Source organism: Berghia stephanieae, chromosome 5 (genome assembly GCF_034508935.2).
Source record: "Berghia stephanieae isolate SIO BIC M18660-M18661 chromosome 5, UCSD_Bste_1.3, whole genome shotgun sequence".
In the NCBI taxonomy this organism is placed as follows: Eukaryota; Metazoa; Mollusca; class Gastropoda; order Nudibranchia; family Aeolidiidae; genus Berghia; species Berghia stephanieae.
Genome location: NC_088364.1, coordinates 57750545 through 57822633, shown reverse-complemented (window position 1 = coordinate 57822633; position 72089 = coordinate 57750545). Strand labels below are relative to the sequence as shown.

At 35.4% G+C, this 72089-nt stretch overlaps 4 protein-coding genes and 1 long non-coding RNA gene across 8 annotated transcripts in view; 2 read left to right on the top strand and 3 right to left on the bottom strand.

The window, feature by feature from the left end:
* Positions 1–8533, top strand: part of LOC144973302 (40-kDa huntingtin-associated protein-like) — a 34714-nt gene extending 26181 nt beyond the window's left edge. The window contains exon 12 of one of the 2 annotated variants that reach the window (XM_078915575.1): positions 8435–8533. In XM_078915575.1, the coding sequence (XP_078771701.1) occupies positions 8435–8443 (9 nt within the window). In that variant the 3' untranslated portion in view covers positions 8444–8533. Of the gene's footprint in view, positions 1184–8434 lie in introns of those variants that run through there. The other variant, XM_078915573.1, reaches the window with a different exon arrangement.
* Positions 8534–11355: 2822 nt separating this feature from the next.
* LOC144973301 (uncharacterized) lies at positions 11356–17244 on the bottom strand. Its single transcript, XM_078915572.1, has 3 exons — positions 17080–17244; positions 15888–16033; positions 11356–15163 (listed from the first exon to the last, which is right to left on the bottom strand). Exons 1-3 carry the CDS (start codon positions 17126–17128, stop codon positions 15041–15043), a joined length of 318 nt encoding a protein of 105 aa, XP_078771698.1. The 5' UTR covers positions 17129–17244; the 3' UTR covers positions 11356–15040.
* A 4594-nt stretch (positions 17245–21838) lies between these two features.
* LOC144973300 (membrane-bound acylglycerophosphatidylinositol O-acyltransferase mboat7-like) lies at positions 21839–34069 on the bottom strand. The gene is made up of 7 exons (XM_078915571.1): positions 33758–34069; positions 31183–31306; positions 30726–30903; positions 30181–30332; positions 27889–28097; positions 27008–27196; positions 21839–24085 (listed from the first exon to the last, which is right to left on the bottom strand). The coding sequence occupies exons 1-7, from the start codon at positions 33985–33987 to the stop codon at positions 23734–23736; spliced, it is 1434 nt and encodes a 477-aa protein (XP_078771697.1). The 5' UTR covers positions 33988–34069; the 3' UTR covers positions 21839–23733.
* Positions 34070–34123: 54 nt separating this feature from the next.
* LOC144973298 (exocyst complex component 7-like) lies at positions 34124–59135 on the top strand. 2 transcript variants are annotated; one of them, XM_078915569.1, is made up of 21 exons: positions 34124–34356; positions 37727–37892; positions 39615–39699; positions 40444–40552; positions 41101–41218; positions 46097–46268; positions 47327–47417; positions 47937–47995; positions 49937–50087; positions 50814–50918; positions 51882–52001; positions 52452–52511; positions 52780–52818; positions 53679–53741; positions 54798–54864; positions 55614–55682; positions 56493–56613; positions 56986–57081; positions 57458–57539; positions 58418–58459; positions 58787–59135. In XM_078915569.1, the coding sequence occupies exons 1-21, from the start codon at positions 34291–34293 to the stop codon at positions 59021–59023; spliced, it is 2118 nt and encodes a 705-aa protein (XP_078771695.1). In that variant the 5' UTR covers positions 34124–34290; the 3' UTR covers positions 59024–59135. The 2 variants fall into 2 exon arrangements, with proteins under 2 accessions (XP_078771695.1, XP_078771696.1); XM_078915570.1 differs by lacking the exon at positions 58418–58459.
* LOC144973299 (uncharacterized) lies at positions 54455–63868 on the bottom strand. Of its 2 annotated transcripts, none has more exons than XR_013645520.1 (2): positions 62599–62760; positions 54455–54608 (listed from the first exon to the last, which is right to left on the bottom strand). It is a non-coding gene; the product is annotated as an uncharacterized LOC144973299 (long non-coding RNA). The 2 variants fall into 2 exon arrangements; XR_013645519.1 differs by lacking the exon at positions 54455–54608 and adding an exon at positions 63729–63868 and having other exon boundaries at positions 62500–62740.
* Positions 63869–72089: the final 8221 nt, after the last annotated feature.

Sequence of the window (72089 nt, the reverse complement as noted above, 5' to 3'; positions counted from 1 at the left end):
AATGTGTGTATTGCCCTTTCACACATGTGCGAAACAAGTGAGCGTCTCTGGAGTATTCCAAATAATATATCAACGCTCTTAAAGATTTTGTTGAAAACATTGAGGAAAAAACGAATGTTTCATTTGTTAAAAGGTTTAAAAGGCCAGATGCTTTTTGAGTTGTATCTTCTTCCCAATCTTCGTCTAATATTTTCTCAAAAAGGCTGATAAGATCCTCCTTTTGTGCTGCTATACTAGCAATAAGACGGGATTGGAAATTCCAGCGAATCTGTGAAGGCGTGGGTTGAGTGCTTTGGCAAAATTGATGGAAGGCATCGACTCATTTTGAAGAATGAGAGAAAAAAGTGGAAAATGCTATAATGTTTGCAAAGAAAATTTTACAGCATCTAATACGGGAACATGCTTGTTTTAGTACTAAAGTTAACTGGTGTGCGTTACAATGGGTAAAAACAGCGTTTGGAAATGTTTCTTTGAGCTTTGCCTGAACCCCAGAAAGTTGGCCAGACATCACAGCTGCTCCATCATATGTCTGAGCAATTAATTTCTCCTTCACATCTAATTTCTCAAGAGCTTCCTCCAGAGTTGTTGCTAGTTCTTCAGCTGTCCTATCGCTCACTTCAACAAATTCTAATAAACTTCCAACCAGTTTCCTTCCCTTTAAAAATCTTAAAATAATGACGAACTGTGTACGTTTTCTTGCATCCGTAGCCTTGTCTGCTTGAACCGAAACAAACTTTGTATTTGTAATATCACGCTTTAATTCTTCCAAGTAAATATTGTACATACAGTTTAGGAGCTCGTTCTGTTTCTCCTTAGCTGTATAGTGCGGTACAGTTGCTGTCTCCAAATGATTTGCAAACATTGGATCATTTTTAGCATCTCGCGATATGAGATCTAAAAAAACTCCACAATTGTATGATTCAGAGCTTTCATCATAACCTCTGAGGGCAATTTCATGTACACCACAAAAACAAAAGGGCATCAATTATCTACTCACAGACGCAGCATGTCCTGTGTCCAACTGATTTCTCATGTCTACAACATTGAATTGTTTATATTTAACAGTATGTGTGACATGGCTTTTTGACTCAGAATGTTTCTTCAGTGCCTGAGAGATATGTGCAGTATCACTGAATCCTGTTTTCCACTAAGAGCATCATCACCAAAAATCAAACAATAAAAACAATGAAACATTTTACGGCGTTCACTGGCAGTAAGTCATTCAGCAGTTTAAAGTAATCATTATTTTAAATCGGTGCTGTCTGCACAGTGTGTTAGAAACTAAGTTAAAATTCACTGGTTTGTGTGGACCTAAATCTTTGACCACTATTTTCTCTTAAGGGGATAAGTGTATGAATTGATTTTCTATTAAAAAATCTTATGATTCATGATTGGTTACAAATTAGGGAGGTTTCATAAACAATGACAACAGCGATAAGACATTTTCTCTGAATATTAAAGGGTATGACACTCAACTTTACAAGAATTGAATTTAAAAATCCACATAAAATTCCACATGCAAAGCACTTGTTAACTTCACACACAGTACAAGTTGAGTAGGGTTCGTTGAGAGTGTGCAGGGATGAAGGACTCCATTGGGTCAGGGATTTTTATTTATAGTACCATGGGGCTCTTCTCGTTAAATACTTTGTTTACTGTTCTTTTTGATATTTAATATCTATTTAAGCAAAACCAACAATGATAGAATATATATTAATTGCCATTCTCTTCATCCGTATATTTTATTGAAGCAAAGCCTCTTCTTTCAGTGATAAAACTGAAATGGTTTTAATTTATCCCAAGTAGGACCTTAGGGCGTGCATCGCTAGATCGGCGGTCTAGAGCAGTGAAAGACAACAGTTGGTTGGGGGAGATTGGAGAGTGGTAACACTAACTTTCTTCAAGGCACAACAGTTAAGTATAGGGTGAAGACAGGGCGGCCGATCAAAGACTTGCTCATATAAACACCGGTTTGCACTCAACTCTCTTCGAACGACTTCTTTCTTGTCATCCAACTCCCGGAGGGCATAGCATTCTTGGAGCTGTTTTGACTTAGGGATAGCTCCACTATTCACATGTTTGTGGAGAAATGTGCGGAATGCAGGGTGGTCTAGCTTTGAAAGTGGAATATTTGTGGCTGTAAACACTGATACAACTTCTTTGCAAAGTTCATTGCGCCCTGAAAAGAGAAATGTTTTAATGAAAGATGTTAGACTAGCAGTTCACTTAATAACCTGATAATAATAAATCTAGATATAAAATCATAATTGTCGATGAGATAAAATATGGGTCAGGGCTCAGGATTTCGACTTGATAAGGGATTCTACTTTATTTTTATATCAATTAACAAAAAGTGGCACTAGATCCGGAGTCTAGTTCTAGCTCTACTTAGATCAACTGAAGACAACTGGCACTGGATTGCTCACACTATTCTCAGAGACTGAAAAATCCAGTATTGTCTTTACGTGATTTATGTCTAGATCTAGATTATCTAGTCTATATTCATTACAATCTACTATTGTAAACAATAGGCTGTATTTGATTTCTACTTGAGTCAAGAACTACTTCTACTACTAACTACATAATAGATCTACATTATACTATACTATCCTTTTTCGGGTAAAAGGCTTTAGAAGCCTGTAACACCCTCTCGTCATTAGTTTTCATACTATTTAACTTGGCACATGCGTGGGTTGGACAGAATATTGTCTATCTGTCATCTGCATTTTTTGCCAAACTGGGACCTAAAATTTGCCAAAATTTGCCCAAAAAACCCCCAAAATTTGCCAAGAAATTTGCCAAAAAGACCAAAATTTGCCAAAAAATTTGCAGAGGAGAACTAAGCGTTTCAGTAAAAAATTAACACGCGGTACAGAAAAAATATATATAAACACAATTTATTACATTTAAGGAAGCTACATTTATTAATTTACACAATAGCGTTGTTACAAAGATTTTAAAGGATCATTATCCGTAGAGAGTAGCTTCCCTTGTTTTGGGCCCAGGCAAAGCTGCTCAAGTTTCACACTTTTTTCTTCGTTATTTTGTTTTCGCTTCTTTTTTTCCCCAAAATTTGCCACGCGATTTGCCAATTTTCCAAAAACTTGCCACGATTTGTCAATTTTGGGAAATTTGCCAAAATTTGCGGATCGTCCTGATATTTGCGACCGCAAATTGCCATTTGCGGCCGCAAAAAATGCAGATGACAGGTCTATGAAACCAGTGTTTGTCTAACTTTCACAATCAGTAATAAATCGTTGCCTTATCACTGCGGGCTCTCTTTGATCGTCAATTCACCTTTCTCATTGAAGCGGACACTTTTCTAAGTTTCTCTACTCTAGACTCTAGTCTCAAACTCAGGCTCAAAGGACGATACAACAAAATACCAAGCAAAAATTCAAATAATCTTACTTACCATTAGCAGAAATTGTGTCAGGGCCCTGAAAGCTGTCCAGGGTGCGTTGCTTTTGCCTTGTCACAAAATGTGCTCCATGGTATTCTGTACTTCTCGGCGGTCTGTCTTTTAGCTACTTTCAATGAACACTTTGTCTAGTTCAGGGAAGTAAGGACGCATGGACAATAAATCTGTCATCGGACAATCGATTTTTATTCAATATATTTAATTTTCTCCCTTTCTTCTCTGAAGCCCTTTTATGGTTCGAAGTTGAACAGCCATGTTTTCTTGTTGACAGGGTTTAAGGGTCCCGTCTCACACTTATTGTCGTCCACTCTGATGACTGATGACAGGTTTTATAACTAACGATGCCAAGACTTTGACATAGCTGTTACTATCTTACCTTAGTCCATTCAGACCTTAAGTTCTTCGCGACATAAATGACATGGGGGGGGAAGCATTTCACCATTGCCATTAGCACTTGCACATCCATTTACAGTATTGAGTCTCGGCCAGAACCACCAATGACACGAAATAGATGTGAAATATTTTTTTCACAGATAACCCTAAGTCGCTTAGGGTCCAGAGGCATCCCGGTTTCATCAACATTAAATATTCGATGAGGGCTATTCATCAGGTTATTTTCCTCAAGCGTGGATTTAACCAAAACAAACCATTCCTCCACAATGGTTGCATTTGCTGTAGACTTAGCTCGAGCTGTCTTCATTTGCTCCGGCAGTCGAGAGGTGAGGATAGGGTGTCTCTTGAAGAATCCTGAGAGCCAATCCTCAGTTGGCATGCCATTCTTGAATGGATTCTTGGGCTTGGACGCAGTATACTCACTGGACCAAATGCAGAACCTCTTGTTTCGTAAAGCCAAATCCCCATCTCGCCATTATTTTAAGGCACTCAACCAATTCATATTCTTCTTCACTTGTCAAGTAGGTCTTTCGCCCAGGGCCCATTGAAACATATCTGTGGTTAAGGCTTTTTCACTCAATCTTGTGTTTTTTTCTAATAATTGTAAAATCAATTCACCTTTGCTTGTTGCAACCTTTTAATTTTAATACTAAATCACACTAATCACATCTATCTTTTTTTGGAGCTTAAAATGAAATATTGAATTCTTTTTTGAAAATTTCATAATATTTGTATTTCTTTACAGGCTCCATTTCTTTTTCTGTACAGAGATCTTTGTACATTCCATACATTTTACCCAAATTAAGAGACTTATCAAGGTATTTTCTGCACGAATCAGCCCTAGAATAAGGAGAGGGGATATGGGGAAAGGAATTTATATGATTTCTCACCATGTCTAAATACTCATCACTTATTTTGTTTTTCACATTTTCCCCACTCTTTGATGGTTGGTAAAGGAACACCAGTTTCTCATAAAAATATGATTCCGACTCTTAAACCATTTCTTTTTGCAAACTTTTTACATCTTTCTCCAACTGAATGACTTGAATGAATTCCCTGAATCAATGTGGTTAATGATCCACTTCAAGTGTGCTGCTCTGTAGTGACATTTCAGATTGTTGATGATACCCATGTCACAAGGTTGACCCATGGAAGTGGCGTTTGGTGGCAGATAAAGCAGTTCAGTGGCTCTTAGGTTTAGTCCTTTTGGGTGAGCCATACAATTATCCACCACAAGCAGTACTTTCCGTTGTTCCAAAAGCACTTTTCTGTCAAAATTTTGGAGCCATTCTGCAAATATCTGCCCTATCATCCATACTTGGAGTCATAACGAAAGGAAACTAGAAAGGAAGGTAGACCCTTAAAACAACGTGGTGTTTTAAATTTTCCGACGCCTTTTCCGACGACAAAAAGAGGCTGTTTACATATAAGTATATGCATCACTACTACCGTCATGACGGATGTATGGAGTTCAGTACAACTGTTTGAATTTTGTTGAGTTTGTTACATCTTTACAATCGACTTCGCTACAACTACAAGTGGAGTGGACTGTAATGGTTTTGGCTCAGCAGACCAATTCTGAAGCCAGAGACTGCAGTTAAGTCATGTCTGACCATAACTAGACAACTTTTCTAAAACTGTTTTATTTATAACCATTGCCATTCTTTCACTGGGTTGCATTTTATTCTAATAATATTAATATGACATATCTTTTAATAATGATAGTGGTTTGTTTTGCCATTGAATAGCACAATTACAGAACCATGTATTTGGTGTAATTCTGCGACACAAGTCATCCAATGGAGTCAGATTATCCTTTGCAGAAGAGCAATCTCATCAAAGATAAATTTTTGGGGGGTGGCGGAGGGGGTAATAATCTTTTTTTTTTGGTGTGTTCTAAATGCAGCATTGCCAGGGCCATTAAGTTTTCCCAACAGTTCTCCGAGTCCAGAGCCTTACGTCAGATGTCCAATGCAGTCTACAAAACTTATTTTTCAGATTTAGATAACACTTCAGGAGATGGATTTTATTTTAGTTTAGTCAAGCACCATGTTATACATTAGCAGAACAATTTCTCCCCATTGGCGTGTTTTCAGGACACGAGTGTTATGTGTGGTGGTGTGTTGTGACATTGCAAGCAACCATAGTCTTGACAAGTTTATCCATGGTGCTTATTAAATTGAAGACATGCTATTATCAATAATGACAAAAATGAATGAAATGTTATCGAGACTTGTATTTAAGAAAAGGGACAAAGAGAAAGGCAGTTGGAAGTCAATAACTACTTTCAGTCCATCATTAAGTCATTACTAATTTGGCTTGTTTTGAACGCTGAAGGGGTTCAGTACAAAGTCAAAAAACATACTGAAAGCGAGCCTCAAATGTTTCTCCCAAACACCATTTTAAAAAAAAATCATGAAAAGTGTCAATTTATAAACTTTTTGTTTTTGTTGTATAGCCATCATTAAATATCTTATTGTTTGATGTATACAGGGTGATTCGGTAAAATATAAACATCATAAAAGCACATGTCATCATTATGGGGCACTGCCAAACCCAATGTGTTCACATTTTATTGAATCACCCTGTACATGTATACTGTTTTCGTTTTCATGTTCATTGAGTCTTGGTGACAATAAACAATTTCAAAATAAAATAAATATTTGAAATCATTTATTTCTATTTAAATTTGAAATCTAAATCTGTTTAGATATCTTATTTGGCATGTGACCTTACTCTCTGTTGGAAGGTATTCTGACCTCCCTGTTTGGCAGGAGGGTCAATCTTGCTGTATCTCTGGGTTGGGTTCTTGACCTCCCATGGTGGGCAGGAGGTGACTTATTTTGTCTTCCATCCCCCTATAAATTTTCTGAGTCGCTTTCTGCCTTTGTCTTGGAATGGGATTACTTGGTTTTGTTATGGCTCTTACCGGAGTCCTTGGCTGAGAGGAAACAGCACTGTAAATGTATATCGTTTGTTTTGGGAAATTGAATTTTTTTCTCTTGGATATCATCTCTCTGATATGTACTGATAGTTATTTTTTAATTTTCTTTTGAACATATCATGTGAACTTCATTCCCCCATATCTTTTAAACATTTGATTGTGTTCTTAGTGCGATCTTGTGCTAGTGACTGGAAGAGACTGAGATTATCCCAAACTAAATACCTATACTGATAATGTGCTCTTGGAATCTTCATCTGTTCCCCATTTGAATCAATACCCCTTTGTCTTATTTTTTTCTTGCAATAATAGAATACTATCTCATTTTCTTCCTTTTCACTAGCGCTAATATGATATAAATGTTGTCGCAGGCACCATAAAACCTTTAAAAAATAAAAATCTTATTTGGCATGTGACTTTGCTCTCTGTTGCAGGGTCTTCTGACCTTCTATATTGGGCAGGAGGGTCAATCTTGCTGTGTCGTCTACCTCCAAGTTTGCCAATTTTCAGTATACATATTAAAAATACAAAAAACCCCCCAAAAAACCCTTCAGCTTTTATATAGTGCAATATCCACTAAACGTGCTCAAATTGTTTTACTGACTTTAGTATTGTTAAAAACATCAGTAAATGTCCAATCATCTAGTGAACGGGAAGAAGTAAGCATGTAATGTGTTTTCACTGGAGTTCAGTGTTCAGATAGGGGGATTGACAGATGTGTTTGAATAAAGTTCAGTGATTTTTTTTCCTCCTTAATCGTCAACCCTTTATCTTCTATACGTTTTGCTTTCTGCTTTTGTCTTTGAACAAGATTACTTGTTTTTTGTCACATGTATAATATAGTACTACAGTCCAGTCCAGATAATTCGAAATCTGATTAACCGAATTTCTTTTAAATCGAAGAAAATACGATGTAATGAATTATTTTCTTCTTTTTCTAAATAAAATATTCATGGTTAATTCGAATTCGAACAGTCGTTATTCTCTTTATTCGAAGTGCAAGTGCTTGCCCATCACTAAAAAAAAAAACTCTGGAAGGTCATAACGAACTGCCTGTTCTCCGTATCCACCCTCCCACGCGTTTTAATGACTGAGCTGACTAATAATAATAATAACTAGACCCCTGAGGCATGTAATGGCGTGTTGTTCCCTCTATGTCCCACCCGCCCTCTCTCTTCTTTCTCCAAATTGACCAGCTGTCTCGCGTCATCCCTCTCTCATCACTAAGACTAACTTGTGGTCTGCTGGCCGCTGGCTAACAAAGGGGGTTGGTTATAAATAGATCTAACCCTGATACCTGGAGTCAGGTTTAGTTATTTCCCTTGTTTGGAGACGAATCGAATTCTGATAAATAGAAGTCATTTGCTTTTCCCACCCAATTCGAATTATCAGGACTGCACTGTAGTTTTGGGAGATGATATATTTTTCTTGTAAATCATCTCTGTCATGTAGTTATAGTTTTGTGTTTTGAAGATAATATTTTGTAAGCATTTGAGTGCATTCCTCTCAGAGGGCTCTTATGCTTGTATCAGGATATGAGTCGAAATTAGTACAATGATAGATTGCTCTTGATTCTACGTCTTTCCTATTTGAACTAGCACTCATTGTCCTAGTTTTTCTTGGGTGCTTTTAATTGTAATTTAGAACTTTTACTTGCCCATCTGTTTTTTTATCAACAGCGCTTGTAAACTGACCTCACTTTTTGTAGTTCATCAGTGACTTTGCAAGTAGCTTATTGAAAAAGAAAGGAAAAAAAAAATATTAAATTTATTCGTTCCTAAGTGAAGAAGTTTTCTTTGAGGTTTTTTTCCAATGGAAGACTGGAATAACAGGCATCAGCCACTTTGCAGCTACACAAAGTGAACTAGGTTGAGGTGACTTGCTCAAGGTCATACAATGTGGCAGGTGGAATGGAACTTGGTTTGTTATAGGTATGAAGCAAAGATCATACAGCTGTGCTACGCCTTTAAAATTTAAATTGGTGAGTTTGATTTAAATGGCAAGATAGAGTAAACTTGGATCTTTGCCTTTTTTAAAACATTCGCTTACTTAAAACGTATCTGTTTAGATTTTAGTAGATGATATGAGACAGTGCTGATGGTGACAAAAAGTGAAAAGTAGGAAAATGTTGAACTATTGCCTTTAAGCCCCATTTTTACTGCACTAAACTCCACTTTTAGAGCAATTGAGATGATAGACTATCATTGATACTCTAGCTAACTTCTGGAGAGTGGGAAATTGCACCTGTGTGTTCCACCACACATCAACTCTCTCATTGCTAGAACATTGTTTCGAGAAAATGTAATTTTTTAAAAGGAGGAGATTCCTACTCTGGACTCCAAAATCGCGGATCCGAGGAAAACCATCAGCACTGATGAGAATCATGAGAAGCAATATTAGGCATCTAATTTGTGTGGTGTTTGTATGTTTCAGCTAAATTAATTTGTAATTTAAGCGCGTAGAGTGATGTCTCTGAGTCAAAGCGCTATAATAAGTTTTCAGCATTGATATCTATTCCTGTTCTCTATTTAAACCAGTCCTTTTTTCTTACTTTTTATAAAGGCTTGAGTCAGAACAGATAAATCTTCACAACTAAAATCTTTTGACAATTCCATAATCTTCCTTTGTCTAAAACTGAAATGATCTAAAAAGTATCACATGAAATTTTTAAAAAAAAGTCAATAGCACGAAACGACATCCAGATGAACAATCTTGCTGCGAGATAGTGCATTTTTTATATATCTTGTTTGTTTGTACTTTTTCCATATCAACTGATAAGTACCATATCTAACACTTCATAGAAGAAAGGCAATAGCAGAATACTTGAGGGTTGGAGGGCATCAGTTAAGAGTTGTATAAAGTTTGTATAGGAAGGGAGTGATTCTCTACCAAAAAAAAGGGAATAAGATGCGGAGTAAAAAAATTCTAGATTTACAAATAAGACAAAGGGGTTTGGTTCAAATAAGGAACATAAGTAGATTCCAAAAGTTACACAATATATTATATATAACATCAATGTTCTTAGTTTAAGATACCGAAAAGCTCAATCCAGATTCAAGCACATGGTACCATGAAGAGGAATACACTCAAATGTTTACACAACATTAATATCATATTAAAAGCAAAACTATAACAGTAACAGTACCTAATAGAGAGATGATTTACAAGTACAAGGGAAAAAAATATCTCCCAAATTTAATACAAATACCATACATTTGACTGTTTTCCTCTCAGCCAAGGACATTAAAAAAACTTAAGTAATCGCAATCCAAGACAAAGACAGAAAGGAACCTGGTAAAGGAAGTAGGATATAAGAAGATATAAGACCATGGGAGGTCAAAAGATTGTTTTTGTTTTGTTTTTAAGGGTTTTACGGCGCTTGCAACACATTAAGATCATATCAGCGCCAGTAAAAAGGAAGAAAATGGGATAGTAAAAAGTTCTAGAATTACAATAAAGCATCCAAGAAAAGGGAAGACAAAGGGGAATTGGTTCAAATAAGAAACAGGTGTAGATTCCAAAAGCACTCTATCAAAGTACTTAAATTGAGATCACTAAAAGTCTCATCCAGACACAAGCACAGGTCCCCGCTAAGAGGAACACACTCAAATGTTTTATATATAATATAAAGAAAGCATAATACAGTGCATAGCAGAGAGATGATTTACAATGAAAAAAATATCTCCCAAAACTAACTATACATTCGACTGTTTCCCTCTTAGCCAGGACCAGGACAAAACCAAGTAATCTCATTCCAAGACAAAGACAGAAAGCATGTTGGAAAACAGATATTATAAGGGGATAGAAGACACAGTATGTACCCCCCTGCCCACTATGGGCGGTCAGGAACCCCGCCCAGCAAAACAATATAATCACATAAACACACACATACACGCAGTAAAAAAAAAAGCCAATCCAACCCCCCTCCAAAAAAAAAAATAAATAAAAAGGACTACCCATAGGAAAAGACCAAATAAAGCTCCAACATGTGGTGCCCAAAAATCGTCCACTTCTAAATACACAATCAATTAATCACACAAATTGTTTGTTTTGTTTTTGAGGGTTTTACGGCGCTTGCAACACATTAAGGTCATATCAGCGCCAGTAAAAAGGAAGAAAATGGGATAGTAAAAAGTTATAGAATTCAATTGAAGCACCCAAGAAAAGGTAAGACAAAGGGGAATTTGTTCAAATAGGAAACAGATGTAGATTTCAAGAGCACACCATCAAAGTACTTGGTTTGAGATCACCTAAAAGTCTCATCCAGACACAAGCACAGGTCCCCACTAAGAGGAATTCACTCAAATGTTAACAAATCAAATATAACAAGTAAATAAATCATAATACAGTACAAAACAGAGAGATGATTTACAAGGAAAAAAATATCATCTCCCAAAGCAATAACTATACATTCGACTGTTTCCCCCTCAGCCAAGGACTCCGACCAAGGTAAGGACAAAACCAAGCAATCTCACTCCAAGACAAAGACAGAAAGCATGTTGGAAAACAGATATAAGGGGATAGAAGACACAGTATGTACCTACCTGCCCGCTATGGGAGGTCAGGATCACCACCCAGAATCACACAAATTATTTTGAAATTAAACTATTTATTCATAATACAAAAGATATTGTTCATGATCATTTGCTGAAATCACTGATTATGTAGATTAAAAAAAAAAAGCAAGAGACAACGTTAAAAATAAAAAATTAAATGGTATTATAATGCAACTTACAATTGGCTGCACCACAAAGTTATAAAAAAGATTAAAGTGTTATATAGATAAATAACACTAAAATATTGAAATGGGAATATACCAAAATGTATGCTTTCACTTATGCACATCTTGAACCCCCCCCCCCCTTTCCAAAAAAAAAAAAAAAAGAAAAAAAGTCTCCTTCAGAGCCTTGTTGCCCATGGAGTCGGTTTATTGCAAGCGTAAAATGTCCAAAACAATTGCGTGCGACCTTAGAAAAGGTGATGATCGATCCCAAGCTACTTTCCTTAAATTAAAATATGTCAGCCTTTAACTGCTGGATGTTCAAGGTGACTTGAAAAAAAAAATAAATTGACCGTTAGCATCAGACACTCAACTGATTTGAACTACAACGCAAAGTAAATAAAACGGCAAATTAAAGTATACAACATCAACAACAACAGTAAAAAAAAATGATAATAAATAAATAAAATAAAAATAATAGCAACATCAAATCCATCTCCTTATTTATAAAAATAAAATAATTGGTAATGTTAAGGGACATTGTATTCATAAAAGTACATTCACGACCATTTATACTACTCTTATCTTCTTTATTATATAAAAAAAAAACAAAAATAAAATGAGATCCCTTATCTTTGAGGGAGACCCATAAACTACAAGTACAAACTATAAAGATGTTGAAATCTATAAAGAAATGAATAAATCAGGAGTTCAAAGAAAAATCGAGTATGCTTTTTCTTGTTTTGGTTTGTTATGTTTTTAAAAAAGCGATTTATTGTTAGTGGGGACTGTCCTTGGTCTACAATGTAGAGTGGAATCCTCCTAAGCACTCTTGAAGTAGGCAATCTCTCATGGTCTCAAATTTTCTGTTTTTAATCTAAGTGAGTTCCATTGATAATGGATGAAGCCAAACCTTGCTTAAAGTCAGCCAATTTTTCGGGTCCAGCTGTGTTGGCTTTATCGGGATTCCACTGATCTCCCTGCCCTATACAACATCCCCCTCCCACTACAACGCTTATCTCGTTTATTTGTTTATCATAAATTTAATGACGAGGATCAACTGTATAAAATCGAATACAACACTATTTGTTACGTCACTAGACAGACTAGTACCGGTACCAAGATATGCGATATAACAAAGTTTTAATGTGTGTTTGATGTAAAATCCAGTGTGAGTTCTGATTCAATATGGAAAAAAAACAAAAACAAAGCAATATTTGTGCGTTAACAACTCATAAGTAACAGTAACAGCGCCCTTCAAATTCAATAAGACCTAGGAGCTGACAAGAATTTACTCTTAGATCTGCTGCCTTTGCATCTTTAGTCCACTATAAGATGGTAAGTTGATAAGCCAGTTGTTACAAGACTCGGCTAACCATTTACAGATGAATGAGATCAACATTGAAAAAAAAATTGTTGCAAATTTAAAGTTGCTTAAAATTTTAATCATATGAATGTAGACCCAGTGAAAAATAAATAATGACACACTTGAACAAACAATATATAAAAATTAAATTTATCAAAAGGTATAACATACTATTAAAGATATAAGAAAGCAAAAAACGTGAAAGCAATGATATAAAATAACCAAAATTGAGTTTGTTTTTTAGTGTTTTACAGCTCTTACGACATGTTTAGGTAAATTTGTTTGTTTGTTTGTTTTTAAGGGTTTTACGGCGCTTGCAACACATTTAGGTTATATCAGCGCCAGTAAAAAGGAAGAAAATGGGATAGTAAAAAGTTCTAGAATTACAATTGAAGCATCCAAGAGAAAGTAAGACATAGGGGAACTGGGAACAAATAGGGATCAGATGCAGATTCCAAGAGCATATCACCAATGTACTTAGTTTGAGATCACCTATAAGTCTCATCCGGACACAAGAACAAAATCCAACAAAGAGGAACACACTCAAATGCTTACATTATACATTAAAAAATAACAAATATACTAATACATAACAGTAGGTAGTCTAAACCCAAAATTAGATCACTCTCACATGATATTTCTAAGCTGTTCAATTGATAGAGCTAGTTGTCCTGAGTGAAACGATACCAAAATCAGCTAAATATCTTAATTTTTAAGGAAGTTATGACAATTTGAGTTTTCGCAAAAACAGGTCGAAATACGGTCCCGTACAGATGGCCCAAAACCCTCATTTTTGAACCAGCAGTGCAAGAACGTAAATCAAGCAAACTCATTAAAATTAATTTGAGCCAGACAAAATGTTGCTGTGAATGCCTCCAATTTTTTTCAATAGGTTTAGATGCATACTTTTTCAGTTCCACGACTTCAAAGAGAGCGAAAAATCCATTTTTCGCACGGGCTCGCGAAAAGAGTAAAATTAGCCAAAAGTAGAGAATTTTGAAAACTCCCAAAATATTTACTTATTAACCAATCTTGATGATCTTGGTATCAATCAAAAGAGGACAATGAGCTCTATTCATTTCTGAAAACAAAAACAACACTGATTTATAAATAAAGTCAGAACAACAGAATGAAAATCTTTCATTTTGTCATGTTTAACAAAATGACATTTATTAATCAATTTTTTTAATACATTTTTTTATCACAAAATACAAATGGATTGAATTTAATTATACATACAGGTGTGCTTAACTAAGATAATGCTAAAAATATCGCAAAAACGAGTTTAGTAAATGTTAAAATTTGAAAAGACCAATACCATGGTGATACAATGGATTATGAAATGAGAATCAAGAAAAAAATATTGCTAGCCAAGAAAACTTTTTAATTTTGAGACCAATTCTTCATGAGACCCTGACAGGCTAAGGTTTATATCTTTTACATTTCTAATAACTTTATGGTATCTAATTTGATATTTAATTGCTTCTGTTATTTGTTTTTTTTTTTATTTCTGAGATGTTAGAAGTTTCTCTCGCAAATTATCTACTTCATTATTTTGGCAGACACCTCTACTCAACTCTATTCTCCTCTTTAACTCATCGTGCAATTAATTTTAAATTGTCCCTTTTCACTTTATCAGAAAGTTCAAGTTGTTTCTCAAGAGCATCTATTCTGTTTTTAAAAAATTCAAAATTTGGCTGAGAAGATTCCTTAGCATTTGTAATTTTGCATACATTAGATTCAATTGGAGTTTCATTTAAGTCATTTGATACTGAAGCACTAATCAAATTTTTAGTTTGTCTTCCTGAAAAATGTTGTATTTCATATATGAATTCTTCCTCGAAAAATTGCTCAAATTCATTTGCACTGATTTTTTTTACTTGATTGGAGTTTCTTTTTTTGAGCTTTTAGTTTATTTATCCTTAAGATCAAATTCTTGATAACATTTTATCCCCATCTTTTTGTTCAGTTCCACTGATTATAAAGAAAAGCCAGTTGGCTGTAAAGTTGGAGTTTAATCTCTCTGAAGTTTGAAATTTTTCTAAATCTAAAACTATTTTATTTGAAAGTTTGAAGTCATTTGGTCTTATGAAGTCTTCATGGTCTCCTAACAAAATTTTCCTGTCAATATGAGCTGCTGATAAAACATCTGAAATAAAATTAAAGTCAAAAACATTATCTAAATACTCCCTGAACACATCATGAGGACCATCCACCAATTGAAAAGCTCTTGAATATGCAGAGGATATTATGCCGTAGCCGATCACATGATGCTTGCAAAAGAGGACGGTCACTGTAGAGATAGCCAAACCAGTCTTGTACCTTCAAGAGAAAAAAAATCATACAATTGCATGAAACAATGAAAAATTGATAAGTCCACACATGACAAAAAAAAGCCATTAATAGGGTCTACTGATACCATTAAATTTTTATAATACAGTACAACCTCTGGATAACGACACCCCTGGATAGCAACATTGACCTCTGATCCCCAATTTTTTGCTGTTATTAGAATTAGATCGTTTGTTACCGACCAATTAGAACACGTTTACTAACCTGCGTCTACATGACACATTGACAGCCTGCCCTCAACAAAAGGCACTTTGAAAATATTTTCCTTATCGAACATTAAATTCAGAAAACCTCCATTGCCTTTGTCTGCAAGTTGTAAAGCACCTAAAGGGAGGGGTACCCCATCTTATGAGTTAAATGTACACCATTCAATTATCAAAACATGCTGCATGAAGCTTTGAACGCAAAAGAGAAAAGACAAAACAAATGAGAAGCTTCAATGACAATATAATTGTTGAGTTTCTCCTCTATTAAGCTAAATAAATACTTTAAACATCAAGACGGGATCAACTTAAAAACAGTAATTAGTTAAACAAATTGTAAACCAGTCATGCTGTTTACTTCGAATAAGTGTTTTATAAATGTTTTGTATTTGTGCTAAAAAGACGGTACTTTCACTATCCATACCATAGCAACATTCTTAAACACACATTACAGGAAAATTGGGTATGACATAAGAGTAGGTGTAACATACCATCTTCTGTTCATGGCCACTGAACAGCATGATATCCCACAGCTGGACAAGCACTCGATTGGTGAGGGTTGGTGGATTGGCATCAGGTCTTCTTCTCTTTCCTTCTCTGGTAAACCTTTTAAACATGGCATGGTAGCTATCATCCGCTGTGGTGAAAGAAAAAAAGATAAATGAATGTTTATGACAATTTCTTCCTAGACCTCACATGTAGATTAGAATATCAAAATAAAACTATCCAATCATGACATCAGATATAAACACATTCTGCTTATGAAATCAATCCGAAAACCCAGCTATATAATAAATATAATATATATATCATCCGTAAAATAGATGCAAGAGAAAATGTTCTTATTCCATTTGAAAGTACAATAATAAATCAAATAAGAATATAGCATGTTGGCTGAGAAAAAAATATGAGAGAGAGAGAGAAAGGGGGGGGGGGGGGGGGGGGCTTTTTTAAAAACCCAAAAACTATGAATGCAAATATCATTATCAATATCAATGACTAAAATAAAGCCTACATTATTATTAGCTAAGTAGAAGTTTAAAGAACTAATAATTTAATAATCTAAAAGGTTAATAGAAAAAATGTCTAATATATCAACAGCTTTGGACTGTTCCAAATCAACAGGCTGCTTAAGGTTAATGAGCTAAAATACGGGTACGTATCTCAAAATATTTTCATTAAATGATGAACTTGTGCCTGTCAGTGTCTTTGATAACTCTTTTGGTCGGTAAATAATACAATAAATCTCAATGGGAGACCTTTGATAACTTAAAATCGAAAAGCAAAACTCAATTTATAATCTATGACAACCCCCTTTCTATATAATGGACTAGTCCACTTCGATCAGAAAACTGAAATAAGACCATATTCTTGGCAGCCATTCTGATTCAGAATACGAGAAAAACGCATCAACACCAGCTAATATATCAGTTAAAATAAACAAAAGAGAAACAAATCAATAGGCTATAAATTGAAATATAATTTTGAAAATACAAATTCGATAGTCAGACTGTGAATTGACGGAACTGAAGAAAATAAACAAACTTTAGAAAGTGACCGGTTGATCAACGGATGGCAGTGATGACTCGATGACAGTGACTTGGGCAATTAAATCAAAATAAACTAATATTTATCTATTAACTTTTCAAATCATGACTGAAAACAATATATAGTAACACTTACCAATTAGTTCGTGCAAGATGTTGGCAGTTTCAGACCGTGAAGTCGCCATAACGATGAAAAAATGTGAGAGCAGTAGCTACACACACATTGCAGTAATGGCGTACGGTAGAAAAAGAAAGTGGCTTCGACCGGCTGTTTTGTAAATTGACGCAACAAGCGCCGTGGTTTCGTATCATTATGATTTTTTGATATTATAAAGAAAAAAGGCTGAATTTTAATATGATGGTAAGGGTTTTCCGATTTTTCCAGTAAAAATGCATTTTTTTGTTATTTGAAAAATTAAAATTAGATTTTAGCCCACTTGTAGCCAACTTAGAAATTAGCCCGTGACACCACTAGAAAGAGTGATATTTCGACAACAAAAACATACACTTTTCATGCGAATATGATTCCACGGCGCTTGTTGCCAAGACTTTAAACAGCAGTAGGTGCTCTGGACCACGATTTTCTGTGCGCGTTTGGCCGTGAAAGTATGCATATTGTAAAAAATATTTTGAAAATGTAAATATTCTTTTAACAAAATAAAAATACCATGAAACGAAAGAGAAAAGAAAGCACTTTCGTTTGCTCAAAGTTTCATTGTCATAACTTTGATGGTTTTTATTTAATGGAGCAGTGAAGTTGACCAAAATGACCGAAATATCGGTCTCACTTGCTTACTCAGAGACGGGTTTAGACTACCTAATAACAGAGAGATGATTTACAAGGAAAAAAATATCATCTCCCAAAACAATAACTATGCATTTGACTGTTTCCCTCCCAGCCAGGACTCCGACCAGGGCCAGGAAAAAAACTAAGTAATCTCATTCTGAGACAAAGACAGAAAGCATGTTGGAAAACAGATATAAGGGGATAGAAGACACAGTGTGTACCTCCCTGCCCGCTATGGGAGGTCAGGATCCCCACCCAGTTAGGTAAATTTCAGCGCCAGTAAAATAAAAGAAAATGGGATTGTAAAAAAATTCTAGATTTACAATTAAAAACACTCAAGTAAAAGTAAGAAAAGGGGAATCTTTAAAATAGAGGACAGATGTAGATTCAAAGAGCATACTATCAGTGTTCTTCTTAATTTTTTTTTTTTTTTTTTTTACGGGTTTTACACATTTAGGTTATATCAGCACCAGTAAAAAGTTCTAGAATTACAATTAAAGTACCCAAGAGAAAGTAAGACAACGGGGAACTGGGAACAAATAGGGATCAGATGTAGATTCCAAGAGTATATCACCAATGTACTTAGTTCGAGATCACCTACAAGTTTCATCCGGACACAAGCACAAAATCAAACAAAGAGGAATACACTCAAATGGTTACATTATACATTCAAAATAACAAATATAATAAAACATCACAGAGATTACAAGGAAAAAAATATCATCTCCCAAAACAATAACTATGCATTTGACTGTTTCTCTCCCAACCAGAACTCCGGCCAGGGCCAGGACAAAACCAAGTAATTTCATTCCAATTCCAAGACAGAAAGCATGTTGGAAAACAGATATAAGGGGATAGAAGACACAGTATGTACCTCCCTGACCCCTATGGAAGGTCAGGAACCCCACCCAGGTTCTTAATTAACAATAACTTTCGGCATTTCTGGTATGGCACTCGGTTTAAATCTTATTTAATAGAAAGTCGACAAATTTTAATTGTAAATAGTTTGAAGTCTGATCAAATTCCTTTAGAATGTGGTGTCCCACAGGGGTCAGTTAGGTTATCAGGGGCTTTGGCCTGTCCTACCACCAATATGCTGATGATACCCAGTTATTTGGATCTGAATGGACTAAAAACTTACAAAATGTCATTAGTATATATGTGAAAAATACGTACTGGGTGTAAGAGATTGGATTGGTAGGAACAGGCTAAGGTTGAATGATGACAAAACAGAAGTGATGTACCTATTAGTATTAGGGAACAGAAGATTTTGGAACGAGGAGAGAATTGAAAGTGGTAGAGGTGTCAACAGATATTGTTGACAAGGTAAAAAATCTTGTAGCGTTCTTAGATTCGCAACTGTTGATAGACCATCAGATTAAGACAATGATCCAATCATTGATGTGTCATTTGGAAAAAATTAGATCTATTCGACAGTTCCTTTCTGAGGATGTTACCAAGAAACTTGTCGTTTCTCTTTTATTTTCAAAGCTGGATTACTGTAATGGCCTGTTGTTTGGTGTCTCGGTAAATAAGCTCAGGCAACTGCAGACGGTCCAAAATAATGCTTCCAGATTGGTCTTTCCAAGGCGGAGGTTTGACTCTGCCACACAAATTATTGTCTGTTTTCAAGAAATCCTTGAAAACATTTATTTTTTTGAAGTCATGTACTTTCTATATTGTTTTGTGTTGATGTACCTAATTTAAAGCGCCAAGAGCCTCATTGTTGAGGATACTGTGAGCTCTATAAGAATAAATTAATATTATTATTATAGATCCATATGTTCCTATTTCACTATTTCATAGACTTCTGGAAAGCATTTGACAGGGTATGGCAGTTTGTGAGATACACTACGCTTTTATGGTTTTGAAGAGGGTCTAATCCAAATAATCAAAGTACTTTATAGTACTGCAACAAGTGCAGTTCTCAATAACAACGAGCTTGGTGAGTTCTTCTAGACAAACGTGGGCATCAGACAAGGCTACATACTCTCCCCAATGCTCTTCGTCTTCCTAGAGAAAATTATGAGCGAAGCTCTTGAAAATCATCAAACCTCTGTATCAATTGGCAGATGAAAATTGTGTAATATTTGTGTTTTGCTGATGACATAGACCTCATCACCACAGTTAGGAGGAAACTGTCATGGTTTGGTCACAATGTGAAGCATGAAGGTTTGTGCAGAATGGTGATGGAGGGACCCTTGAAGGGAGGAAGAAGAAGAAGACAAAGGAAAGTTTGGATGGACTACATCAAGAAATGGACAGGTATGAAGATGGAAGAACTCTTGGAGATGGCCAACAATAGAGAAGAATGGCGGAAAGTGGTGAGAGCTGCTTCTAATGTATCCTCCTGAAGATCATCAGATCATGGGATGAATATCTTCCTCATTTATGCTCATTTCTTAAGGAAAAAAAAAATCTCTAGAAATCACGAAAAGTGAAATAGTGTGCATTTATAACATTTGTCTTGTTCCTAACTTACAATCATGGAAACCTCTTTTGAAAAAAAATCATAAAACATTTCAAATACAAATCCCAAATTGGTACATATCTAAAAAAGAATAGTAAAAAGACATCAATACCTTAATTAAAGCATAATAAAAATAGATGGTTGTTATATCATATAAATGGTTTTACAAATGATTATGTTTAAATATTTGATGGTTTTTGTTTGTTTTTAAGGGTTTTACGGCGCTTGCAACACATTTAGGTTATATCAGCGCCAGTAAAAAGGAAGAAAATGGGATAGTCGAAAGTTCTAGAATTACAATTAAAGCACCCAAGAGAGAGTAAGACAAAGGGGAATTGGGAACAAATAGGGATCAGATGTAGATTCCAAGAGCATACCATCAATGTACTTAGCTTGAGATCACCTATAAGTCTCATCCGGACACAAGCACAAAATCCAACAAGGAGGAATACACTCAGATGCTTACATCATACATTAAAAATAAATATAATAATACATAACAGATAGATGATTTACAAGGACAAAAAAATATCATCTCTCAAAACAATAACTATGCATTTGACTGTTTCCCTCCCAGCCAGGACTCCGACCAGGCCAGGAAAAAACCAAGTAATCTCATTCCAAAACAAAGACAGAAAGCATGTTGGAAAACAGATATAAGGATATAGAAGACACAGTATGTACCCCCCTGCCCGCTATGGGAGGTCAGGATTTTAAATATTTGAACCTTCAAGACATATCTCCAAAATAATAATGGAAATTGTAACATAGCCACCTGTCCGAGACAGATGCCTCCAGTGTTTAGTCACCTTGCCATTTCCATCTCTCTCATAGCTCTTGCAAATTATCTTTTGTTTTATTTCCGAACAACAAATGACTGAAACGCCATAACCAAAAGCTTAAGACTCACTTCTAGTTTACATAATGTGAGAATCACCAATCATTAAGAAAAAACTCCTGTATATAATTTAATAGAGGTGGTTAAAAAAATAAATAACAAAAGGAAAACAAACACCCAAGAAAAAAAAAACCCTACTCTCCCCCCCCCCAAAAAAAAAAAAAAAAAAAAAAAAAAAAAAAAAAAAAAACAACAAAAAAACAAAACATAGAAAAACAAAATAGAAAAAAAAAACAATAAACAAAAAAAAAACAAACAACCCCCTCTTTCCCCTAAGAAAAATATAATCAAACTAACCAACCCCCCCCCCCCCCCAAATAAAAACAAAAACAAAAAACAACCAACAAACTTTTCTTTTTTCAAATAAGAAAAAATTACGTATCTGTTGTAGGATGCTATTTTATAAATCCAAGTATATGCTATCAACATCTTCTTCTTCTTCTAGGTTCCATGCCTGGTCCAGGCTTCGGATACTGCATGAATTATCTCTCTCCATTCCTCCCTGTCTCTTGCTTTTTCAAACAGCTCTTGGATTGTTAGGTTGGTGAAGCCCTTCAGTTGGTCTATGAGTGTTTTTCTTTGTCTCCCCCGGGCGCGTTTACCAGGTATTTTTCCACAACTTGCCAGGTATTTCTTCTTATCTTTCCTTACTATGTGTCCGAAAAAGGATAGTTGTCGATCCACTATTAAGGGCATTAGTTTCCTTTGTTGGTATGTTTGTTTTAGCACTTCTTCGTTCGTTTGTGTGCAGTATACGATATTCTCTGCATCCTTCTCAAGCACCACATTTCAAAAGCTTCAATGTTCTTTTGTGTTTCTGCATTTGTAGTCCAGCTTTCGCATCCGTATAACAAGATTGGCCACACGTAGCACTTCAAGACTCGGAATCTAATCCTGAACGACATCTGTTTGTTTTTCAAAATGTTTCCCAGGTCCATGAAGGCCTGTTTGGCTTGAGTTATTCTTGCTCGTATGTCTCGGTTACATCTTCCATCTGTTGTCACTATTGAACCTAGGTACTTAAAACTTTCTACGTTGGTAAGTTGCTCGCCGTGAATCGTTATATTGCAGGTGTTGTTGTTTTCGGGGTTTTTCTGTATTACCATGCATTCCGTTTTGGTGATATTCACTTCCATTCCCTTGGCTTCACTATCTACTACCACTTTGTCAACAATCTTTTGAAGTTGGATTTCTGATGTTGCAATGAGTACCGTATCGTCTGCGTATCTTATATTATTTATGTTGTGACCTCCCACTTTTATTCCCTCCATATTATTTATGCCCCTCATGATTGTTTCTTGGTATAGATTAAACAGATCTGGTGAGGCAACACACCCTTGACGGACTCCTTTCTTAATAGGAATGGAATTTCCTGTAGAGTTTCCGATTTTGATAGATGCCTGCTGGGTGTAGTATAATGTTTGCATGAGTCTGAGGTCTTTCTCATCAGCGCCAATGGAGTGCAGTTGTTTTAGTATTTCTTCGTGGCGTACTCTATCAAAAGCTTTTTTGTAGTCGACAAAACAGAGGTATAGTGGGGTCTGAACCTGTATAGCTCTTTCACTTAAAACACGGAGGAGGTATATTGCGTTCCTTGTCCCTCTGTCAGGTTGGAATCCATATTGTTCTTCTGCGATTTCGGGGTTAATCTTATTCCTTAGCCTGTTGATAATTATACGCAACAGTATTTTGTTGATGTGGCTTATTAAACTTATAGTTCTAAAATTTTCGCATCTGACTGCACCTGCTTTCTTTGGTATTGCTATGAAAATAGAGTTACAGAGATCTTCTGGAATTTTCCCAGTATTGTATATATTGTATATATCAACATAAAATTAGAATAAAGTTTGTAGAGGATTGTGGTTGTTTATAAAATCGATGGAGTAAAAGAAGTGTATTACAAAATGTATAATGTTAATGATCAGAAAAGAGTTAGATGAAATACAAAATATCAAAGAGGGCAAAAAGTGTAAATACATTGACATGATGCAGTAAAGAATGATGGTAGTAGAGGAATCAAATCAAGATGCATGAATGTAAAATTCAAATAAATACCTATGTTCCATTAACAGCTCACTCCAAACGAATTTTTAAAAAATGGAAAGCGAGAGGAAACACGTCCACCAACCCACCTACACACAAATACAGGCAACTCTAAAATCACATATAAGGACTTTTAGGGATTTGATCAAATTTTCTATTTCATTTTGGTCACTTTGAGTGCCTCTACTAAACAAATTCATGTGCATGTGTCATGTAATGCATACAATTTATTGGTTCAAAATGAAAGATGCTTTGGATCATACAATGCCCGATGCATACAATTTATAGCATTACATTTTTTTTTTAAAAATCGTTCTTTTTTCTTTTGAACAAGTCCACCATCAATGTAATCAAATAAAAACCTGCACAAACTATAAAACAAAACCATACACTCAATTGATTGACAAAAACAAAAAAAACAACAAATAAAAAACAACAAGAATTTGACAGAGAATAAACTGAATTTTCCCATGACAAGCTCACACAGTAATAACACTTCATTACTTTAACAGCCAGTTATATACTTTGGTAAAATGATATAGAGAGTAGAGAAACACATAGATTTTAGCACTTGGGACAAATTCAAACGCCTTCAGTCTTTTTCTTTCTTTGATTTTGATTTTAAAAATAAACATCCAACATTTCCAATTACTATGAAAAGGACTGTGACAACATGACCCATAAAATATATTGACTTCCAATAACGGACAGTGGAGGAAAATTTAAGCAACAAAAATCCCATACAATTGTAATCAAAACCTCTCATTTTGAAGAACCAGCAACCCCAGTCAAACAGATTCTGCATTTCAGTTGAGGCGTCATTACGGAATGTTTTAATCATGGCTTCTTCTGCCATAAGGATTGGTGGCACTGTGAGAAGGCTAAGGTAGTAACCTGGATGGATGCCATGCCAAAAAGCACTCACAGACATTGTCACTGCAACTCTGGTAAATAATTAAATTAAATTAAAAAAAAAAAAAAGATTAATCGAAAAATAAAAACTATGGGAAAAAAGGGCAATTATGTTGTTTCAAATTTAAACAAGGGTCTTATTGCTAACACATAAATAATAATTACCTGGCAAATGTTTGAAGTATTTCTAAAAACTTTCAATCCAAAGCATATATGTGAACGGAGTGACTATTCGTCAGTACTGACCCCCAGACGCTAGCATCTGGGGGTCAGTTCTGACGAACAGGCACCAGCGTCTGGGGGTCAGCACTGACTAATAGGTACTGGTATCTATTGGTCAGTTCTGGCGCCTGTACTGACGGTGCCAAAATTATGGAAAATGCCATTTTTTGAAATAACTTGTTCTACGACAAATAAATCCACATTTCCTGTCCCATACTAGTCGCAAGGAAGTCCCTTGGTTTCACCTTTTTTTATCGGTTTACGTGAGATTTGTTTAATAAATTTATCAATTAATTAAACAAATGATATTGTTCAATCCTGAGAAAAATACCAAATTTGATGTTGAAACGCCAAACTGGCAACCTTATATTTCAGTTCCTCCAACGCGCATGCTCACTGCGTGACGCACAGCGCAGCGGCGGGTGATCGAACTCGATACCTTTCGGGTACGAAGCAAAGACCGTAGCGCTGAGCCACGCTGCCCCCCCCCCCCCCCCCCCCAAAAAAAAAATGGAACTATCTATTCGTTATCAGGTTTCTCCTCCTTTCCGTTATTATTATTTTTTTTTTTTTGCATGACAAAAAACAAAAACAAAACAAATACATTTTTTTAAAAACGTCATCAATAGAATGGACAATGTATTATAAAAGAATCGTAACAAGAAATATTATATTATAACACGTTTCCTCTATTTTTCTTTAATTTAAGCAATAACGAAAATATACGAAAAAAAAAGAAAAACAAAAACACATACACACAAAGACAACATAAAATAAAAAAGAATCGTATGGTGGCTTGAAACAACGACAGTCATACCGTTGCCCCAACGGCATCTAACCATAGCCATCGTTATGTTATAGCCTGATACTGAAATCCAAAAGGACCGGCAGACGTCATTATTTGGTTTTTGCACCGGTTAGTGAGTTGTTAGTAGAGCTCAAGGAAACAAGTTATTTCGTTGGTTGAACTACTGAATACGACTCACGATTTGTTTTCTTTTATGGCAAAAGACTGGCAGTTTGACGTCATTTTTTGGTAAGTATCAGGCCATAACTTTACGAAGGCCACGATCTAACGCGTTAGACATCAAATTTAACTAAGTGACCAAGTGTTGCTTAGTGTCATCAGATAAGTTGGCCTTGAAAGCCTGGGATTTTAATTGTTTTTTTTGTTTTGTTTTTTTACTTTAGGAAGTGACGAATAAGTGCGAAGAGGTCTTTGTCTGCACTGACGAACAGGCCCGATGTTCGTCAGTGCTGATTAATGGCGGCGGTGGCACAGACCGAAGAGAGGCTGTCTGTGGGCGGCGGCACCTGTTGTTCAATACTGACCAATAACACCAGGTTATTGGTCAGTGCTGACCCCCAGGCGCTGGTGCCTGTTCGTCAGCACTGACACGCAGGTACTAGCGTCTGGGGGTCAGTACTGACCAATAGCCCTAGCCATATGTGAATTCCAAAAAGATAAAATGTGAACACTTCAATCTAGTAGACTTTCAGAGCCGTAGGGCTCATGAAACCAGAGTATATCTTATCTATGATCCTTTAGATTTAAACAATCATTGCGAGAATTAGAATTGTTTGCTACCCTTTGGATGAGACTCTAGTCTATTGAAAAGTACTTGTGTGTGTGTGTGTGTGTGTGTGTGTGTGTGTAGCTACTTTATAAAACCAAAAGAGAAAATTAATGAGTGATACCGACCACTCTGCATCCCCAAGATCTAGAGAAAAGTGACTTGCTTAAGACCACAGAGCAGAAGGAGGGACTCAAACCATGTACCCCCTCTGTTCCCAGATCTAACACAGCTACCCTTTCACTGCTTGGTGGATAAGGAGGTAAGACTGCCCCGACCCTTTGATTGTGAGCTATATCGACGCCTTTGATAATGAATACATCATTGTTGATGTTGTTCAAGCTAACTGTTGCTTTTGACCTTGTGCTCTTCAAGCAAGTTATTTTTCAGTTGTTCTGTTATATTGTAAAAATGTATTGTCAATAGAAGGCTAGGGAAGATGACGTTTCATGTCTCAAACTTTGATGCAGTTGAAAAATGAGTAATATTTATAGTGGAAAAATGATTAAGGTTGATCCATTTTAGGCGTTGATTAAGTGTGGCATATCGGGTTCTATTGTGGAAAATTCCAGTTTAGTCCTTGCAAGCTTCTTAAATCATAACAGCCAACAGTTCAAAGAGCTAAAACAGGATACGCTGATACACTATACCATCATGACCTAAAACAGTAGTATGTTTGGATTATTATAAAATTTAATCTAGATTTAGAGCTGTTTCTGTTCGTTGTTTTCATTTGCCAGTCAAAATATCATAATCCTGAGATATGCAAGGGTCATTTTCATACATATAAACAATTCAATTAAGAAATAAAAAAATTCTCCAGATTGCCAAATTGGGACAGTTCTGATTTTATCAGGACACTGACTGCTATGTTAAATTATCTTCATGTTGTCTTATCTTATGTCTATCTTAATATGACAAAGTAGAGATCTAATTGTCTTTTCCATTGCACATAAATTCAATCAAATTTCTTCATAACGTTTTCTTGTAGTATTGTTATTAAATATAATTTGAAATATTACTTGCTTTCAAAATACCTTACAAACTGATTAACTAAAATTTTCTTCAGTCACATCTGAAAAATATTTTGTAAACGTGCTGTCAACTGACCACCTGATAAACTGCTTTATGTACATCTGATAATGAAAAACATCTCACCTGTAAGATTTCAGGAATGATGGAACACGGTGGTGTATATATTGTGCTAACCAAAACTGGACAGTCATATTCCAACTACGGAGTCCTTGCCTTGTTTTAGGAGCAAGCTCACATCCATAGATATCAATATTGTGGATTGTTTCAAAGTCTCGGTCAACAGAATCTGGATTATCCTTTTCTCTCTTGATTCTGTTGGCAATAATTTGAGAAAATCAAACTGATAAGTTCGCACTTTTTCACACAATTTTAAGGTGATTGTAATTACTTACAGCCACAGAAGTAATTGAAGGTATGCTACAAAATTTACTACAGACGCATTGGTGAACTAAAAAAGATTAATAGTACAAAGTCATATAGGTAATGGTGGCAATAAATATAGATAAAATAAATGCACATCACTTTATCATGAATGGCTAAACAACTGAACAGAATCAAGACTTGATTTCTATCCTCAAATCTGAATCTAAAAAATGTTTATTCATTTCAAGAAATGGTCTTACATAGTATGTGCGGCTATGTGGTCTAGTGGTATGACACTCGCCATTGGATCGCAAGGTCCTGGGTTTAAGTCTCGCTCTGAGTGGTGTATAGTTGAGTCATTGGAAAGGCTCTTCACTCACATTCACTCACTGTACTCAGGTGTTAAATGAGTACCTGGCCGTTAACAACATTGTCTCTGTTGAAAAAAAAATTTGTAATATTGCCTAACACGCACCAAGTCTCATCCTGTATGTTAAGTGTTGCTGTTGGCTAGGGACCCGTTGTAAAGCATTTTGAGCACGTTTAGTGGATATTGCGCAATTTAAATGCTCTAGCTTTCTTTTTCTTTTCAAAACTTAGATTACAAATAAAATTATCAATTTGGACATCTTGGAACTCACGCTAGATCTAGTTGCTTGAAATCTGTGGGGCCATTACCACATCGGGGCTTAGAGTCAACAGGATAAGCCCCCAGACCTGCTGTAATTGCCATACACTCAGACATGATCCAAGCCATGTAGAGACGGGTTCGGAAGATGGTAAACATAGGGACCATGTATAATAACCGATAAAAGAAAGCTCTTTCCAAGAATTCATCAGTTTCCACATACTATAATTTGAGAATAGAGAAAAAAAAAGAATTAGAAGCCAATGATAACGCAACTGATTATGGTAATCCATTAATACTACTACTACGACTGCTATTACTACTACAAATACTACTACTACTACTAATAATAATAATACAGTGCAACTCCTGGATAACGAAATCGCCCGGGACCAGAAAATTATGTCGTTATCTAGGGGTGTCGTTATTTCAGAGATTTCAAGATATCAGCAAAAGGGGTTGTGTTGAGACCCTTGATTACTGTGCCTGAGAGAAATCACGTCTCAAAAACATTAGAATGTGTATTTCTCCTGTTTACAAAGGGTATAACAGTTACGCTTTCACTCTCCAATGTGTATTGTCATTGTTTTGATCGTAAACAGTGCCCGAACGCCATTTGACGAAACTAAAAGTAAATAATAGAAATCAAGTGCCAACATGATAATACCACACAAGAACACAGATACACACATTTAGTTTTGGTTTTAATTCAAGTCAAATCCATGTGATACTACTGTTGATGTGTTTTGAATACCAAAAATTTTATTTAAGTGCATCAAAATTCACAAGCACTTAAAAATTAGTAGATCTACATCTTGGGATATTAAAAACAAAAAAAAAAACAAAAAAACCCCAACAAAAACGAAATAAAAAATCCAGTATTTGCCACAATAAGATAAAATCTGGACTGATGTTTTTAGAGAAACAACTGATTCTTCAAATGAAAAGAATAAAGTGAAGAGGTCGTTATTATTTTCTCCCGGTTGTGGTAAGTCCTTTTAAATTTATTCATAGAAAAATTTGAAAAAGGCGGAATTGTGTTGGTGATGGGAGGATATGAACCACCATTTAGGCAAAAATCTGCCTTTAGACGGAAGATTTTCAGCCCTGGACTTACGCACTACACTACTTCCAGATTGCGGCATTGTTTAAAAAGCCAAATAAAAAAACATGTATGCTCATATACATTATAAATAATTCAATATTATCAATGCAATGTTAATCCTCATAACAATCATAAGATTTAACTCCCTAACAATCATAACAACAAACAGAGAATAGGAAAGCATTTCAAACATTCTCAGAAACTTTAGCATAATTGACTAAACTTAAAGGTTGTAAATATGAAGACACAACTCGTAGAGTTGATAAACCCAGTGGTAATTGTTTTCACCATGTAACGAGCATTAGTTCGTCAATGGTTGATTTTCTTTATGCAATAAATCATCAGGCACAAACGTTTTCATGACACAATTGAAGTCAACTTCATCAGAGTCTTTGCTTGTGATGGCCAATGTACATGATGCACATGATTTTCCTCACCTCTGCTGATAATTCTATCTCTGCAGTCTCTCTTCCTTACATCGCAACTGAAGCTTAAAGTTGAAATGTTATTAACACATAGCTGCCAACTTTTCAAAATGCAAAAACGTATTATTATACGCAGTGCGGCACGGACGCCCAATTCATGTCTTAAAATGGCATATTTATTAATGTACTTAAGTACTAGAATGGCCAGAACTGTAATACTAAGAGAAGCTTACCTTTATCATCATACTGGGTAGGCATAAGTGATGGGGAGGTGGTGACAGAAGCAGATTACTGAGGCTTGGGCTCAAAAAGCTTAACTTTTATCAGATTTTCTTCTTTTTTTTTTCTCTTTCTGGATTGGCCAAATCGTACTAAGTACAATTTTATCGTACTGGTTGGCAGCTATGTTAACACAATCTCAAACCTGAAAATGAACTTCACTCACTTAAGATGACCATAGATTCCCAGAAGAAAAACCTTCAATTATTTGACACTGTCTATCAAAGTATCAGAGAGACCTGCCAACTGATTTTTTTAGAAGGGTAAAAAAATCCTTGAAAACATTTCTTTTTTGAAGTCCTGTAATTACTTAAAAAATTATTTTGTGTTGATGTATAGGGCCACGAGCCCCATGGCCGAGGATACTGTGCACCATATAAGAGTCCATTATTATTATTATTATTATCATCATCATTATTGTAATATGCTTATGAAGAGACAGACAAAAATTATGATGTACATGTTATTAGAATGCATGAAAAAATTTATGACATACCTTAATGTTGAAAAAGTATGAAAAAACTAAGTATACAATAGCAATAAGAGGCAATTTCCTTGCTCTCTCCAATATTGCTTCCTTGATATTCAGCTTGAGAGTAATTTGCTGGTCCAACCAGTCTTTATATGTTCTGTATTTGTAATAAGGTCCTGGAATGAAACAAGGTAAAATAATAGTTGTGTCACAACGGTCAGCAACTGATCAAAATACATTGCTGTGGTTGAATGTCAGAGAAAAATGGAACGCCCCCCCCCCCCTAAAAAACCCAATAAAAAAAAAAAAACTTGAGGGGAGGGGGGGCTGCTCTTTTTATTTACACCACCCCATACTTTCCTTACTTTTGCCTTCCACGGTTCAATGAAACATGACACCTTGGAATGGAAAAAAACCAAGGTTTATGTAAACAATTACTTGGTGGATCTTCCTTCAAAAAGAAATATTGCCCTCCTATATATTATCTTCTACTCTCAGGTCAATTACATTTCTGCATAAATGGAGGAAAATAGGAAAGAGTTGCTGATTTTTGGATTATTTTCACTAACCTGTAAGTAACCCAATGTAACAGAAAGCGTAGCAAAAAACATCAAATGGTTTGATGATAATATCACAGTACTTCATTTTCAGAGACAAAATCTCTTTATCAACCTCCTTCTCTTTGTCTGAATTAGTTGAAGAATCTCTCTCTGCACAATCCTCAATGTCAAAGGCCAAGCTAGTCATCTTTAGAATGAAAAGGAAATTAGAAAATAACCTTTAAACAAACAATACACATATCAACAACAAAGGTAAATCAGTGCATTTTTTAAACCTTTGAAGTATCATAAATTTTCTTCCAATGATTTAAATTTAAAGAATAGTATAGAAAAAGCCATTTAAATTTATCAGAGTGCCGATACTACGAATAACAAGGGTAATAAATATTTAAGGCTTTGACATTTAAAAAACCATTGAGGCAGAATCGACAATACTTTATAATTAAACAACAGAAAATGTTTGTACCTTTAATGTTAAAAATAACTGAGCAGCATTTGTCACTGGAGTTGGTGCAGGGATGCCGGTCCAGTGAATAGTACGAAACAATACCAAGTAGCCAAAGTTCCACAAGAAGCTTTTACCTGCCAATCTGAAAAAAATAATGCATGCAAGTCATCAACGTTTTAATCAACGACCGGCTTGATGCCCAAAGCTGTGGCTTTGGCTAAAGAATGGACAAAAAGCTCTTTCAGACCATGGGTATGAACTGATATCAAAGTTATTACAGAAAATTAAAAAAAAAAATTTTAAATGACAAAGACTGATACACTGATCTTCTGGAGTGCTCAACTAAAAATAAAATAATTGTATTTTCCTCACCCATTTTTTTTCGTTGACAGCTTTTGACAGTTCGACCCTAAAGAGGCAGAAAGCTGCTGAACAGTGGTGTCCAAAAAAAATCCCATATCAACCCATAACAAATTAAACAAAAAACAAACAAAAATTAAAAAGATAGATAAATAAATAAAAATAAAAACAAACAAACAAATCAGGGTTCTGGCAACTTCAGGAGGAAATTGCAGATCTATAAACTCCATGATAGAATGCAAGACTATTAAACTCTTAAAAGGATCTCAAATGTCATAAAATAATCAGCATAGTAGATGTGGTGAAAGAGTTATGATGATGATGATATGCTGCCGTGTTGGCAGCGGTAGTGATGATTTGATGTAGTGATGGTTGCAGTGGTGGTGGTAGTGATGATGATGTGGTGAAAGAGGTTGTGGTAGTGCTGGAAGTGATGATGATGATGTGGTTGAGGAGGTTGTAGTTGTGATGATGATGTGGTAGTAGTAATCATTGAGGCAGTGATAGTAGTTATGATGATGATACAGAGGTGGTGGTTGCAGTAGTGGTAGTACATAATGCATTGCAGGTTTTTGCATCTACGACCTCAAAAAATCGCCAAATATCACTGATTTGCATTGCGACCGCAAATTCTGCAATTTTTTGGTGTGCAAAATCTGCAATTTTATGCAAATTTTTATAAATTTTCGAAATTTTGCAAAAAACAAAACAAAAAAACAATAAAACAATATTTATAATTTTTTTAAAAGGTCAAAAAAAAAAAAAAAGATGATTTTTTTCTTTTAAATTGATAGCTTGTATAGAATGTGAAAGATAATTAATCAAGAGTTTCTTTTTTACTTTTACTATCCCATTTTCTTCCTTTTTACTGGCACTGATATGACCTTACATTTGTTTGCAGGCGCCTTGAAATCCTTAAAAACAAACAAATATCTTTCTCTTTCATGAACTAATTATGGGTTTTTAGGAGAAAATTAATCGCAAACTTTTGCAAATTTTGCTGTTTTTAGCTTGCAAAATTTGGGATTTTTTCCACCCAAAAAACTGCCATGTCAGAATGATGATGATGATGTGGTTGTGATTGCAGTAGTGGTGGTAGTGATGGTGATGTGGTGGTGGAAGTTGTAGTGGTGGTAGTGCTGATGATGATGTGGTTGAGGAGGTTCTAGTTGTGGTGGTGGTGTGGTTGTATTAGTGGTGGTTTTGTTGTAATGATAGTGATGTCGTGGTAGTTTAGTGATGATGATGATGAATGGTATGGTGGTTATAATAGTTGTGACAGTAGTAGTAGTGGTGTAGATCTGAACAAATTCCCAACCACGTATCCAACAAATGCCAAATGGGTGAATTCCTGATCCTTTTTCCGACCCGGGAAGAGTATTATCAAAAGTCATCTCTATTCGCACTAGTACTGATTTTACCGTGAAAATCACTATTCGCAGTACTACTAGTCACAGATTTTGAGCTTTTTGCAAAGGCAGTGTCTACGTACACGGTAACCGGCACCTAGCCTTAGGATCTACGTACACGGTAGCACCTCCAGTAACTGGTTTGCCACTACAATACAAACAATGGATGGACCTCGCTCTGTATGTGTGTGTGTGTGTGTGTGTGTGTGCATGTATGTGTATGTTATTAAAAAAAAATATCAAACAATACAATTTAACCCATTAAAGACGAGATTCAAGGTTACCATGTATAATTGTTACCGTGAACGTACATCCTGAGGCTAGGTGCCCGGTTAGTAACGAAAATAATGATACCAAAATATCTGCGATATTCCTCTTTTTATAACGAAGTTTTATGCATCTTTAATTGAACCCCCCTAAAGCTTTATTTTAGCAAAAGCAAACGGCAATTTCCAGTCATAACTTTCTTATGATTATGAGCGAGTTGGGTCACAATTTGACTCCCAATGCTGCTGCTCACTAAACTGCCTAAATTTACCGTGCACGGAGACACTCCGTTTTGCAAAAGTAAATTTTGAGTAGTAAAATCATCATAACTTTGGAACCATTTATCCTAGATCTAAAAGTAAGGTATCATATCAAACAGTTTTTAAAGGTCTATATGTCTATATAAAAAATAATTGTCAATTTTTATTTTTGAAAAAATATCAAACTATGTAGCCTACCTACTTCAATTATCAAATCCCCACCCTTTTCTTGTGGAAACCCTGAAAGTGCAGTAATTTAAAGCCCGACAACCAAAATTATGACATATATTTATATACCTCTGCTCCTTTGACTTGGACGGTGGAGTTATCATTAACAACACACAATTGCCAACGATAGAAATGAAAAGGTGGATTATGTGAGGGCCACATGAAATCCATATTATCGCAACTCCACACAAAGATGACAATCTCTTCAAATTGGGAGAATTTAAATAGTTCATGAACAACGGCCCAATGGCAACAGAGAAGACCAAGATAGTCCCGTACATAACATCGTCCGACACCATGATGTCTAATATTTGGAAGCCAAAGAGAAAGGAGTAAGGTAAGTTACTAAGATGTTGGCAACTCCCAGTCAAGTCAGGAAACGAAAACGAAAGGAGTTTCAAGAAACCCGGAAATGCTTCGTGGGTTGACCCTTTCAAGGAAGGTAACTACGAACTGCTTGTCTGCTTATGACAAAAACCTAGACTAGAGCTCCACCCTCAAACATAATTAGAATCATCTAATATTTTATTTCACAGCAACAATATTATATTCTCTAAAGGAGAATTTTAATGAAATACATCCTTTGTGAATGAATAGATCAGATGCAAGTTACAAATATGGATGACATTGTCGAGCTGAAACATAACATCGACAAGAAGTTGGAGAAGGTATGAAATGAAATTGAAGAAATGTAGAGAGCTGCGCCGGTGTTACCAATACTTAGCTTCTATACCAGGACAAATCATTCGTTTGGACAGAAAAATAAATAAAAAACTTACCGCTTACCGTCAAAAGCAGTTTAGATTTGAAGATACATTTGTTTTCTATCAAAAAACATTCGGTACTAGATAATCCTTGATGAATATCAAAAGTTGTGTTTGAAATTATATCCTAAATATTTTCATGATTCATTCCTCGCTAAATCGTGTGTGTTTTTCGTCTGATTCAGTGGTTGGTGCCCCCTAGTGCCAGCCGCCTGCCGCGCAAAACAAAGGTTTTTTAAAAAGTTTATTGAGAAAAGATACGGAAAAAGTGTCCCTAGATAGGTATGCAATTTGGTGCATAAAAGTGCAGTAAAAATTGGTGCGCAAAATTAGTTCGTAGAGGATGCGAGACTGTGTGTGTGTGGTGTGTGGTGTGTGTGTGAGTATGTGTGTGTGTTCTCTTTCTTTCTTCCTTTTTTTTTTTGGGAGTGCCTACGTACACGGTAACGGGGCATCTAGCCTCAGGATCTATGTACACGTAAACCGGTTTACCGTTGCAACATTCTGCTCGTGTGTGTGTGTGTGTGTGTGTGTGTGTGTGTGTGTGTGAATTTTTTTTTTAATCAAAACAATATTAACCATTAATGGCGAGATTCCATCTTACACTCCCCAAACTCCAGATCTTAGTCTTAATGTTATCATTAAAAGACAAGCTTTGCGATTTATAGTTTAATTGAAGCCCGAGTCGAAATATACTCTTACTACTGTTCTCTTGGTGGAAACGATTTATTCTGCATAATCAATCTGGAGAAAAAAAATCAGTGTCACTGTAAAAGGTTAAAATATCACGAAGTACGCACCATGAACACCGCTGTAACAATCCTTTGATCTACGTCATCAGGCAACCCATTGTTTCTTTCATCTTTTCCCATTCCCCCTTACTATCCCCCCATCCCCCCGCCCACTCTCTCTCTCTCTCTCTCTCTCTCTCTCTCTCTCTCTCATTCTGCATGTGTTATCCCTCCCCTTCCCATCTCAATGTAAAATGAAAACGTTCTGCTGTTTGCAGATACATGTATGATTGTTTTGTTTTCTCTCTCTCACTAGGCTAGGATTAAAAACCAAGACATCAGGTAATGGGTGTCTAATGCCAAAGTATAGATTCTCTCTTTGGCCAATTTAGTCACGTATGTGGCAGCCCAGCTATTTATTATGTTCTGCCTATAACACACAATAAGTGGGATTCTGGGGGTGGGTACGAAAGAAATCAAGGTCATAAGTAACCGTGCACAAGAGCTGTATAGGGAATTGGTTTCTGGGGGTCTTGCAAATACCAAATATTTTATGGAAAGCTCTTTCGAACTCCAAGACGTCTGGTTTGTTTTGCTATCTTGGAACAAACGAAACAGAGATGTCTTGATGTGTGACCTAATTGTCTGATTTTGTGACCTCGATGTAAGGTATTGTGACCTAGATGTATCCTTTTGTGTGTGCAAGCCATGCGGGTAAGTACAGCGATAGTTTGCCAGTTGAGGAAAAAAAGGAAGAAGCAACGTATCCGCATTTGAAAAACAAAACAAAAAAAACTGAAAAAACAAAACAACTTAACCTTTTAAAGGCGAATATCAATCTTACTTGGACCAAAAATAAAATCTTACCGTTTTCATCAAAAGACAAAAAACAAATTACAATTTAAAAACTTGAGCTTTTATATAGAGCAATATCCACCCAACATGCTCAAAGCGCTTTTTATCAATATTCTTACTGCTCTTATGGTGGAAACTTTTTTTTTTCTGCGTTAAAAAATAATATAAATGAAGACTATTATTTGAAAAACAAAAAAATCAGTGTCACTGGCAAAGGGTTAATTGCAGTACTCCTGCATCCTGTGAGACTCCTACGGCACTTGCTAATCATAAAAAAGGAAATAGCAGCAATCAACAATACTAAGGTGAAAAAAAAAGAAGAAAAAAAAAGTGGGTGGGGGGGGGGGGAGAGCAAACCCAGTAGCAATGCAACCTTTTAGCGGCGAAATTCGATCTTTGACCTAACACCAAATCTTCTATCATCAAAAGACAAGTAACGGCAAAACTATTATAGACAATTGAAGTCCGAGTTGCGATAGTCTGACTACTCTCTTGGTGGAAACGCTGTATTCCCCGTTAACAATAATAAAGATAAAAGCAAACTACTATCTAAAAGCAAAAAATTAGCTTCGCTGTTAAGGGGTTAAGAACACCTGCTACTGCAACTGCCAGCATCCTTGAGATGCTCTTACGTCACCAAGGTCACCAATCGACACGTCTCCCTCTCGTCGGCATGCATCCCCCCCCCCCCCTCCACTCTTTCAAGGTGGTGGTGGCGGCGGATAAAAAAAGGCCTTTTTCTCTTTCATTCAATCAACTGGTCTGCTGGTGGACCCTAGGCCTCTCTACAAGTCCAAGAAATAATACTCACTTTTTCTCTGCTCCAACGAAAATATCTACCCCCTACCGGTCTAATTATTTGTAGCAGACGACAAATTTCTCAAAACGGTCACGTGACGCTATAAAAACAACACAGGAAGTCCATGAAAGCTTATTTACGGCATTTCCTTTGAACCGTGTAAACAACAAAATTTCGTTTTCATTCGACTCAACGGGTCAGATTGGCCAGTATTTTTTTAACGAACTAAAGTTCTGAAAAATCAAAATGTTTCTTAGAAAGTTGAAAGATGCTAGTTTTTGAAACAGAGGTAGGTTTTTAAAAAAAATCTTTATATTTTACGTGAATGCATGCTCAAGGCGAGTTGGACGTGCAGCGGAGGTTGGTAGGCCAAAGGCCCACCTCTCTAGACAAGAAGACTGATTATTTATTTTTCAAATGAGCAAAAAAAAAAAAAAAGAGGGTTTAGAAAGTTTAAAAAATTGACCATGATGTTGATAATAATTCATAGATTATATACTTTAAAAATTGATTATATTGATCTTCAATAACAGTACTTTTTTTCCAATAGTTTGATGGTTTTTCCTCCTGCTATTTGAGCCTTTTATGGACTTATAGATAGACCGTCTAGACGTCTAGACCCTCTATATATACCCAACAAATGCAAATGACAACATTTTCACTCTGAGACAAAAATTGAAAAGACATGTCCTGCACTTCTAGATTTATATTGCAGATTTGCTTGGATTATCTATTTTTCAAATGAGCAAAAAAAAAAAAAAGGGTTTAGAAAGTTAAAAATATTGACCATGATGTTGATAATAATTCATAAGATTATATATCTACTTTAAAAATTGATTATATTGATCTTCAATAACAGTACTTTTTTTTTTTTTTTTTCGTCTTTCAGGAGGAAAAAAATATTAGTCTTCTTCGGCAATACTGCAGTCGGTACAGTTCAAATACTTCTGGAATGGTTAACATTTTAAACAGTTTTGAAGAGCGTCTTGAAAACTTGGAAAAAACCATTGTGCCAGTTTACAATGAAACAGAAAACTTGCGAAGAAGACAGGAGAGTATCCTTACTAATAAAATGCTTTTATGAAGGCAAGAGTTAAAATGCAAACAAATTTAGTTTTATTTTTTAATTTAATCCTTTAATTTTTTATATATATAGGTATATTAGGATCCTATATATATATATATATATATATATATATATATATATATATATATATATATATATATATATATAATAGTCCACTCCGGATAATCGCAACACCTTGGGATCAGCGAAAATGTTGCGATTAACCAAAGTTGCAATTATCCTGTTATTATGTTGTAAACATTGTTCTGAATCCACCACAGACTGCGCAATTTGATTGGAATAAAAAAAATTATATGACAGCCCTGTATAGATTTTGACAAACAAAATCAGATTTGAGGCAAGCCGACATCTTAAGATTGGATTCACTTTCACATTTTGTTCTCAACAATTGTAAGAGTCCAAGAGATTAGCTGTGATAAGAGACAATGAGGTCTCACCAAACCTGTTGGCCACAATGCACAGTTGTTAATCACTAAACAAAGGATATCATCGCTCAGTCTCTCCTCACAAGTGTCATCGTCTACCTGTTGTCTAAACCAGGCCCAGCCCACTCGCCTCATGTCTAATGGTCACAGATGACGGCACAAACCCAAACTAATAGTGTGGTGACACACTAATGAAGTATTAAATCCAGCCCACTCTCGATTATTCAACGTGTCATGATTTCACATGATGAAATCTTATCATGAGATTTTGTTTGATTGATTCCATGAATTTGCCTCCTTTTGAGGTCGAAAATTTGTTGCGATTAACCGAAGTTTGTTGCAATGAACCAGTGACTTTATATAAGAATTAATTCCGTTTCTTGGGAAATGTTGCGATTAACCGAAGGTTGCAATTAACCGAGTTGCGATTATCCGGAGTGGACTGTATGTATATATATATATATATATATATATATATATATATATATATATTTAAATATAATTATTATATATAATTTTTTATATATATTATTAATTTAAATTAAAAATGTTTTTTTAATTTTTATTTATTTAATTTATTTTATTTATTTATTTATTTATTTATTTATTTATTTATTTATTTATTTTTTATTGATTTTTTTTAAAGGTCAATATCCAAACGTTGGATGTCTCTTACTCCTGAGGTTAAAAAAAAAAACGTGGTTAAGGCATTGCACCTAGTTAAAAACCTGTTTGAACTGGTTAAAGTCCTTCAACTGTGATATATATTTTTCTAATGCAAGAATCTTCTCACATTTATTTGATGGATTATCTATATTCCTTCTAGAAATGTCAAGGCGTCAATCTTAGCCTTTGTAATTATTTTGACTTTTCTTTTCTCTAACGAAACATCCTAGCTGGATGCTTGTTAGAATTTTAGAGATCCCTAAACTATGTCTGGCAGAAATGCCCAAAATATTTTGTTTTATTTCCCTGTCAGAAGTTTGATCACCAAAATGAAATAGGTTTAATATGATGCAGAGAGCTCTGTACTCAAAAATTACAGTGTAGAAAAGAACAATTTAATAAAATTCTGATGAAAATTATGTTCTAATTATTTATTTTGTATACTTATAGATGAAAAATTTAGAACAGGAAGTTTTCTTTCATTACTTTAGAATATTTGAACAGTGTGCATTTTATGTCAATTCACAATTTTGATTATGAAATCTATATTTGGTATGATCCATTGTAGAGACTTTGAATGTTCTTAACTTGAAAAACAGACATTGAGAAAACCATGCACACTTTGGATAATGTTCTCAGCTACTACCACACTGCAAAAGATGTCGAAGCTACTATAAAGGAGGGGTCAGTAGTTTTTGCTTTCTTTAAATTCCTGTGCTTTTGTTAATTCAAGAGATGCCCTGGGCTTCCATGAAGCCATGAAATAGTGGCAGTTTTCAAATATATTTTGATTAAAGAAAATGTCACAAAAAAGAATACTCACGTTGATGAAACCTTAAAAAACGCACACATATAGTATTTTACTGTATTGAATCATTTTTATATCATAATCTTTGCGGTTAAGAGTGCTGTTAATAAAAGCCCACAAAAGACTAATGGTGGATTAAAAATAAAAATATAATTCTTATTGTCTTCAGTTGTATCTTGAATGATATAAATTTGTAACAAATTCTTTATCCTTTTTTTTTTTGTTTTTTTTTGGGTAATATATCTTGTTCCAAAGTGATGATATTGGATGAAAATAATATCTTTTAGAAACTTTACATTTTTAAATATTTTCTTCTTTTTTCAGACTTGACCAGCTGCACTTGTACGTTTTAACTGTACCTGTGTTCCATAATACGACATAAAAGAAGTTAGAAATTAATGCTTTTATTATGGATATTTTACAATTGACACAACTGTTGTTAAAATGCAAGTTTCTCTGATTAGCATTTTGCTGTTTTCTTATTTTGATCATCATCATGAATAAGATTAATTGGTTTAATATTTATTTTGTCATGGAGACAGTGTTAAATATCTTGGTTGTTGCTGTGGGGAATATCTTTTTCTAATCATTTATATTGAAAATATGTTTTTGTTTTTCAGGCCAGCAGCTTGTGGTCTTGAGACATACATGTCTTACTTGGATAAAGTACTCAAAGCCAGAAAGTATTTCGAGAATTATAGACCAAATAGCACTGAGTTGAAGGACATTGTAAGTATGACAAACATATCATAGAATATGGCAGAAATTGAATGACAAGGGTTGCTATAAGGGGTGGGAAAATTTGATAATCAGTTTTCTGATGATAATTAATTTGTAATATAGTTTTTCTGAAAGGAAATATAGAAGCACAAACCTTATTTTTGCTGTAATATATCCTCACTAAAACAATGTTAAGATAAATAATTTGAATTGCTCCTCATTGTTGTACAGTATACTAAAATTCCTTTATGATAACACCACTATTTTGGCTTTTTATATTTACATAAGTAATCATTTTATTACCAAAAGAGATGCAGATATAAGAATATGCTGTATTGTTTTATTAATTATTTTGAACCTTAAGATATTGAATTTTGCTTTTTGTAATGTATTATTGTCCTATATCTCAACTTCTATTTAAATTATATGAACATTTTAAGATATAACAATGATTAGAAAAATAAAAATACATAGAAACAAAAATGTAAGTTGTATTTCCTTTAGATTAATTAATAACTTCATTGATCACTCCCTTGAAAATTTGATTTTAATTTCAGGAAAGAATTTTTGAGGACGGCAAAGATGCATTACAGCATGAATTCAGATCTCTTTTGAACAGACATGGCCGACCAGTTCCTCCAGTTGTTTTATTAGATTTGTTGAATACTGATGAAGGTAAGAATGTGAAAACAAATACTATGCTTACATTTATTTCTTTATTAAGATTGAGTAGTTATTTTATCGTTGTAGGAAATCATATCATTTGTGGGCTCTGATATGACCCTTGGGTGTTGTGTGTTGTTTAACTTAACTTCCAAAAGCAAGTAAACCGATTTTTAGTTTTAAAATACAATGCAAACATAGTGCAACTCCATCATCGCTTCAAGTTGTCTGTTTTGAAACTAATCCAGGTTTATTTAGAATGAATAGACTACAGAAATATTTTGTTGTCTCTTTGAGGTCAATGGATAACATATTGTAAATTAACTCTGATATTACTTGTTTTTTAAAAAAATATCTCCATTTGAATATGATGATGCTTATTACCATTTAGATTCATATGGTAGATTTAAGAAAATGATCAAATGTTGTAAATGGTTTGTAACTTTTTTATTGTTGAATTTTGACGCTTTGCTCATAATGACGATAGTAAATGAAAAGACATCATACATTATATAAGAACATAATATGATATCAGTATGCGGAGTGAACAGGCAATATGCATATATAAATGTTCCATCAGACAATTTTGAACTTATAATGATTATATTGTAAGGATACTATAATACCCAGACTTATGTTTAGTAAGAACACATTGCGTGAAAAACACATTGAGTATGTTAAGAAATTAATTACATTAATGGTGCAATTGTACATAACAAAGAAATCTTATTTATCATATTCATACATCACATGAAATAGTTCTTTAGTAATAGCAATCTTGGAGGATTAATTGAAGTAGACATTTTGATTTCAAGTCTGAGTTTGTTTTAATGACTAACTGTCCTAAAAATTAAAGAGTTTTCCTTATATTTGATGAACAACCCTCCACGAAAATGTTAAGATTGTTCCCCCCCCCCCCCCCCCCTCCCCCACTTGGGTGCAAGTAATATAAGAAAATACTGTCTGTAAATGTTATAAACCAAGTTATTTGAGATTATGTAATTATGTTCTGTTATGTGTAAAATTCCCCGTGTGGTGTCCGGGGTCCCTCAAATGAGAGGGTCAAGAATAGCCCAACGCCAAGCCAGCGTGTCGTAAAAGGCGACTAATGGTGTGTGATTCCCCCATCTTTGAGTCACCTGGTCCTCCAGGTTGGGGGTTGGCAAAGGGTTAACACCCCTTTCCGTTAAACTCAAACCGTTACAGAAACACAGACAGACAAACTAAATCCTTTTTTTAGCTTGGGCGACCGAAGAGTTTCTGGAATTACAGAATTTATGAAGGACAACAGACAAAGCCGAAAGGACTCTGCTGACCCGATGACGTCTTCGCCAAACAAGCAGCTTCGAATTGCGTCGTGGAACGTTCGCACCATGTATGAAGCAGGAAAAAGCTCTCAAGTTGTGACTGAGATGAGAAGATACAGGCTGCATATACTTGGAGTAAGCGAAACCCACTGGATACAATCCGGACAGAAACACCTCAAGTCTGGGGAGAAGATTTTATATTCAGGGAGAGGGGACGGGATTCATACACAGGGAGTAGGAATAATTCTAAGCAAGTTTGCCCAGAAGTCACTGAGAGGATGGGAACAATGCGGAGAAAGGATCATCATGGCGTCCTTTACAACACGGAGTAAGAAGATCAGCATGAACATTGTACAGATCTATGCCCCAACAAATGATGCAACAGATGAGGACAAAGATACATTTTATGGTCTGCTACAACAAGTCATTGACAAGTTGCCAAGGAAAGACATCAACATATTGATGGGAGATGCTAATGCAAAAGTGGGACAGGATAACGTAGGCTATGAAGGTATCATGGGACGTCATGGCATGGGAGAAATGAATGATAATGGAGAGAGGTTTGCAAATTTCTGTGCATTCAACAGTTTGGTGATTGGAGGATCAGTGTTCCCCCATAAGAGGATCCACAAAGCAACTTGGGTCTCACCAGATGGTGTGACAGAGAATCAGATTGATCATTTTTGTATCTCTCGTAGATTCAGACGTTCATTGGAAGATGTGACAGTACAGAGAGGGCAGATGTTGGATCAGACCACCACCTGCTATTGGCAAAGCTTAAGCTCCGACTCAGAAAACACGGGGCCAGATCACATACAAGAAGAAAATTCGAGGTGAATGCACTTGATGGGGAAAAGAATGAGGAATTCAAACTACAATTGAGTAATAGATTCCAACCTCTTACTGAGCTCGAGGAGGACATAGATGTAGAGTCACATTGGGCAAAGATCAAGGAAGTCTACATAACAACTTGCCATGAGGTATTGGGGGTAAAGAAATCGGAACATAAAGAATGGATAAGTCCAACCACCTTGGACCTTATTGAAAAGAGGAGAACAAGGAAGGAACAAGTGAATGCAAGCCGAACAAGGGCTTCAAGGCTGGATGCACAAGAGCAGTATCGAGCCATAGCTAAGGAAGTCAAAAGATCTGTGAAGAAAGACAAGGAAGCATTCATGAACAGACTTGCAGAGAAAGCAGAAGCAGCAGCGACTGGAGGACACATGAGGATCCTTTATCAAACTACCAAGACACTTGCTGGAAAATATGGGAAACCAGAGGTACCAGTCAAAGACAAAGATGGGAAAACTATTTTTGGAAAAGAGGCTCAATCTGAACGATGGAGGGAACATTTCAACTGCCTTCTGAACAGACCACCACCAGACAACCAGCCAGAAATTTTGCCTGCAAGGAATGAGCTACCAATTAGCTGTGATCCACCATCGATAGCAGAGATTGTGGGTGCCATTAACAAGATGAAAAGGGGGAAAGCTGCTGGACCAGACCAGATTCCACCGGAGGCTCTAAAAGTTGATGCGAAAAGAAATGCTGAGGCCCTGCACCCACTATTTGAGAGAATCTGGAATGACGGGATATTCCCAAAGGATTGGAAGGAAGGACATCTTATCAAGCTTCCAAAGAAAGGGGACCTCAGTAATTGTAATAATTATCGAGGCATCACTCTTCTTTCTATCCCAGGAAAGGTTTTCAACCGTATTATTTTAGAGAGAATTAAGAATGCAACAGATGCTAAACTGCGGGACGAACAGGCAGGTTTTCGGAAAAACCGTTCAACCACCGACCAGATTGCCTCTCTGCGAGTCATAGTAGAACAGTCTATAGAATGGAACTCTCCTCTTATTGTCAACTTTCTGGATTACGAGAAGGCTTTCGACAGTATTGACAGAGCAACATTGTGGAAAATTCTGGCACATTATGGACTCCCTGAAAAGATAGTAAACCTCATTAAGGAAATGTATGAAGGATCAAGTTGCAGGGTTGTACATGAAGATCAGCTTACTGACAGCTTTGAAATTAAGACTGGTGTCAAGCAGGGATGCTTGCTCTCACCATTCCTGTTCATCCTTGCCATTGATTGGCTAATGAAGGAAACCTCCAAAGGGAGAAGAAATGGGATACAGTGGACCCCCTGGACACAGTTGGATGATCTGGATTTTGCAGATGATCTGGCTCTTCTGTCCCACACCCAGGACCAGATGCAAGCAAAAACCACAATTATAAACAGCCTCTCGGAATCAATTGGTCTAAGAATTCACCCTGCAAAGTCAAAGGTCTTGAGGATAGGTATGCGTCAAAGGGAGCAGATCAAAGTAAAAGATCAGGAACTCGAAGATATAGACACTTTCTGCTATCTCGGAAGTATAATTGACAAGGATGGAGGCACGGAAGCAGAGGTGAAAGCACGAATAGGAAAGGCACAGGCTGCATTCACATCTTTGAACAGAGTTTGGAGAACTAAAGATATCTCCCTTCAACTAAAGCTAAGACTTTTCAACTCAAACGTGAAGTCTGTCCTACTGTATGGATGTGAAACTTGGAACGCATCACAGGCATGTATAAGGAGGGTACAGATTTTCGTAAACAGGTGCATGCGTAAGCTACTCAGAATAAAATGGATGGATAGAATAAAAAATGAAGAAGTATGGAAAAGAACACAGCAGAAACCAGTGGGAGAGGATATAGGAAGAAGACGATGGAGGTGGATTGGACACACGCTTAGAAAGAATGACTCAACTATAACAAAGAAAGTATTGGACTGGAACCCTCAGGGCAGAAGATCAAGGGGAAGGCCACGAGGAACATGGAGAAGAATTAAAGAAGCTGATATACAAAGAAGTGGTAAGACCTGGAATGAGATAAAAAAGTTGGCTCAGGATAGAGAAGGATGGAAACTGTTTGTCTGTGGCCTATACCCTGACCCAGGGTGAAAAAGGCAATGATGATGATGATGATGTGTAAAATACATTTAAAGGATAAGTCCTATATTCAGCACTAGATAAGATAATACATTTTATGGAGAACTTTATATAGATGAATAAAGTAGCTGAATATATTATTTTTATTTTGTACGGCATCTTGTTTTTTTCCGACAATATTTACTAGGATTTAAAATTTGACTTCTAACTTTAAAAATCTGTTTTCAGTGAATTAACAAATGTTTGGTTACCACTTGACTGATGATACAGAAATGCCTGAAGAATTGAGTATTAAAACAAAACAACATCAAAAAACTTGAGCAATTATATAGGCCAATATCCACTAAGAATGTTCAAAGCGCTTTAAAAGGGGTCCCTAAATCTTAAGATGTAGGATGGGACATGACGTCTGTCAGGGGTTATTACAATTTTATTTCAAACAGAGACAACGCTGTTTACGGCTGAGTACTCATTTTACACCTGAGTATAGTGAGAGAATGTGAGTAAAGAGCCTTTTTCAAGGACTCAACAATGTGGGGCTCGAACCCTGGGCCTTCCAATCTAAAGATGAATGTTAAACCACAAAACCTCATAGCCCCACAAATCCTATCATTCATAATATTGTGATACATTGCAAAACGTTTCAGATTTACCACCTATTGGTACAGACACAGACCTAGCTATTGACCACTTACCAGAAACCATCATTCAAGACCTGAAGGAAATCACAAAGTGGTTGACTGAACATGGGAGAAGCATAGATTTTATTAAATCCTACACATTGGCTCGGTCTACAATGCTCAGTCGCTCTCTAGCAGGGTAAGTGCTTTATTTGAATTTGTCTGGTCATTCTTATTTTATCATCCTTTTATGAATATCACAAGCACATCATTTCGGTATGAGAAACCTTTTAATTTAGGTATTGATTTTCTTGATAATTTCACAGATCTCTAGGTTTCAAATTTGAAGTCATTTCCCATTTGTTTATTTATTTATTTTTTTTTTTTTTTTAGTGGGGGGGGGGGGGGGGGGGGGGGGGGAGGTGTTTTGGTTTTACTTTGATTTTTGTTGTTGTTTTTAATGTATTTTAATTGTATCAATTAATTTTTTTTTTCATTGTTGTGAAACAAAAAATACATTCTCACATTTCCCCATTCAATATTTTAATGTGGTCTTGTGGTATGACACTCACTTTCGGATCAGAAGGTCCTGGGTTCGAGCCTCACTCAGCATATAGTTGAGTCCTTGGAAAAGACTCTTTACTCATGTTCTCTCACTGTTTTCAGGTGTAAAATTAGTACCTGGTCGTTAACAACATTGTCTCTGTCATAAAAATTGTAACATCGCCTAACAGGCGTCATGTCTTGTTCTCTGTGTTATGTGTTGCTTTGAGCACTTATAGTGAATATTGTGCTTTATAAAAGCTCAAGTTTTTTTGTTTCAAAAAATTTTCTTTAATGATATTTTTTTTTGACTTATGAGCAACAAAAACTGACTGAAAAACACCAACAATCAAACGAACCTACTGAATGGTTAATACAGCTTTAATAACATTGGCATTATTTTTGGTTGTTAAAATTTTATTTTGGACAAGAAGTCCAGGGTATGGAAATAGATTTCAAGAGATCTCAATCTATATCACAAAATGCCACATAATTTGCCATTACCCTTCATAGTATTGTTTAGTCAGCATTTATAAGTCTCACACTTTTGTCTGTTTGAATTGTGTCAACTATTTAAGTCAGTTCATACCCATTCGTTTGTTAAAATACTTCACCTGCAGTTTGACTCCATTATCTTTTGCCTCTATAACATTGTGTGCATCATCCAAGCATTACTTCAGTTAGTTTTACTGATATATGAAAATTGTTTTTCAGACTAAAGGAACATTTGAAGTCATCCAGTGGTAGTTCCAGTAACTTCAATACAAGTCAGCTGTCATTTGGAACTCAAAATTCACCCGCTGGGGTAAGTGGAATTAAGGTTGGATAAACAAAAATAGCTTTCGAGAATACTAAAATGTTATTATTTATATCATCGTTAGAAGAAAAACCTCTTATCAAGAAGGCCATGATGATAAAATAGCATAATTTTCGTCTGTGTGACAAATTAGGGAGTAAGCACAGTTGTAAGATAAAAATCTTAAAGAGTGTGTATGAATCTGTGCCACACAAAGCAAACATTTTTTTTGTATTTTTCTGATATGTCTGGTGCCGTTTCACACGTCTTTTTTTTTTTTACATGTCCTTGTAAATTTAGTTATGTTCAATTAAAGCAAATACTACATGGAAGTTATACAATTTTAGTGCTCTAATGAGAGTCTTAATGTGTGGTGGTTGTATAGATATGGCAATATATTGAATGTAAGTTATCTGTTCATACATTTTAGTGCTTGTTGTGCTTTAAAAAAAGTATTAGTTTGAAAAATAATAATCATGTATGACATGTAGCCTAATTGATCATCATTTATTAACCCTCTACCTACAGGGAGGAAAATTCAGAGGTACAAAAGATGTCCCAGCCAGAAAGAGTATGAAGAAACTAGTGTAAGAATGCTAATATTATTTTACTATGAGGCTGAGTTAAAAAGTAATGGGACTCTGCTTATTACTTTAAAACAAGTTAAATCAATACCATGCATCATACCTGAAATTGAAGGTTGGCATTAGCCGGGTAGAATGCTTCTTCTCAACATAGTCTCCACCTCTTTCGATAGCCACAGTGCACCTTTTTGTAAGGGCATCTATCCCATTCTCAAAAAACTAAGTTGACTGAACCGTGAGCCAATTTTTCACCACTGTCGTGGCTTTCTTGTAATCTTCAAAGCGATGTCCCCTCATTGCCTCATTCAGTGGACCAAAAGAATGAAAGTCTGAAGGTGCCAAGTCTGGTGAACAAAGTGGGTAAGACAGCATTGTCCATCCATCAGTGATGCAATTACCTCCCTTGTCCTGATTATTGTGTATGGACGGGCATTGTCATGAAGTAACATTACTCGTTCCATCTCCAAATCCGGCGAGCTCGCCGAATTCTTGCTTTCAGCTGGTTCAGAGTCTGACTATGGATCCCTGTGGTAAGTAATCAGAGAGGATTACACCTCTTATGTCCCAAAACAGGTATGCCGTAAGTTTCCCAGCTTATTTCTCAGTTTTGAATTTTCTGTTCTTTGGGGAAGAGGAATGTCGCCATTCCATTGATTGTCTCTTCAACTCAGGTTCATAATGATGAACCCAGGTTTCTTATCGAGTGATTATTCTACTCAGAAAGCTTATCTCTCTCACTTAGGCAGAGAAGCTTGGAAGAGCAATTCACTCTTTACACTTTTGATCACTGCCTGGGTACCCAACGAGCGCAGACCTTTGAGAATCCCAAGGATTTGATGAGTTGACAGGCACTTTCATGACTGATTTCAATGTTTCCTGTTATCTCATCAAGAGGTATTCTTCTGTCAGATCTGATCAATGCTTTTGTCCTTATTTAATTAACTGAGTTGACACTGCTTGGAGGGCCATCACTAGGTTTGTCAGATAAAGACATTGTTGAGGGGGGTGTCAGATTGGGTGTTGGATTTTCTTCTCATTTTCTTCTAATTGATGATAAACACATTCAACCCACCCAAAAACAGTGCCTCTACCTAATGCCTGAGTTTTATAAACTTTCTCAAGGCTTTTGAAAATATTGCTCAAGGTTTCTCCTTCAAGAATAAGAAATTCAATTACAGCTCTCTGTTGATGACAAACATCCATAAGGGCAGCCATTTTTAACTGTCATAAGTCTGTCAAAATTTGACGGAATTAAGATTTTAAACTTTTGTTTTAAAGTGAGCAAAATATGACGTCACACGTAAACAGAAATGAAATCAGTAGGAGATTTGTCCCATTACTTTTTGACTCAGCCTCATAAACATCTAAGTTTACCAGCAAAATAAATTTTGTCGTATAGAGATAGCCTGTCACTGTTTTCATGCAGCTGAAGCATATGCAAATTCGTTGTGTACATTACATGTTTTATTCCCTTAAGATTTTGGTGAAGTTAATTGGATGCTGTTTTTTTTTTTTTTTTTTTTTTTACCAGACCTCTTTTTTTAAAAGATCATTAATTGAAAAAAAATATTAAACAGGTTAACATGAAACACTGACATTCTGTGTTGAACAAAAGTTGGCTTGAAATTTTTTATTTTGAAAAAGTAAAAGTGAACACATGCGTTTTGAAAAAATATGGGATAGGCTACTAGTCCAAATGTCCTTCATTTAAGGATCTGGCCAATAATCAATTATGACATAAACATGTTTTTCTGGCAATTGCAGGTTACCGATGATTTAAGTGGATCTCCTAATCTCTTGTGAAAAGCTATTTGGGCTTATTTTGAAAAAATATGCTGTTGTAAAAGAAAAGGTGTTAAAACACATCTTTTGAATGTATTCATTTTGTTGACACAAGCTTACTGGTCATACACGTTATAATTACTCATTTTTGATTGTCCACAGCAATTTTACAAAGAAAGCTTCATCCTTGGTGAAGCTAGAACAAGGCCACAGGCGCCAGGGTTCCTATCCTGATGTCAGCAAAGAGGAGTCGTCAGACTTAGAGATGGAGGTTTACATCAATGAGCTTAGTTCTCTTCTCAGACTTATGCAGGTATAAGTGATGTTGTATTTTACTTGTCTCTTCAAAATCTTGCGAGAAGCTGGTAGGGCCTTCTATCCTCCTTTGCATGATTATTTCTTTTTAGTGGTTTTCTGTGCATGTCTAGAAATGAGATGATTTGGTTTTGCTCAGACAGTGGCTGGATTCCTATTCCATGAAGGAGGCAAACAGATTTTACATTGTAAATCATCTCTCTTAATGACTGTTCAGTAATGTTAAACTACATTTGAGTATCTGTAAAACCCTTTTAAAAAAAAACAAACAAAAAAACAACAAACAAACGCACAATGATAAGTAAATTCAAAGCACATGTTAAACTATCCCTACTATAATTAGAAAACATATTATTTTCTTTCTCCACCACACCACCCCCCTCCTAAGAATATATCACACTCCTTAGCCACGCATTATGTAGATACTTTCAAATGAAAGAAGAATAATTCTGGATTAAGCCAAATCTTTTGACCTTTGAATATTCTTTTTGCCCAATGTTAACTACAGCAAAACTTGAAAAGGAAAAATGACCTGGACTCAATTTATCCAGATTATTTGCCAAACAATGAGAAAGATACTGGTCTACATCTTAAGATCCAGTACAACCAACATAGCACTGGTGTTTTTGAATGGGAGTCAATGGAGTTACCAAACTGTTTACTATTGATTTTAATTTAATGAGATGGAGTCAGATAGTCAAAAATACGTTATTCTAATCAACAGAGCGAAGCACACTTGATGCGTGGAATAATTCCTGAGAAACACCAACGTTTGGCATTTGGTGATATCATACAACAAGCATTGGAGTCCGTTGTCAATGAAGGAGAGGTATTAAGCTATTGCTTTTGATAACCTTTTATATTTCAATTTTTGGATTTGGAATTTTTAAATAAGAAATTTGGATCTTATTTTTAACTCATTCAACCCTAACAGTGACTCACTCGGTATTCACAAACCTTTGTTCACTGCTAACACCAATATAATTGGACTTTTATTTTGAAATGTTTTAACAAAAAGTCATCAAAACTGAGATACTATGTAGAGTTCTAATTAAAGATGAACTACTTTTCTTAATAAACATACTTTCTTTGGTCTAAAGGCTGTTGAATGAAATTGAATTTTAGAAGGCGTGTCGTGTTGGGAATTCTATAATGACACATAATGAATTTGGTCATGGCTACTTTTATCCCATCATTATTTACATTTTTCTGAGATGAATTGAAAGTGTATTTAGAAAGCTTTGTTTCTAATTTTTTTCATGATAGTGGTAAGTAAATTTACATGCACATGCCAATTTTCTTTTTGATTTAGCACTTGAGGATATGATTTATTGAATTTTGAAAAGTACCAAAAATCTAGGGTGAGCAGACACTGCGGAGGTAGAAGGCTAGGGTTGAATGAGTAAAGGGCCAGCAAAGACAAAGATTATCATTGTAAATTTGATTTAATCTGGTCCTGAATACTGGGGATTCCGAAATCTCAGGTGGTAGAGCACTTGCTTCACTTGCCAGTGAACCATGCTCGATCCTGGGTGATGTCAAGATTTAAAAAAAAATTCTCCCCCCCCCCCCATCTCTGCTGTCCATTCAGTGTTGTTTGGGTTGCTGGGTCTGTTAGATCAAGTGGAACATATTTTGTGATAGACTAGCATGATATCAAAAAGGTAACAAGAGTTGCTATTGTTTGTGTAATCCTGACAAAAAAAAATTGGAATTCTCCGGTTCTATAGACTTTTTAGCTCTGAAGGACTACTTATTGAATACTGCTCATTTTTCTCTTCTTCTTTTTCAGTGTCTGGCATCCACGGCCCGTAAAAATGTGTCCAAGCATGAATATACAGCTGTCTTGTCAATATTTCCCATCGTTCAGCACCTGAGAGCTGTCAAGCCAGAGTTTGATCTTATTCTGGAGGTAAGTCAGTGTTAAAGTGAGATGATATTCAAAAATACGCTTAAATTTCATGATTCACAATGATTTCACTAATGAATTGAGTTGTGATTCCAACATGTTTTCAAAATTTATGGTTTTTTCTTTTCACCTGTGTTATATTGGAGGTACAATGGTTTTTACATCACACTCTTTTTACCTCCTGTATCATATTAAAATTCTGAAAGTCTGTTTGTTTTAACATCAACGTTTTCCTTTTTAATTTTTTCTCTCATCATTTTAAACAATTCTGGGAAATTTATAAATAAATTTTAATCACTGTTGGAGAAAAGAATTAAAAGTTGATATTTTACATTAATGAATTATGATTGACATCATTTACTTTACCTTGCTTAAAACAGATTTTCTTTATCATACTCGATGCATACTTTCTATATCATTTTTATTTATTTGTAATGATTTTATTTTTTTCAGGGCTGCTCAGCTCCTATCAGGGCAAAACTCACATCACTTTTATCGAAACTTGATAGTACGGTAAGTTTCACTTAAAATTAAAAATGTAGAATTTTTCACATTTTGATCAGCTGTTTTTGAAATGTCAATTTCTGTCCTCTTTATCCTTTGCTACCAACAAAAAACGAAACAACAAAACAAACACACAAACAAACAAACTAGCAAACAAACAACAACAAAACAAACTTTTAAAAACTCTACCCCCACCCAAAAAAAACAAAAAAACACCAAAAAATAAATCCAAACCCAAACAGCAAAAGTTATGGTTTTCAAACCTTTACTTTTTCAGGGGGCAAAGGCATTAGAAGAGTTTACAGACAGTATCCGTGTAAGTATTACTTTGGTCAAAGTTGGCATTGTGCCATTTAACTGAATATCTGCTAAAGAATTTATGATATCCTTTATAAATCTTGGGAAAAGTTTCACTGTTTATACTGTTAAGTAGAATGGCTTCTGAATTTTTCCTTACATAGAATTATTTAGAATTTTAAATTCATGGGAACAATTATTTATCACATGTCAAAATTTTTTATTTTTATTAGTGTTAATAGTTTTCCTCGGATCTGCAGAAATCTGCGATTTAAAAAAATTACATTTCCCCAATCAAAGTACTGACAATGAAAGACTTGATGTGTGGTGAAACAAATAGGTGCGGTTTCCCACTCTCCAGAAGTCAGCGAGAGTATCAATGATAGTTTACCATCTCATTTGCTCTAGATGTGGGAGCAATTCAGTAAAAATGGGGCTTAAAGGCGATTGTTCAAAATTTTCCTCCTTTTCACTTTTGTCACTATCAGTATCAGCACTGATTTTTGAATATACATGGATTAATAATGACTGAAGATTCCTCTGACACTCTCGCTCAAAAATCTTCTATTCTTTTATCAGCTTGGTTTTTACTGCCCATTGTCATGGATATTTTTTTCATGCCTTCAGTAGAATTTTCTTTCCTTTTTTTCTTTTTTTTTCTTTTGTGATTTTTGGGGATATTTATTCCAATAGGGGTAAATGGATTAAGAAAGATTTCACTTTGAGAGACATACTTGTAAGTCTTTATAAACCAACTTTGATAAGCAATTAACTGAATCTAACCATGATGTTTAAAGAAGAACAACCATGATTGTCAGTACCTAAACAACAGAATAGGAGCCAAGTAAAATTTTGATACCGTTTACATTTTTGTCTTAGAATGACCCAGACAAAAATTCCAACATGCCAAGAGATGGAACCGTCCATGAGCTCACAAATCATGTAAGTATACTTGATAATAATGAAATGAGTCATAATTTTCTGTTTAAAAGAGTTCCAAATCATGCCAACCATAAAAAAAGTATGGTAGAGGCTAGGGAGACCAAGATTTTGGTCTCCCTCGCCATATTGGTCGATTTTGGCCAGGGAGACCAAAATCTTGGTCTCCCTAGACACTTCCCAAAAGTATTGCTAATTTATTTGTTCTTTTTCAGAATTTAGAGCTCTTTGGTCCAATTCCATGCAGTAGTCTGACGTAATTTTGTTTTCAATTGCTAGCATATTTAATATTCATGATAGAGGTCACTTCGTCTTCATCATACTATGATGTTTTCCAGGGATATTTGATTCTCAATGTCTGTTTTAGATATTTTGTTTTATTTTATTTTTTTGGTGATAGGATAGGACAAAATAAAGAAGTTAAATAAGTGTAACTGTGGGGGAGAAAGAAAATTTTATTTTATTTCAATAATGTATACCTTGGCAACCAAAAATTTAATCGAGTATAAGATTACAATTCAACACAAATTACTTACTTTTATTGGGACAGAAGTGGTAGGAAACAGAATTTTGCTTATAAGTTATAAGACATTACACCAGATCAAGGATTAATATTTGCTATTTCCTTTTATGTTGATTTATAAAAATTGTGAACTGGTGATCTTGATAGTGATAAGAAAAGTACTGATGCATGATTATTTAATACTCCAAAAATTAAGAAGGGTAAAGTGGTGGATTGTTTGGTCGATTAGATAAAAATCAAATGGTATTCCATGTCAATTGAGGACAGAGCAAGCTATACAAGATAATCTTTCATCCTCTAGCCACTTGTCAATTTTGATTCTTGACCTTTAATTTAGGACTTAGAATCTGCAAAAAAAGATATATGAGATTCATAGAAAGAAAATGGTGCAAACAGTTCAGGACATAGATATTGGAATTAGGGTTATATGATGCATTTAAGTATTTTTTTTTAGAAAAAAAGGAATGGTAATAATACAGAATCTTTTCTCATGCACATGCAACAGAAGTAAAATTGCTTACACTTTTTGTTTCCAGACAATAATCTTCCTCCAGCAATTGCTGGAATATGCAGAGACAGCTGGTGCAATGCTTCTCATGCATGGTAAGTTATACATGGAAAGCATTTATCTATCTCTAGATATATTTAATGTGAAAATATATATTTAATATACAAATTCCACATACTTATGTGTCAATGTTTGTGTACATCAGTTCATCAAACTACTAAATCAATGTGCTGAAATTTAGCACGTAAGATATGCTTAGCTTCATTAGTATTTATGCCTACTGTTTTTAAATGTTTAGAAAAAAAAGCTATAATTTGTGTAAATTTTCCATAAAGAGTTTTTTTAATAAAAGTTTGTCATTCAATGAGATTCTTCCATGGACAAGATCACTGAGACAAAACCTGAATTTATGATTTTATGTATTTTTGAAATCAAAGAGTAGATTATCACATGGAGTGGCAAAATATCTCTTTTGAAAAAAATTGGCACATCCAATGGAGATAAAACATGATTTTTAATTTCCGATCATATAACATTGTTAATTTGCTTTTTTTTTTAAAAGTAAAGATAATCATGATGTAATCCATAGATGCTTTACACATGCATTGTTTATGTGTTCACTTTGCTGCCTGTTTTACCTGATAAATAGAGATTTATGTCTCCAAATGAATCTTGCTTCAAACATTACACAGTGTCAGATGCTGATTATTTTCAAAGAATATTAAAAAGATTTTTTCTCAAAACTGCAGTTCGCAAAGAAAGTGAAAGAGATTTTGAAATATTCAAATGATTTTGTATTGAAATAAGGGTAAACATCATATACACATATTTCTTTGTAATGCAGGAGAGAAAGCCACACCATCAGCTCAAATTAACCAAGACAACTGTAGGAATAAGGCTGCCGACTATATGAGTGAGTATCTCTTTTTTTATTGATGAAGTTAAATATAATAAGATGCTATATTTATATGCCCATAGACTATGGGTTTTTACTGGGTGAAATTGAAGTAGAGTACAAAACAAAACAAAGAATGAATATAACACCTAATAATAAAACAAAATGCGAAATAAAAAAGTTTTGGGTCAAACTTTTCGTCAAGTAATATATTTATCACGAATATAATCAGTTTAAACTCTGGTAAAACAAGAGCAGAACATTTTACTAAGGATTTTGGTAAATTCTATAATAGAAGGACTGACTTTCTTTCAAAAAATTATTTCTCCCATTATTTACTGACTTTATATCCTCTTCATGCTTCAACTGCATGTAAGGCCGAAAAGTTGTCCTCCATAGCCAATAGACTCAAGGAGCCCGAGTTTATCCTGGTTTCTATAGCATGAAATGACACAATAGCAATTGTTTGCTGTCCTTTGGATAGGATGCTGGTGTATTGCAAAATACTTTCCACTAGATCTAAAAGAACCAGCTACCCAATCACTGCTGGGTGAATGGAGGGTCAGAAAAGAATCTCGACTGCATCTGGGATTAATCTCAGTTCCTTTGTGTGAAACGAGTGCTCTACCAACTAAGCTTTCATGACTCCCTCTTCCATTATTTACCTGCCTATAACTACAGACCTATCACTTTTTAACAAGAGAGCAGTAACACCGTTGTATATTGAGGTATAGTAAAATATTAAAAGATCAGCCTGCTAAGGTTAAACACTTTGTTGAGTCCAGCTCAGGCACAGATATGACTCTTGAGTGTTCTCTTTGTTTACAGCAAGAGTATTGTCAGCTTTAGGCTTGAATCTCAGCAACAAGGCAGAGACTTACAGCGATCCAGCTCTACGGCCTGTCTTTATGCTCAACAATTTTAATTACATCATTAAATCACTAGTCAGGTAAATTGGGTTTTTGGCTTTATTCTTAATCTGTCTTGTTCAATGTTGTATAATAGTATGTTTCAGTTATGGTTTTTAAAATGGCAATGCTTATAATATATCAAAATGCATTGATTTTTTTCATTTATGTTTTCTGTTAATTGGGATTTAATGGGAAGGAATTTGTTTTTTGGCTGATAATATCATGAGAAAAAAAAAATAATCGAACTTGAATATGAGAATATTTCTAAAGATGAAATGAAGATTTAATTTGAAAATAAAAAGAAGAAAGGAATTCCCCCCCCCCCCCCCCCCCCCCCCCCCCAAGAAAAAAAATGTCACTAGTAATGCATTGCAAGTCTTTTAATCATTTAAAACAAATTTATTCCACAGATCTGGTCTACTGGACCTTCTTAGTTCTTGGAACAAAGAAATAGCCAATTATTACAATAGTCAATTATTGGAGCAGAAAAGCGATTACTCCCAAAGGTTTGCAATATTGTGATTCAGAAAAATACTAACCATTCTGATTAGATAGGAATAATTGAATGATTTATTTTCTTTAATTGTGTGCCTTTTTGGTTTCATTAGGTTTTAAAAACTGAGCCTTACTTTCAATTGTTTTCATGACTATTGTTTTCCTTAGTTTCAAAGCGTCCCAATCTTTTATTTATATTACTCTTTTTAACACCAGTTTACTTCGTGAGTGTTTTCAGTTTCATAATATTCTTTATTGTCATTTTTGATTTATTTTTCTTAAATTTTCCTTTACAGGAATAGAATTTTGTTACTTTACCAAACATCATGCTGTTCTTTTTTGATTTTATCATTATCTTTAAACTTTTCAATTTTTTTTCTCCTGTAGTTGGAGCAAGGCCTTGCATTATATTCTTGAGGTAGACAAACCCATGTCACAACAAAGAGCGCAAAACCTTGAAACTCTTAAGGTAACAAATATGCTGTTTTATTTTGCTTATGCTTTTTAAAAATGCTGCCTAATATTGTAGTAATTTTCAAAAGTACTCTTTACCAGATCTAGATCAGCTACCCTGTCACTGCTGGGTTGGTAACATATGCAGAAATGGCCTTGACTAAACTGGAGGTTGATACTTGATAAATAAATAAAATAAATTCCCTTTATTCATCCCCAAGGGGAAATTTGTCTTTAGGGTCTATTCCAAGGGAAGACTGGAATAACCCAGACATCAGCTGCAATGCAGCGCTGCAAAGTGAGCTGAAGCGAGGTGACTTGCTCAAAGCCACACAATGAGTGTGTAGTCGATCTCTGTAACTTTTGGGTACGAAGCAAAGACCGTACCGCTGAGCCATGCTGCCCCTGATCTTTTTGCTTGTAAATCAAGTGCTCTACCAACTAAGCTCATGGGACCGTCTTTTGCACTACGTGCATAACTCTTTAAAATAATCGATCCTCCAGTTTTCTACTGATGGTATAACATGTGCTGTGAAAGTCCTAAAAACAAACCTCGGTAGTACTCATGGGAATATAATATATTTTTATAATAATTATAATGTGTTTCTACAGTGCTATATGCCTAGGCCTTAAGAATTTCTTAAAAGTATATATGTTTGTTTTGACGCAAACATCTTGCATAATCAAATGACAGTAGGTTGTTTTGGAAAATGGACAAGAAATTATTATTTGCAAAAATTTGGTAATAATAACAAAAATCAAGGTTTGCATACTTCACCAAAGCTTTAAAGATATACTTAAAATCTCCTTTCAACCTACATACGAAAGCTATTTTTTTCGTGAAAGAAAGGATTCTTAAAGATAAAGAAAATCGTTTGCATATTTTTCCCACAGTTAAAAGATAAAGAGAGACAAAACATTAAAGACAAATTCACTGTAAGTTGTAAGAATTTTCTATCAATTCAGTCCAATGTCCATTTTTTTCCCTGTTATATTTTAACATTATCTGCTTTTTACACTATGGTTTCCTGTATTCAATAACCTTTATATTTTTTTTTCAGTTTCTATATATCACATTTATGTTTAAAAAAAAAAAAATTAAAGCTGATGATTAGAATATTTTACAGCTTCTATGTCTCCCCATCTTTTTTTATTACCTTTTCAATTTTCATTTCATCACAATATAAGTATTATATGTACAATTCAATTTTTTTGTCCACATGAATATTTAAAACTCATTCTCATTTTTATTCATACTTACAGGGTTTTAACAAAGAATTGGAAGAGATATACCGTGTTCAGAAAATGTATGCCATGCCTGATAGTGAGCTACGCACAACTCTCATCAAGGAGAACAAGGAATACATGGTGCCCCGATATACCATGTTCTACAATAAGTACAGTCAGTTGAATTTCACAAAAAACAGAAGCAAATACATCAAATATCAACCTGAGGATGTTGCTGCTCTTCTAGATAAGTTTTTTGATGCGTCTGCTTAGAAAATAAACGGAAAATTTCACAAGAAAATCAGAATTGTGACGCACAATCCTCAACCCCCCCATCTCTTTCTCTTTTCTACCATCAAAAAGACATATTTATATATATATATATATATATATATATATAAAACATTTCAAGTATAATTATGATTATTTAGCTTCTACAACATTGTTTCAAGTGCTAGCTCTCATCAAGAAGTGAAAGTGAAAGTAGATTGTTGTGTTTTCGTATTTTTCTAGATTCGTGTTTATGGAGGTTCGTAATTGCATAAAAGGTGTTTGTTTCTATGTCTGCATGAGGATGTTAGTTCGTTTCTTCTGTTGAGTGTTGCCATGTTTGGTTTTGTGATGATGAAGAATTTTTCTTCTGAGCAGAGGTTGCAAATCTTAGAAGAGGGGGAGTATGACTGTGCTCTGGAGATGATTTTCCATGTAATGCTATGTTGTATGTCTTTTTCTTTGGGGTTCCAAATGGGTTTTCTTAATGTAGTAGAATGTCGTTTGTCTATGTTTCTGAAGGAAGATTTATGCAGGTTGTATCTGGTTTTACTGGGTGGGGATCCTGACCTCCCATAGCGGGCAGGGAGGTAATACTGTGTCTTCTATCCCCTTATATCTGTTTTCCAACATGCTTTCTGTCTTTGTCTTGGAATGAGATTACTTGGTTTTGTCCTGGTCCTGGTCGGAGTCCCTGCTGGGAGGGAAACAGTCAAATGCAGTTATTGTTTTGGGAGATGATATTTTTTTCCTTGTAAATCATCTCTCTGTTATGTATTATTATATTATTTTTAATGTATAATGTAAGCATTTGAGTGTATTCCTCTTTGTTGGATTTTGTGCTTGTGTCCGGATGAGACTAAAATGTGATCTCAAACTAAGTACATTGGTGGTATGCTCTTGGATTCTACATCTGATCCCTATTTGTTCCCCTTTTGTCTTACTTTTTCTTGGGTGCTTTAATTGTAATTCTATAACTTTTGACTATCCCATTTTCTTCCTTTTTACTGGCGCTGATATAACCTAAATGTGTTGGAAGCGCCGTAAAACCCTTAAAAACAAAACAAAAACATATCTGGTTTTAAATGAACACTGAATGAGGCCAATGTATGTTTCTTGTTTTGGTCGTGTAACTGTGGCTTGATAAATAACGATTTGAGCCAGGCAATTGCTGTTTAGTGGGCATGTTGCCTGGGTCCTGCAGTTGAATGTTTTCTCTAGGTTGTTGCTGGGCTGAGCTGGCTGTGATAGTTTTCGTTTATTGTTGGAGGAAAAATGTTTTGTATGTTTGACATGCAGGTTTATCCTATTTTGATGTGTTTTTGTTCATGATTGGGTGTAGAACGTGACTGGGAGAGAAGTACATTTGTAGTAGATTGAAGAATTTGTTACCGAGAGAAGAATTTGTTACCGATAGAAGTTGTCAAATTCTTGCTGTAGGATGGGTTGAACCATGTTATATGTCGTTTTCTTTGACGTTTTTTCGTTGGGGTGGTAATGGTCTCTTCTTCATATTTTGGTTTGTAGTCATAGGCACTTTTTTGTAGTGCGTTTGTGTATGTATGGTGGAATTGCATCGTTGAATATGTTGTTGTTTGTAGAGTTGTTAGATAGTCGTATGATAATGCTCTCTGGGATGTCTTTTAGTATAGATGGCGGATGATTGCTATGTCTATGGACATACAATGGGATGTTGATGGGTTTTGAAAATGGTTGACAGGTGCCGTCGTTCAGGTTGATGGTTATGTCTAGGAAGTTGAATGTCTTTTTGTTGGCCTCGATGGTAATTTTTTAATTGTTGTCCTGGAAGATTTTATCAAGCCACAGCATAGCCAGACACACGATCTCGAGAGTAACTTGTGTTTGGAAACAAAAAAACCCATTCTCATCAACATTGCCAGCATTTTTCCTTTCTTCAATCAATTTTCCTACTGCTTCAACTGTGTCATTGGGAATTAATACAGGAACAAGTTTCTTGCTGCCCTTTCCAGCCATGTACGCCAACTTGGAATCTCTGAGACGGGCTTCCTCTAAAGTGTCAGTGATAGCTGAAGCTATGTCTTGGTCAACCCATTGACTTTCTTCTGCTTCTTTCCATTCGGATAAAGTTAGCCTTGCAGATTCGCCACCACGTCTGGTGTTGTACAGTCGTGGCCAAAAGTTTAAGACCAAGATAAATTAATTAATAAACATTAAATCTAAACCTTGTGAAACGAGGAAAAATAAACAAACTCACTTCAAATGATTAAAAATATTATTTAATACCTTTACTGAATCTTTGAACCATATTTCAGTATTTTTTTATGTCCACCTTTTGCTTTGAGGACAGCTTTGATCCATGCTGGAAATCAGGCTTTGGCAGTATTCTGGAGAAAGCTCTTGACTCCAAATTGCTTCAACAAGGGCTTTACTGTTCACAGGCTGTCAGTCTGCAATCTTGTTTTTCATGTAGTGCCACAGATTCTCTATTGGATTGAGATCGGGACAGTTTCTGGGCCATTCCAAGGTCGTGACCTTGACCTTTGAAAGAAAGTCCTGAACAATTTTTGCTCTGTGGCAAGGGGCACCGTCGTGCATGAATTTATTACACTGGTGTGACTTCAGATTAGAATGTAGTTTGTCTTTCAGTAGTTCCATGTATTTTTGGCCATTCATCGTTGTTCCAGGATCCAAAAAATATAGACCGGCAGTTCCTGACTTGAAAAATGTTCCCCAAATCATTTGGCTTGGCAGGTGTTTCACGGTCTGGACTGTATACTTTTCATCATACCGTTTACCAGCTGGTCATCTCATGTTATATTTACGAACAACAAACTGTTGCACAGTTGATTCATCTGAAAACATGACGTTACCCCATTGCTCTTCAATCCAATGTTTCTGCTTCGATGCAAATGCCAATGAAGAAGCTGTTCAAGCAGCCTTAAGGCTTCCAGTAGCAGTTCAAAATAAAGCTTTTGAGGCGTTGCGTAAAGAGGGGATTTTTAAGAAAAATGTTGAAATGGTGAATGGTGAGGAGAGCAGAGATTTGATACGGGAAAGAAATCAGGGTGGTGAAAATGCCGTAATGTGCACAGGGTAGCATTAGTCAGATATATTAGCGGTGCCTGTATGGACACAATTTATGGTAAAATCTTGTTCACCTCTTCGTATGTAATGCTGTAATGCATTGTGGTCTAATGTAATTTAATGTAATAATTAATCTATATAGTGCACAGAATCCTTAAAGTGGTCAAAGGCGCTTCACAAACAAGGGCAATATGTAACATTAAAATATACACTATGACAAGAAAGACTTTTCAGAAAGAGACAGTTTATATAACATGGGAACGTGAACAGACCAGTCGTTCATCCATTGACTCAAACATATACAGTCAAAGTAGATATAAGGGTAACCATGATGATGCTAAAGCTAGTTTGCACTTCACCTTTACAAAAAAAATAAATTTTCATGACAGACAATCTATAGCAAACCTGATAAATTAATAGACTTTGCTCACACCATTACTCTGGGTAACATTACTAATCTTTAAATTGTCCATTGTAATTAGTAACCTTAAAATGTTACAGAAGATACTCACTTTCTCAACCCCACCATCATTATCGTCCCAGTCTGAACTATCAGTTGAATTCGGTACATACACATCACTATCACTGTCCTCAAAGGGATTTGTTACCGAACTGTCAGTCACTCTGAGCATCACTCGAATCATGTTCAGGTTTCTGTTGATGGTAAAAATCATCACATTTGTTATACTGAATAGAAAAACAAAAACAAAAGTGCTTTAATGAAACATAGCTGGATTTAATTTAGCATAGCATTAATCTCCAAAAGTTAAGAGGGAATTAAATCAAGTCTTAATAATGATCTATAAAGGCTGTTGCAATCAATTTTCTCACTTAGAAGTATGTTTAATCAAGAACAAAAACCCCCAAAAAACATGAAAATATCTTAGTGCAACATAGCTCAAACACGTCAATCTTATCTGAGAAAAAAATATTTCTATCTTTCTGGGCTAATAAATATAGGACTAAATAAATAATCAAAGCATTCACTCCATTCAAAATCCTATCCAATGCTTACTTTTTCATATGTTGGTTTTATTCAGAAGTTAGAAACATTTTATCCCCATACAACAAAATGTACGTGAAATATGATAAGTTTTAGACGCTCTATGCTCGGACATAAACCCTGTATTTATCAGTGATATTGCAGACTCCAAATCTTGTCTCTCTTCTGTTGAAAACTTAAAACGTTTCTACAAAATTTGACAAAGACTAATATATATTATATATCCATATTTTTCCTTTGCCTTTACTATTGTTGGTGTCCTGGGCTTTGCCTTGGGCTTAGCATCAAGGATATCTTTGAAAACCAACAAGGTAGAATGCGATAGACAACATCTAATCAGAGAATACAATTTTAACAATATTGTCTCAAGTAAAAAAATCAAGTCAACATTATATGTTTACTACATGATTAAACTAGAAACTGAGATGGTCTTTTAAATTACATCAAGTCGTGTTCTATAAGTGGAACAGTGAGATAAATAATTTTTTCAATTAATCAGCGAAAGATTTTGTGTTATTATTTAACAATACCATACAATTCAAGAACAACCGAAACTCTCTTCCGTATACATAATGACATCACAATATATCTATGTGTGAACTCTCCCTTAAGTAGCTGTTTGCCAAACATTCTTTTTACCTTTTCACCATCTGTAGAATTGACTGAGCTGTAAAACGGATTCTTGGACCAGTAGGGATGTCATGGCCATTTCCCTTTCCTCACTTCTCTCAGTACCAGCTGTGATATAAATTGTATGTTTTAGACGCTTTATGCTCGGATATAAACCCAGCATTTATTAGTGATATTGCAGAATCCAAATCTTTTTGCTTTTCTTCTGTCATTTTTAAACCTGTAAACATAGTTCAAAAAATTATCATACAACAATAATTTGGTATAAAACAATGGGTTCTCTATCTGATTTCATTGTATAAATTTTGACAAATTACAAATAAACTAATGTCAACCAAAATATAATGACATGGATTAATCCCCATTCCACATAGACAACACAGCATTGATCATTGCTTATTTAATGACTGCAATTTTAAGTTGATAGCCTTGTTTTGTTTAACATCTTGCCTCAGAATGTCTGAGTTGCTGTTCCATGTTTATGACATGTTTGACATTTTCATGGAGATATGGCAGTTTCAGATCATTGAAAGTTATACCAAGGCCTTGGAATTGGAATGGAAATTTATCATTATATGTCATCTGCTTGTCATTGGCCATCAACACTAAATCTTTTGCCCATGAGGTGGAGCTGGTGTTGACATAAGGGATAGTGTAGAGTCCCTACCCTCTTTATCACAAGTGGCTTTGACAAAGTGTTGTCTGTGATGATAAACGGGAATATCTTGTTGAATTCAGTTGTCAAGCCTTTAGTGTTTCAGTCATTCCTGTCAAATAACTATTGGTAATATAATTTTTGTTTTGGTGTGAGACAATGATTTTTTTTGTATTGCTTATTCAATCAAACCAGTTATGCTAAATATGATAATGCTAAACGCTTCTCATTAAATTGCGCCTCACCCCCTGATGGATAGAGGGCTCTGGGCGCATTACCGTCAAATGGGGTAACTTTGCCCTTTTTTCAATTTTGTAAACATCTAGCGTTTAAAATTTAACATAAAATGAACCCAACAGTATTGCATAATATGTAAGACGTCTAAAACTACTTGTATAAGTGTGTTAACAGAAAGCAAATTAAATTACAACCAAGATATTGGAAATTTAATGGCTTTATTCACAAATTATAAAATTGGGGTAACTTTGCCCTATTTGAAAAGTAACGTAAAATGTTTCATTTTTCTATTTAGAAGTCATTGAAAATGTTTCTAGATACTTTGTTTCTCTTAGGGTGGTGCCAGTCTTCATCAACATCACTATCATCAACAAATTCAGTGGAGTCAGAATCCGAGTCATGACTTGATTCACGGCTTTGCGATTGTGACGGGACGATTAATACAGAGGTTGATGGCTCCGTCTCTGACGATAAACCATGCCGTGCGGAACTTGATCTACTTGCGACGGGTCGAGGGCAAGTTTGGATTGGCTTTGAAGTTAGTCGTTGCACATCCTCCATACAAATGGACTTCCCCGGTGACACCATCACTCTTTTCCGTTTTGTTGTAGTTGCGGTAACACCGGTGGGTGAATATTTGAATTGCTCCAGATATTCTATTACCGCTTCGGAGACCGTCGATTTTTTTTCAAAGTCCGTTGTGATAGTGGCAGGGAATCTTTTAAGGACCCTTTCAGCATCCACCGGATAAATGCCACATGTGCGGAATCCAGAGACCAAATTGGTGGATCATACCTGCCAACCCATAGTGAAAAAAAATAGGATGCTTCTTCAAAAAAAATAGGAGTTTAGGGAAAAAAATAGGGGTAAGTAATGTTAAGAGGGGAAAAAAACTTACCCTAGGCGTAGCGGCGCATGCATCTATAAATTATAACTTGCAAACAACAATTGTTGAGGTGGACTGGTATGAGGTATGAATGTGCCAAGGTGAGGTCTGAATAATTGTGTGTAATTGTAAATGACAATCCTTTCCTTCAGTCAGGGAGAAAGCAAAACTGATTCTATAAGGCAAGCAGGTGGCTTCCACTGATTTGCCAAGTTTATCAAATTCAAAATGGTTAAATTTACACACACAAAATATATATGTACAAGCTTCAAATTTACAAAAGCTTCTGGTCCAAATCATTGTGAATTCGTAAATAAAATATACAGACTAAATCTTAGTACAAGTTCCAAATTTACAAGGGCTCCAAATCATTGTGAATTCATAAAATATATTTAAACACTAAATCTATATGTACAAGCTTCCTCAAGAAATGGTAAAAATTAATTCGAATTTGCAAGGTGTTTTGTGGTAGCACTTCTTGCAAGTTTCAACTGGTCAGCTGTCAGCTCCACTTCATAGCACTTTTTGTTCTGACTCAACATATGAACCTTTTGAACTATGAGATTGGATAATACTCTGGTTGACATGGAAGCTCTGAAGTCAGTCTTGCACTTTCTGACCAGACTAAAGACACGCTCACAGTCAGCATTGCTGTGAGGAACAACTAAAATCCCCAACACAATTTGACTAAGTTCCTTGTACTTAAAATTTCCCTCACAAGTTTGTAGTTGTCCAATTAATGTCCAAGCCTTGTCCACCCTTTCACAGTGTAAAATTTCAGGGGTGAGCCTGTCCACCTGGTAGGTCAAAAATTGTGTTTCAATTGTGTCTATTGAAAAACCCTGCAACACAGAAGGAAAAGCCTTCATCAAAGCCTCTAAAGAATAAAATCCAAAAGAAGTTCTGTTGTTTGGGGCCATAACTCCTGCATGTGCAAGTAATGTACTGTCCATTGGCAGCTTACCAACAATGTATTTGCATGCCTTTGCAAAAAAATGCTTGACGTCAGAATAAAACGAACTTTCTTCATCTGTTGACAACTTGCCATCTGACATTCAATATAATCCTTTGCAGCCCTTCCAATCACAATATCTTGCCTATGCTTATGAAGCTTCTTATCATTAAAATCAATCTTTAAAAGACTTCTGCATTCGGAAATTGCTTTTGGGGTCAAGAACCGAATGCAGAGAGACGTCAATAGATCAAAGATTTTATCCTGCATGATGTGGAGCTGGGGTCCTCTCTTTGTAAAAATATGTTTGCATCAACAAAGAGTGGCAATGTCGATGTCAAAAATAAACAGTATGCCCTTCTAAGGGGATTGTTAAAAAAGTCCTGCAATCGTTTGACTCTCTCCGATTTGTCTGCCAGGCCCAGAAAGTAAATACTAAGAGTGTCAAACTGAGAAACAAGCCTTTCAACACAACGTAAAAGAGAAAGCCATCTAGTGACGCCATGTTTCAAAATTTTTCTCACCACCTCACGTCTCCTTTCATAACGAAATAAATTCTTGGTTACGTTTGGTACTTTTATCAAAATAATAATAAATATCCATCAACACCTGATCCATGTCAACAGAGAGTTCTTTACATCCATACTTAGCAGCCAAGTGCAACAAATGGCAGGGGCATCCTTGTATAAGAATATTTGAATTCTTTTGTCTAATATATGAAGCAACTCCTTTGGCTTGGCCCACCATAACATTAGCATTGTCACATCCAAATGACAAACAATTGTCCCAGCTAATTCCCCTAGAAGAAAACTCCTCATCAATCAATTGAAAAATATGTTCTCCACCATCGTATCTACGAATGACGATAGGATACAGTGCTTCAGAGCCCTTATCATTACTTCCATCAGTTGAGACTGAAAACGGCTGAGACTGAATGGATTTGGCAATATTACATGAAATTTCCTCCCCATAGGCATTGGAAATAGCACTTGTTTTTGTACGTCCAGATCCATATGACGAAGCTATTTTCGAATCAGGAAAGGCACGTCTAATGACATGACCAAGGTGGTCGGCAGCAGAAAGGGGGATGTTGTGTTCAACGAGAAATAAAAAAAAAAACGCTTTCCGCCAGGATCACACTCGAATCACCTGAATTTCTACTCACTGTGTGTGAAGAAAAATAATTCTCTAGACTTTTCTTCTCTTCACTCAAAGCTACAGCTCTCTTGTGCTTTTTTACAGTCAAGTGTTTCTCAATGTCATTAGCCCCACCATGATTTACTTTCACCACAGAATGGCACACTGTGCACTTAACGACACTATCATCACCTTCAATTGCCTGAATACACTCAGCGTTGGCCGTTTATTTTACCAATTATTGGTAAAATAAACGGCCAACGCTGAGTGTATTCAGGCATATATTTTTGATTATGTTTTTTTGGCTCTTTTTCACGTTTGCTTGTGGCGCCAATTGCACTAACACAGTCACTGTTTTCTAACTCAACACTAACTTCCATTGGAACACTCGACGACGATGCAACGGCACTCCGTTCAGAATTTACAGTCATTGAATCTGATACATCAGAACCTGCACCACTGGCACATTCAATCCTTGGTCTCTTGCGTACAAAATGATCCATTAGTGGTTTGAATAATGACCGTTTTTGAAATAAACAACGTGAACAAAGGTAGAGTAGATGTCAAGTAGATGGCATGAAAGGACGCTTTGACTAGACAGATCAGAACAAAAGAACCGCGTGAATGATAATAGAGCAGTAAAGTTAGGTGCCCCAAACGTAAACAATAACAAGTTGCTAGTGATTTCCGTTAGGGACCGGAATAATTTACGCACAATATAGGTCTCCCAATTTTGTAGTTTGAGTTGTAGGCAATACACTTTCAGTATTGAAAATATGTTTACATAAAATCTAACAGTTGCAGAAAATATAATATAAGGCTAAATTATTATGAAAATCAGGCTCCGAATAATTCTCGTTTTGTTCACACCAGCGCAATAATTTGCTCTGGTCTAAAAATAGATAGACTGTAACTTTTGATAAATTTTAGAAAATTTTACCTTTTGTCCCATAAAATATCCATATCTAGACATTATTTGATGCATGATCGAGTATTTATGAATATGTGTTTCTTTTGCCACCTAACAGCCAAATTTTAAAGGTTATTTTTTTCTATTATTTACATTGGAACGTGAGCTGTCAAGACAGGAACATGTGGTTTGCCACGTGCTTCTCGACCTTTGTTTACGTTTGGGGCACCTAACTTTACTGCTCTATAAATGATGACCAACAAACCCGGGCATCAAACCCGATTACTTCATTTAAAAAAAAGCCTTATCGATACTTGACCTTCGCCACTATAGTATCATCATTTACTGAAACGGAAACTACTAATATCGATACTGACTTTTTAGGTCGCCCATCTGCAATATGATTACTACCTCCCCGCATAGAAAAGTAACGCTCATCGTAGAAATTTATTTTCGTAATTTTTTTTTTTTTTCAAAAATAAAAATTTTGAAAAAAAAAAATTAAAAAAAAATATATAATTAAATAATTAAAAAATCGGAGTTTCCCAAAATCCGGCGGGGTGAGATAAAATCAAGAAAAAATCGGGGTAAATCCGATTTTATCGGGGTACTTGGCAGGTATGGTGGATGCCCTTCCATCCTCATTGATAGCATCCAAGAGTTGCTTGAGCATGCTTGGAAATAATGACTTGTCGAGTGATTTGGAACCTGGATTCTTCTGTTTAAACGATTGTAGAAGTTTTCGCCACTCCCTCTTTAATGGGGCAAAAAAACTGACGTCCGGTGGTTGACATTTGTCGGTCGAGTTAGGCGGCAGCAGGACGAATGCGATATTCATTTCCCAACATTTTTTGGTGACCTCCTCACTAAGATGCGAACTCAAATTATCGCCGATTATTACCTTTTCCCCTTCTTTTTTCTTTGCCCAAGGCACTACAATACTATTAAACCACTCCTCAAAGATTTTCATGTCCATCCACCCACTTTTAGATCTCCCGAACCTTGCATTCTTAGGACCCCTTTCACACCAAGCATCATAGAGATGCTCAGCCTTATAGATGACATAAGGAGGAATTAGTTCGCCTCTAGCCGTCCCAGCAAACATCACCGAAATCTTCCCTTTGGAAAAATTTATAATCCTCTCAGGATATTTCACGCCTCGTTTGAACAAACATTTGGACTGTCCGGGATCATCAGCCAGATTGGTCTCGTCAAAGTTTAGAATGTTTTGTGGTGGGACATCCTTTAGCGATGTCGCAAGGTTTTTAAAGTATTTCTTTAAGTCGTCAGGCTTCACTTCCCCTCTTGAGCGTTTTATGTTTTGGCAGGTTCGTAGAGTCACTGAATCATTGTGACGGGACTGAAACCCATAAATCCAATCGCGCCCAGGTAAATTGTTATTGAATCTGGCCACTGTTACACCCGCCTTATCTAACGCTGCCTTCACCATGAATGCGATGTCAGTAATTTCAAGTGGCATGCCATATTCAGCACACTTCACCAGATGCTCTACAAGGTGTGCTTCCATTTCATCAGTAAGTGCCTGGGGTCTTCCTGCCCTCTGTGTATGGACACCATTAAGTTTGTTACGAAGAGTCCTAATGGGAATATTGTATGCTTTGGAAGCATCCTTCACAGACACTGGATTGTTTCAGGGAATAGGATAGCCTTTATTGAAATACAGATAGACCGTTAACTATAATATTGAAAGTGAAAGTAACCTCAACCAGGAAGTAAACATTATAACAATAAGTAATGGTTCATTACATAATAATAATAATGACAATATTAAAGTGGTAATGTTACCACTACACGACATTAACAGATTAAAGATGTAAGAAAAATAAAAGTGATGGAGCATTGTTTACATCATCAAAGCTTGTGCCTTCCTTCTTAGGGTTTTGTCATTAGGCTTGATATAATTCAATGGTTAATGATTATGATAGGTTTTATTTGTCCAAACAATGTATGGGTGAAATAAAAATAAAAAACAAAACAGACTGGAATGATCTCAGAAAGTGGTTCGTTTACATTCACAAAATGTAATCAGAGACAAAATAAACAAATGAAATGATTCATTCCGTAACATCTTACAGCCTCATTTACAACTTGCGCTTACTTTAAGGCTGTGACAAGGCATAATTTCAAGGCCAAGTTCATTGCATTTTCTTTACGGAATTATCAGAATCAAAATAAACCCCTAAATTTTGGATGGAGCCAGTAATACTAAAATGCATGTCTTATGTCTAGAGATGTATAACAATTATTCTTCGTCTTTGATGACTTGTCCTTAATATTAGGACTATAGTTTTAACCTAGTTGACGTCATCCAGGTTTTGACATTTGTAAAGCATTCTTTGCTGTGGTGATGCCTTTGCTGTCTTTTGGGATAGGCACATAAGGCTGGGTGTTATCAGCGTATAAATCATGTTCGACTCCTTATGATGTTACCAAATCACTGAGAGAGGATGGGTCAAAGAACTCCACAAGTCAGAACCAGACGTGGAGATGTCACTTCTAGTGTAGATAAAGTTGTAGATTGTCCTGGTTCAGTAGGACTGATTGCATTTGTCCCTTCATATATCAAGAGATCCATTTCAGTGGATTGCTGGTTATCTCAAAGTTGAGACCAATCTCTGTGCTCCATTGTCTTGGAATCTATTCAATTGGTTCAATCAACATTGTGGACTTTAGATGCCTCCATAAATTTTTTTTTTTTTGTCAAACCATGTAATCCCCCCCCCCCCCCCCCCCCCCCCCCCAGTTTACTGTCATACTTATCTTGTTCTTAGTAATTTAGTCCCCACTTCCTCTCTTCCTTAGATCTCTTTGACTCATCAGTCTACAATTTCCAGTGCAATTGGGTCACATTGCATTTATCTCTTAATATTTTAAGATATGATTACAAATTCGATGAAGCAAAATGATTGTTAAAGCTCTTTATTTGCATTCAACTTGTCATCTTTCGCTAATGCTAAAAAACTGTTTGAAATGTAAACTAATGAAATGGATTAAGTCAAATTAAAATAATTTAATTACCTAGAACCATTGATTCCATTACCAATTATATTATCATCAAGAGAACTGGATGTAGCATCGTTCAATCAATAGAAAACCCAAGTGAATGGATGGTGCTGATCTTCATGAGTACTGTAAAAATCTGTTGGAAGAGGATGTTAATTTCACAAAAACAAATGTTTTTTTACTTGGTTACAATAACACACCACAAAGAAAAAAAATAATGACAACAAAACAAACTATTGCAATATATTCATTGATAACGGTATAATGGCTGAACGTATATTGTGACTCACTTATTATCTCTGTGTGTGTATGTGTGTGTGTGTGTGTGTCATTTACTTTTGTAACTTTTTTCTGTAGCAGACATGAATTAAGAATTTTAATAACTTCTGTGCAGTGCACTAGCGTGGACATGTTCTTATACCGTGGTGGGTTTTATGCTTAAAAGCTTATATACTTGATCCTTTCTTTTCACATATGTATTTTGCGAAGGTGGATGAAAATCTGTCACCGACACAGAGCGGATTCAGAAAAGATAGGAGTACCAGTGACATTGTATGGGCTCATATGTG

Bases quoted from the DNA above. Each gene is read 5' to 3' on its own strand.
- LOC144973301 (XM_078915572.1), bottom strand. From the start codon at position 17,128: ATGGCGACTTCACGGTCTGAAACTGCCAACATCTTGCACGAACTAATT. The intron at 16,034-17,079 runs GTAAGTGTTACT...CTTTCACCACAG, and splicing joins CATCTTGCACGAACTAATTG to CGGATGATAGCTACCATGCC. The intron at 15,164-15,887 runs GTATGTTACACC...TTTCTCTTGAAG, and splicing joins GTGGCCATGAACAGAAGATG to GTACAAGACTGGTTTGGCTA.
- LOC144973300 (XM_078915571.1), bottom strand. From the start codon at position 33,987: ATGGTGTCGGACGATGTTATGTACGGGACTATCTTGGTCTTCTCTGTT. The intron at 30,333-30,725 runs GTTAGTGAAAAT...GTTTCATTCCAG, and splicing joins TTACATTGGGTTACTTACAG to GACCTTATTACAAATACAGA. The intron at 24,086-27,007 runs GTGAGATGTTTT...ATTATTTACCAG, and splicing joins TCATTCCTGAAATCTTACAG to AGTTGCAGTGACAATGTCTG.
- LOC144973298 (XM_078915569.1), top strand. From the start codon at position 34,291: ATGCAAGTTACAAATATGGATGACATTGTCGAGCTGAAACATAACATC. The intron at 55,683-56,492 runs GTGAGTATCTCT...CTTTGTTTACAG, and splicing joins TAAGGCTGCCGACTATATGA to CAAGAGTATTGTCAGCTTTA. The intron at 57,540-58,417 runs GTAACAAATATG...TTTTTCCCACAG, and splicing joins AAAACCTTGAAACTCTTAAG to TTAAAAGATAAAGAGAGACA.